The 72,089-nt window shown below is 43.2% G+C and overlaps 1 protein-coding gene and 1 non-coding gene across 2 annotated transcripts; one reads left to right on the top strand and one right to left on the bottom strand.

Moving 5' to 3' along the window:
* Positions 1-15,390: 15,390 nt before the first annotated feature.
* On the top strand, positions 15,391-34,365 carry LOC126191012 (cuticle protein 79-like). Its single transcript, XM_049931697.1, has 4 exons — positions 15,391-15,456; positions 22,270-22,548; positions 27,235-27,606; positions 34,200-34,365. The coding sequence occupies exons 1-3, from the start codon at positions 15,442-15,444 to the stop codon at positions 27,592-27,594; spliced, it is 654 nt and encodes a 217-aa protein (XP_049787654.1). The 5' UTR covers positions 15,391-15,441; the 3' UTR covers positions 27,595-27,606; positions 34,200-34,365.
* Positions 34,366-35,751: 1,386 nt separating this feature from the next.
* Trnat-ugu (transfer RNA threonine (anticodon UGU)) lies at positions 35,752-35,825 on the bottom strand. Its single transcript has one exon. It is a non-coding gene; the product is annotated as a tRNA-Thr (tRNA).
* Between the last annotated feature and the right edge of the window lie 36,264 nt (positions 35,826-72,089).

A 72,089-nucleotide genomic window follows, 5' to 3' on the forward strand; every position in this document is an offset into this window, starting at 1 on the left:
AACTCCTCTTCTCCCCAATCCTATTCAATACTTCCTCATTAGTTATATGATCTACCCATCTAATCTTCAGCATTCTTCTGTAGCACCACATTTCGAAAGCTTCTATTCTCTTCTTGTCCAAACTATTTATCGTCCATGTTTCACTTCCATACATGGCTACACTCCATACAAATACTTTCAGAAATGACTTCCTGACACTTAAATCTGTACTCGATGTTAACAAATTTCTCTTCTTCAGAAAGGCTTTCCTTGCCATTGCCAGTCTACATTTTATATCCTCTCTACTTCGACCATTATCAGTTATTTTGCTCCCCAAATAGCAAAACTCCTTTACTACTTTAAGTGTCTCATTTCCTAATCTAATTCCCTCAGCATCACCCGACTTAATCCGACTACATTCCATTATCGTCGTTTTGCTTTTGTTGATGTTCATCTTATATCCTCCTTTCAAGACAATGTCCATTCCGTTCAACTGCTCTTCCAAGTCCTTTGCTGTCTCTGACAGAATTACAATGTCATCGGCGAACCTCAAAGTTTATATTTCTTCTCCATGGATTTTAATACCTACTCCGAATTTTTCTTTTGTTTCCTTTACTGCTTGCTCAATATACAGATTGAATAACATCGGGGAGAGGCTACAACCCTGTCTCACTCCCTTCCCAACCACTGCTTCCCTTTCATGCCCCTCGACTCTTATAACTGCCATCTCGTTTCTGTACAAATTGTAAATAGCCCTTCGATCCCTGTATTTTACCCCTGCCACCTTTAGCATTTGAAAGAGAGTATTCCAGTCAACATTGTCAAATGCTTTCTCTAAGTCTACAAATGCTAGAAACGTAGGTTTGCCTTTCCTTATTCTTTCTTCTAAGGTAAGTCGTAAGGTCAGTATTGCCTCACGCGTTCCAGTATTTCTATGGAATCCAAACTGATCTTCCCCGAGGTCGGCTCTACTAGTTTTTCCATTCGTCTGTAAAGAATTCGTGTTAGTATTTTGCAGCTGTGGCTTATTAAACTGATTGTTCGGTAATTTTCACATCTGTCAACACCTGCTTTCTTTGGGATTGGAATTATTATATTCGTCTTGAAGTCTGAGGGTATTTCGCCTGTTTCATACATCTTGCTCACCAGATGGTAGAGTTTTGTCAGGACTGGCTCTCCCAAGGCCGTCAGTAGTTCCAATGGAATGTTGTCTACTCCGGGGGCCTTGTTTCGATTCAGGTCTTTCAGTGCTCTGTCAAACTCTTCACGCAGTATCATATCTCCCATTTCATCTTCATCTACATCCTCTTCCATTTCCATAATATTGTCCTCAAGTACATCGCCCTTGTATAGACCCTCTATATACTCCTTCCACCTTTCTGCTTTCCCTTCTTTGCTTAGAACTAGGTTTCCATCTGAGCTCTTGATATTCATACAAGTGGTTCTCTTATCTCCAAAGGTCTCTCTAATTTTCCTGTAGGCAGTATCTATCTTACCCCTAGTGAGATAAGCCTCTACATCCTCACATTTGTCCTCTAGCCATCCCTGCTTAGCCATTTTGCACTTCCTGTCGATCTCATTTTTGAGACGTTTGTATTCCTTTTTGCCTGCTTCATTTACTGCTTCTTTATATTTTCTCCTTTCATCAATTAAATTCAATATTTCTTCTGTTACCCAAGGATTTCTACTAGCCCTCGTCTTTTTACCTACTTGATCCTCTGCTGCCTTCACTACTTCATCCCTCAGAGCTACCCATTCTTCTTCTACTGTATTTCTTTCTCCCATTCCTGTCAATTGTTCCCTTATGCTCTCCCTGAAACTCTGTACAACCTCTCTGGTTCTTTCAGTATATCCAGGTCCCATCTCCTTAAATTCCCACCTTTTTGCAGTTTCTTCAGTTTTAATCTACAGGTCATAACCAATAGATTGTGGTCAGAGTCCACATCTGCACCTGGAAATGTCTTACAATTTAAAACCTGGTTCCTAAATCTCTGTCTTACCTTTATATAATCGATCTGATACCTTTTAGTATCTCCAGGGTTCTTCCATGTATACAACCTTCTTTCATGATTCTTAAACCAAGTGTTAGCTATGATTAAGTCGTGCTCTGCGCAATATTCTACCAGGGGGCTTCCTCTTTCATTTCTTAGCCGCAATCCATATTCACCTACTACGTTTCCTTCTCTCCCTTTTCCGACTACCGAATTCCAGTCACCCATGACTATTAAATTTTTGTCACCCTTCACTATCTGAATAATTTCTTTTATTTCATCATACATTTCTTCAATTTCTTCGTCATCTGCAGAGCTAGTTGGCATATAAACTTGTACTACTGTAGTAGGTGTGGGCTTCGTATCTATCTTGGCCACAATAATGCGTTCACTATGCTGTTTGTAGTAGCTTACCCGCATTCCTATTTTCCTATTCATTATTAAACCTATTTGATTTTGTGTTTATAATCCTGTAGTCACCTGACCAGAAGTCTAGTTCCTCCTGCCACCGAACTTCACTAATTCCCACTATATCTAACTTTAACCTATCCATTTCCCTTTTTAAATTTTCTAGCCTACCTGTCCGATTAAGTGATCTGACATTCCACGCTCCGATCCGTAGAACGCCAGTTTTCTTTCTCCTGATAACGACATCATCTTGAGTAGTCCCCGCCCGGAGATCCGAATGGGGGACTATTTTACCTCCGGAATATTTTACCCATGAAGACGCCATCATCATTTAATCATACAGTAAAGCTGCATGCCCTCGGGAAAAATTACGGCCGTAGTTTCCCCTTGCTTTCAGCCGTTCGCAGTACCAGCACAGCAAGGCCGTTTTGGTTATTGTTACAAGGCCAGATCAGTCAATCATCCAGACTGTTGCCCTTGCAACTACTGAAAAGGCTGCTGCCCCTCTTCAGGAACCACACGTTTGTCTGGCCTCTCAACAGATACCCCTCCGTTGTGGTTACACCTACGGTACGGCTATCTGTATCGCTGAGGCACGCAAGCCTCCCCACCAACGGCAAGGTCCGTTGTTCATGGGGGGAGGAAATTAATACTTTATTAATTGTAATAAAACTTATCTTTGCTCGCCAGCCTCAGCTGTAGCTACGAAGCTGCACACTTGAACTTGCGGTTCGGAACACACTAAATAAGCCGCTATTACTGAGTGGCGGACTGATGCAAGTTCAGAAAGGCCATACTGTGGCTTCGGTACAGTTTCTAGAAAACTGAAGTTCTTAGTCACTTGTGTACACAGTTCTGCTAGCGTTGGTGCCTAGGCATAGTTCACAAGAGACGGAAGTCTCTTCACTTCCCGACACTTGACACGGGCTGTGTGACGGCGAGTAGGCAGCACGACGACGTTACTCCGACAGGAACTTCCTGGAAGTGGGCAGGATCCGTTCTCGAACAGAACTGCCCTCCTGGCCTCTGGCGACGCTATTTCATGGCAAGGCGCGGCGGTGGCGTCTCGGAACTATGCGAGGCGTGGCTTCTTCCTAGCATCTCACTGGCGCCCCGTGACACCGCTTTGCTGTGTAGCAAGTGGACGATACTTGTTGCGCCGCTCACGATACTCGAGTTTTCTGAAATTGTAATCACTGATTGTCTTTACATGTACATCGCATCTAGCGATTTCCATCTCATCTGGGTAATTCCTTCATGGTGCATCGTTCTTTTCTTTGTCTTAAAGCGTATTTTACTTTCAGTATCAGAATCAAAATGAGTACTTATTGCACAGAATACATAAGAGATTTGAGATACTTATTCTGGAACTGAATGATCTAATACAGCTTTTGATCTCACTGGATATTTCGAGGGAATCCAATGAGATAAAAAGTTGTTTCTGATAAGTCTCCAAAACCTCTTTGACTTTGACTGTGATACTGAAAGCAAAACATACAAATTCCAAGCTGTCGGTAGTACCATTAGCAGAACATTTGGCCACAGAGTACAAAAAGATACAACTATGAAATTCTATAAAGTGCTGGCAGTTGCTGTGTTACGCTATGGAAGCGAAAGACGGTTACCACAAAAAAAGACAACAGAGGTGGTGTGTTTCTAACGAGTACGAAGGGATGAAGGCAGAAAAGAAGATATTATAACAGAATCAAATATTTTCAAAATGGATGAAAAAACTCAAAAGTATCATGAAAATTGCAGACAGCACCTCACGAAAAAGCCAGGTCAAAGAGTTCCGCAGAACATCATGAACTACAAGAGGAACGGGAAAAGAGATATTGGAAGATCCCGGAAAAGATGGGAATGATTTTGTTTGTGAGTTCGGAACAGGCAATACCCTAAAGCTCGAAAGGATGATGATACATGATGGTGACGACGACGCTGCTGTGATTTACTTTAAGGATCAACTGCTAGTTGCTAAACAGACAGGTCTTCTCCGGTTTCGGCGGCAGGTGTGACCATGCGGTTCTAGGCGCTTCAGTCTGGAACCGCGTGACCGCTACGGTCGCAGGTTCGAATCCTGCCTCGGGCATGGATGTGTGTGATGTCCTTAGTTTAGTTAGGTTTAAGTAGTTCTAAGTTCTAGGGGACTGATGACCACAGATGTTAAGTCCCATAGTGCTCAGAGCCATTTGAACCTTCCCCGGTGTCGCTAAAGTTTTCTGGCGTTGCAGCTTTGCTACAGCATCACTGGCAAGTAGCCGCACGCAACTCCAGATGTTATCCACCAGTTAATTTACATATCTGATGAACAGTAATGTCCTGCAACACTACATTAAGATCCTTTTGAAGTGACTTTTCTGTCTTGCCGTTTCACCCCATTAGGACCTAAGTGTCGAGTTCTATCTGCTAGAAAGTCTCGAATACAATCACACAACTAGTCCGGTATCGGTACGCATGCGACAGCATGCGCTACCAGTATACTGCAAAACGCCACGCACAAAAACGGGATTTTTCCAGAGCTCATACCTCGGGTTTTACTGGTGATAGAAAGGTAGGGTTACTTGTTTTGGATAGCCCTTGGACTAGGAACTATCTGAATACCCAACAGAACGATGCTCTTGCTATAACCGTGCTACAGTATAAGGTCGAAGTTTGAATATTAAACACTACTTTCAGCTTAGGTAAATAGAGCCAATCGGTTGGTTCTTTTTTGCATTAGATGTAGCCTACGGTGTGCCTTAAGGGGCTTATAAGGCACCATTTATTCATGGGTGGTTCCTCAGGAAACCCTAAAAAACGCTTTTTACCATTTTCTCGCCGTCAGCAGCGGGTATGTAGGAAACTAACCTCAGAAAATTGGTCAAATATTAAGGACATACTCTTTAGGCATTTATCTAGAAGTGTCATCTTCCTGTTTTCAAAGATCTGTATCCGTTATCGAGAAACACCCCAGAAACATTATTTTTGGATACCAAAACCGAGCCGTGAGTTCCAAGACGGCTATAAACAAAAAATCACTGAAATTTTTACGATATATTCTTAAGATCCCGATCTCGAATAACCTTGAAAACTTTCTTGATATCTTCATTCGTTTCCGGGATACAGAGGTTCAAAATTACCCTACTTGTACACGTAAAAGACGCACGTAAAATCCTGTGTGAGGCGAGAACGTAGTTTATAAAATGATGTAGCGGGGATAAATATGCTACAAAGGTCTTCGTTATCATCTGAACGATTCTGGGAACACCATGTTGCAGTACTGAAGCACATGAAATTGTCTGAGGTGTAAAATTAGTTTTGTCTTATTTTAATTTCACAGTAGTAATCTGTCAACATTTTTCTGGCCCAGAAACATGAGTGACATGCCCTGCTGTAGCAAGGAAAGGCGGAAAACGGGAGGAAAAATGCTCCTGTCGAAGCAAAAACAAGTGAATAAGCTCATGTTTAAAAGACTCTGACTGAAAAGTGGGGTACCAGCTGTCTCATTCTACCTTCCTCACCATCTTTAAAAATTCTGCGAACATATTCACGCTTTTTTGTGACGGGAGAGAAGGAGATAGTGGCAGTGGGAAGGAGACAGTAAATTGATAAATACTGGAAGGTAACAGACTGCGGTTGTGGTATAGAAAGAGCGAAGGAGATAATGTGAGTGTGAGAGAAAGAGAGGGAGACAGGCAGTGGCAGTGGAACGTAGCTGACAGTGACAGAACAGTGCTAGGAAAAAAATGAAGTGGACAGTGCTAGCGGGAGAGGAATAAAGAGAAGGAGGCAGAGAAAGTGAGTGAGAGCTAGTGACAAAGAGAGACAGAGTCTATGATAATGACAGTGAGGGAGAGAGGGAGATTGACAAGAGATAGCAGCAGTGGGAAGGAATTAATGAGACAGTAAAAGTAAGAGCGAACAACAGAGAGACAGTGGCAGTAAGAGTAGACGGTAGTAGTAGTAGTAGCAGTAGTAGTAGGACAAGAGATAGTGACGCTTGGAGAGCCACAAACAGATAATGGCAATGAGTTGTGCCGAAAGAGTGACTGAGAGTGGGAAATTGGGAGCGGATGACAATAAGAGACTTGCAGCAATTGACTAGTGAGTGCGAGCGAGTTACCGTTAGAGCAGCTTGTGCGAGTGAGAGGTGAGCTGGATGTTAAATAGAGCGCGAATAAGTTCGCATGCCAATACTTTTGCGGTAATTTTAAAGGTGCTGAGGAAGGTATAACGAGCCAGCTCTTACACCACTTTTCAATATGAGTCTGCTCGCTAAGCAACTCTCAGTGGGAAGTGAGGAAGTATTACAGGATTTGAAGAATAGAAAGGACAGTCTACTGAGCATAAAATATGAAATGAGAGTAAACCGAACAAAGACGAAAGTAATGAGGAGTAAAATAAATGAGATTAGCGATAAACTCAGTATCAGAATTGGAGGCTACTTCGCAGATGGAGTGAAAGAATTCTGCCACCTTGGAACGAAGAAGGATGTAAGAGGCAGACTACCACAGGCAAAGATAGATTTCCTCGCTAAAACAAGACTACCAGCATCAAACACAGGGCTTAGTCTGAGAAAGAAATGTTTAAGAACGTACGTGTAGAGCTCAGTAGTGTATACACAGTGCACCAAATAAGGAATGAGACAACTAGCATTTCGTCTAAACTAAGTACTTTATTGCAACTTCGCAGTTACATCGATTCAAAATAACCCCCTAGCACCTCTTCACAACGTTTACATCGATCATACAAGTTACTGGAAGAACACTGGAAGTAATGTATCTCCTTCAGTCGGTCGGTGACAACCCGTTGGATGTCCTCAGTGTCACTAAAACGTACCCATTGTAAGGCGTATTTAATTTTCGGGAGTAAAAAGTCTGCAGGTGCAAAATCAGGCGAATAGGGTGGGTGTTTGAGCACGCAGATCTCGTTTGATGGTAAAAACAGATCTACAGGTAGTGCTCAGAGGGCCGATTCCTTGTTATGCAGAAGAAGTCATTTCTTGCTTTGAAGCAGATGCGTCCCGACACTAAGCATGCAAGCAAAGAGTCGTTGCATGACTCCTAAGTGTCCGGTCACTGTTGTGCCCTCAGGGAGAAATTCACGATGGATCACTCCAGAATCATCAGAAAAAAAGCGCCATTATCTTCACGTGTGATTTCTGCAACCTGAATTTGGTCTGCCTCGGTGGCATTCCATACCCTGAGGTTTTTCCTCTGGATCGAATTGAAAACACCAATTGGTTGCAACCGATTAGCATCCTCATCAAACTGGCACAACATCCAGTTCAATGCTGTCTCTGCTCTTCTGAAAATAAGTGTGGCACAACGTTGGCACAAATCTTTCACTTGTGCAAGCCTTTCTCTAAAATGAACCTTGCCGTTTCGTTATTGAGACCAAGTTTCACTTCAAGCATTCTGGTGGTAATTCGTATATCAGTGACAAAATGTCCTTGGATTTTCCCACAATTTTATACTCGCCACCAGGCACAGGGAGTGCGCCGCGTGGTCCGTAATGTAAGGATTCTCTTCCATTCTTAAATACTGAAAACCAGCAGAACACTTGTACTGTACACGACTAAGACAGCCATCCCCGTAAGCACGTTGCATGCCTTTGAAACTTCTGACACCGTTTCTCATAATTTACAGTAAAATTTTTTCACAGTTCTCTGATTCATGATGCAACGTTTGAAAGTCGCAAAATGTTACTTCCACTGCAGCTGTACATTCAAAGGCTGAGTCATCGACATATTGAAATCGTCTGCATGTTCCACAGAAAACAGTTGCGGAAATGGTAAGAATCAGAGAAGGAACCCCTCCCTCCCCATCTGAAATGTATAAACCGTACGCCAAGACCTAAAACCATGGACAGTTGCAAATGAAATATCAATCTTTAAAAAAGGTAAACGAAAGAATGCAATAATTATCGTGGTACACATTAGCGGACACGTCGTATAAGATTTGCGCCAAGATATAAAAGTCAACGTCTACAAATTATTGCGAAAATCTATTGTCTGAAGGACAAAATGGTTTCAGAAAAGCAACATCATGTCCTGATAATGTTCTGATACTTAAACAAATTATACAAAAACAAAGAGAGTTCAATATGGAAACAAACGTATTTATAGACTTAGAGAAAGCCTTCGGCGATGTAGCTAGGAAAATCCTATGAAACAAATTACACAATAACAGATATCCTCAGCAAATAACGAAAACTTGTATAGAGGTATAAAAATAAGAATAAAGATTAACTGTACTGTATCAGAAGACATACCGATAAACCAAGATGTTCAACAAGGGTGTCGCTTATCGCACATACTTTTTAATACGTACATGACTGAAACATGAAAGCAACAAATTGATCCGGGATTGACATTATCACATGACATATTTTTTGATTCGATGCGTTTTACAGACGACCCTGCAATTGTATAGGACAGCGAGACTTCACTACAAAGATCCATCTATAGATTGAACCAAATTTTTAAGGAGTATAATATAAAAAATTAGTTTCACAAACAAAAGTAATGGCTTTCAAAGGGAAAAACCAATGAGGACTAAGATCGTAATAAAAAATAAAACTGTTGGACACGTCAATCATTTCAGTTACCTTGAAAATATTGTAAGCTACCAGAATGAACTTGACATTGACAACAAACTAAGGCGAGTTATACGCTGCACAAGATTGGATAGACCAAGAAACGAGGGACATAAGAGCAGCGCTTGGGATTTATGCTGTAAATGAGACGATCAAGTCTAATCGACAAAGCTGGCTAGAAAATCTACAAAGGGTGCCGGATTCAAAGACGCCAAAACAAGCCTTAAATTTCAGATCCTTAGGTACAAGATCCATAGGAAGACCAACAAAAAGATGGCTGGATACTGAGAAGACAAAACAGGCCCATGGCAGAAACAAAAATGAAAGAAGAAGAAATGGTAACCATATTTGGTGCGTTTCTTGAAAGTGCATTTTTGTATTGGCAGGAGTTTTTCATAAATTTCCACTCAACAACTTTCTCCTCCGAATGACAAAATATTTTGTTGGCACCCACCTACATAGGGGGAAATGATTATCATAACAAAATAATAAAGAAATAAAGTAATCAGAGCTCAAAAAAAGTACTTTTCGTTTTTCCTACGCGCTTCTCGAGAGTGGGAACGTTAGAGAAATAGTTTGAAGGTGATTCGATGAACTCTGTGCCAGGCACTTAGCTATGAATTGCAGAGTAATCATGTAAATGTAAAGCATTGACAGGAAGAACGGTGGCATGATAGGACATGGGTTAAGAAATTAGGGAGCAGCTTTCATGGTACCAGAGTGAGCCGTAGAGGGCAAAAACTATAGGAGAGCACAGCGACTGGAATACATCCAATAAATAACCAGCGAAAAAATGCTCCTGTTGGAGCACAAAAAATACGAATATGTTCCTGTTTATTTAAAAGACTGATAGAAAAGTGGGGTACCGGGTGTCTCATTCTACTTTCCTCAGCCCTTTCTAAATTTTCCCAAAAATTTTGCGGTCCCACTTTCCGCTCAGTCTTTTAAATAAACAAGAATATATTCGCATTTTTTTGTGTCCAATAGAAGCATTTTCCCGCTGGTTCCCTTCGCTTCCCTGCTGCAGCAGGGCATGTAACTCATATGAAAAGAAATGTATTGGTCACTAAAACTGCAGCAGGGCATGTAACTCATATGAAAAGAAATGTATTGCTCAATAAAACTTAGGTAGTTTACTTATGTGAAATTGAAGTTACACAAAAATAATTTTACACCTCAGGCCGGATTTTACACGCAAAAACATTTTGCATGTGCTTCAATGCTGCACCATAGGGTTTCAAATTACTTTTTCGCCTCACACCGGATTTTACGTGTACGAGTAGGGTAACATTGAACCATTGTATCTCGGTAACGGATAAAGATATGAAGAAAATTTTCAAAGTTGTTACAGATCCGAATCTCAGGAATACTTCTACATCTACATCTACATCTACATCCATACTCCGCAAGCCACCTGACGGTGTGTGGCGGAGGGTACCTTGAGTACCTCTATCGGTTCTCTCTTCTATTCCAGTCTCGTATTGTTCGTGGAAAGAAGGATTGTCGGTATGCCTCTGTGTGGGCTCTAATCTCTCTGATTTTATCCTCATGGTCTCTTCGCGAGATATACGTAGGAGGGAGCAATATGCTGCTTGACTCCTCGGTGAAGGTATGTTCTCGAAACTTCAACAAAAGCCCGTACCGAGCTACTGAGCGTCTCTCTTGCAGACTCTTCCACTTGAGTTTATCTATCATCTCCGCAACGCTTTCGCGATTACTAAATGATCCTCTAACGAGGCACGCTGCTCTCCGTTGGATCTTCTCTATCTCTTCTATCAACCCTATCTGGTACGGATCCCACACTGCTGAGCAGTATTCAAGCAGTGGGCGAACAAGTGTACTGTAACCTACTTCCTTTGTTTTCGGATTGCATTTCCTTAGGATTCTTCCAATGAATCTCAGTCTGGCATCTTCTTCTCCTTCTTTCGTTTCACCCTCTTTGGGGTACGCTGGATCAATCATTTCTTTGTGCGTTGTTCTTTTCTTAGGGCCCAGTATTTCTTCATTCTTTCTGATCTTCTTCTCCTCTCTTCTTCCGAGATGAAGGATTTGGACTTTTGTGTGGATTTGTCTTGGAACCTTATGTTTTCATCTTTAGTAATTAATTTAGCAGTTCGATCAATAAGTGAATTTTCTGAAATATTTAATTCCACTAGGTCTTTCTCAGTTTCTTTAAACCAGTTGGGCTTCGTTTTTCGGTTACGGAAGAAGTCAAAGATTTGTTTAGTTAATCTGTTGGAATTCATTCTGAGAAGATGACCATAAAAATTTATTCTCCTTTTTCGCATAGAATCTGAAAGTTTTTCAATTTTCTTGTAGAGAGTTTCATTTTTGATGTATATAATCTTATTGTCTTGAAATTTTGGCCCAATGATTTTTCTTAAAATTTTTCTTTCCCTTACCTCAAGTTTCTCCATTTGGCCTTTGAAATTCATGTTAAGTGTTTCTGCTGCATACAGTGCTTCTGGCTTAATCACTGTCTTGTAATGTGTAATTTTGGACCCCCATGAAAGGGATTTTTTGTTGTATGTATTTTTTGTTAGTTGGAAGGCCAATTCAAGTTTATTTTTTCTGGATTCCATTGCTTTGCTTTCCCCAGCATTCCAAGCAATCCATTCTCCGAGATATTTGAATTCTTTTACTATTTCAATCTTCTGTTCTTGAACTTTGAGGTATTTACATGAGTGCTTGATGTTTGTCAATATCTTAGTTTTTTCAGAGGAGATGTGAAGACCAATTTTAGCTGCTTGTTTCTTTAGTTCAAGGATTTGCTCCCGTGCTTCTTCCATTGTTTCAGCAAACAGGGCCATATCATCTGCAAAAGCAATGCAATTTACTTTAAGGTTCTTCTTTTTGCAACCCAGTCTTATACCACTCTTAATATTTGTGTTCCATTCTCTGACTACTTTCTCAAGCGCACAATTGAACAACAACGGTGAGAGCCCATCGCCCTGTCGCACTCCCGTTTTTATTTCAAAGGGTTCCGATAGTTCGCCCATAAATTTAACTTTCGAAAATGTATTTGTAAGGGTCGCTTTTATAATATTAGTTGTTTTCTTATCCAAACCCATTTCTTCCAGGACTGATAACAGAGATTCTCTATCAATCGAATCATATGCTTTTTTGAAATCAATGAAGGAGATTACGTATGTATTTGCCCTTGATTTTTGGTATGCCATGATGTTTTTGAGGTTTAGTATTTGTTCTGAACATGATCTACCCTTTCTAAAACCTCCCTGGTATTCCCCGATTTGCGGATCCAATTGCGGCTCTGCCCTGTTCAAAAGGACTTTAGAAAGAATCTTGTACGTTATATCCAGCAGTGATATTCCTCTGTAATTGTTGGGGTCTGTCTTCAAACCTTTCTTGTGGATAGGGTGGATGAGAGCTGTTCTCCATTCTGTGGGGATCTCTTCTTCTTTCCAGATTTGATCGAAAACACACTTTAGGGATGTAACTGCATTTTTGTCAGCCTTTTTCCATAGTTCGGCCACTATTTGATTTTCTCCGGACGCCTTGTTGTTTTTAAGTTCTGAAATGACCTTCTGTAGTTCTTCAGTCGTTGGTGGTTCTGAATCCGGCTTTTCACGGTTGTTTGGAATGGATTCAAATTTTTCAAGGATGGGTTCACAATTCAAGAGTTTCTCAAAGTAGCCTGCTAGTATTTTGCAGTTTTCCGTGTTGTTGTGAGCGATGGTCCCATTTACATCTCGAAATTGGAGGGTGGGTGCTTTGTATCTTGATAACCTTTGTTTGAAAGTTCTGTAAAAGCTCCTTGTGTTGTTTTTAGCAAATTCTTCATCAATTTGGAGGAGAGTTTTGTTTTCATGTGTCTTCTTAATCCTTTTTATATTTTTATCTACCAGTTTTCTAACTGTAATGAAATTCAGTCTACTTTCTTCTGTTTTCTGTGATTGCCAATTTTGCCATGCCTGTTTTCTTGTTTCAATGAGGGCATCACATTCCAGCGACCACCAGGCATGTTTTTTTTACTTTTTTTGTTAGGTGCTATCCGTTCAGCTGTAGTAATGAGGTTTTCCTTGATATCCCCCCAGCTTTGTGTCTGAATGGTTTCTGTTGCTTTTGTGAATTCATCTGATTTTAATATCTTTTCTGTGCTATACTTCCGACCCTTAATTTGTTTCATGCTGCGTTTCCTGTTTGGGATGACTTTGAACTTAATTTTAGAAAGGTAATGGTCTGAATCCAAGTTTGCACCCCTGAGTACCCTAACGTTCATGATTTCTTTGCTAGAAATCTTCTTGATTGCCACATGATCAAGTTGAAATTCCCCAAGGCTAGGATTTGGGGATACCCATGTCTTTTGTCTTCGCGGTAGTTTCTTGAAAGCTGTGGATTTAAGAATTAAATTGTGTGCTTGGCAAAGTCTGGCATCTGTTTTACCGACGATCAACTTTATATGATCATACAATTTTAAATCACTCCTAATGCGTACTCCCAGATAATTTATGGAATTAACTGCTTCCAGTTGCTGACCTGCTATTTTGTAGCTAAATGATAAGGGATCTTTCTTCCTATGTATTCGGAGCACATTACACTTGTCTACATTGAGATTCAATTGCCATTTCCTGCACCATGCGTCAATTCGCTGCAGATCCTCCTGCATTTCAATACAATTTTCCATTGTTACAACCTCTCGATATACCACAGCATCATCCGCAAAAAGCCTCAGTGAACTTCCGATGTCATCCACAAGGTCATTTATGTATATTGTGAATAGCTACGATCCTACGACACTCCAGCCCGCATCTCCTGGTCGTGCGGTAGCGTTCTCGCTTCCCACGCCCGGGTTCCCGGGTTCGATTCCCGGCGGGGTCAGAGATTTTCTCTGCCTCGTGATGGCTGGGTGTTGTGCGCTGTCCTTAGGTTAGTTAGGTTTAAGTAGTTCTAAGTCCTAGGGGACTGATGACTACAGATGTTAAGTCCCATAGTGCTCAGAGCCAGCCTACGACACTCCCCTGCGGCACACCTGAAATCACTCTTACTTCGGAAGACTTCTCTCCATTGAGAATGACATGCTGCGTTCTGTTAGCTAGGAACTCTTTAATCCAATCACACAATTGGTCTGATAGTCCATATGCTCTTACTTTGTTCATTAAACGAATGTGGGGAACTGTATCGAACGCCTTGCGGAAATCAAGATACACGGCATGTACCTGGGAACCCGTGTCTATGGCCCTCTGAGTCTTGTGGACGAATAGCGCGAGCTGGGTTTCACACGATCGTCTTTTTCGAAACCCATGCTGATTCCTACAGAGTAGATTTCTAGTCTTCAGAAAAGTCATTATACTCGAACATAATACGTGTTCCAAAATTCTATAACTGATCGACGTTAGAGATATAGGTCTATAGTTCTGCACATCTGTTCGACGTCTCTTCTTGAAAACGGGGATGACCTGTGCCCTTTTCGAATCCTTTGGAACCCTACGCTCTTCTAGAGACCTTCGTAAAAATTACAGCCATTTGCTGTGTGCATCCGTCTCGGAATCAGCGGTGGGGTGTTTCTTGATAACTGATAAATATTATTTATATTTCACCTCATACCGGATTTTGCGTGTGGAAGTAAGGCAAATCTTTATCTTGGAAACGGATAAAGATATCAAGAAAATGTTCAAGGTTGTTCGAGATCTGGATCTTAGGAATAGAACGTAAAAATTTCAGCCATTTTCTGTGCATAGCCGTCTTGGAATCCTCAGCTGGATTTTGGCCTGCTAGTGACGGCAAAAATATGGTGCAAAAAAACCCTTCTTTGAGGTTTTCCGAAGAACCGACCATGAACTGATGGTGCCTCCATAAATCCCACCAAGCTCACCGTAGATCACGTCAAATGCAAAAAGAACCAACCGATTTGCTCCTTTTGTCTAAGCAGGAGGCAATACTTTGTTCTATAGGATAGTGACGCTAAAACGATCCTTCTGTTGGGTTTACAGGTGGTCCCTAGCGCAAGGGCTATCCTAAAACACTTGACTCTATCTATTCATCACTAACAGAACCCGACGTATGAGAACAGAAAAATCTCGTTTTTGTGTATGCCGATTGCGGAAATTAAGTATAAGTACTGCTTTGAGACGGAGAAATGGTCATAGGAGAAGACGTGCCGAACCACATGAAAAAAAAGTAAACGGCGGTACAGGGCCCTGTCGAATGTCTTCTGGAAGTTAAGGAATAAATTGTCCAGCTTGTCCCAGTTTGTTCTGGTGGTATCGCCAAAAGGTCTCCAGAGAGTGAGCAGAAGACTTGGAGGCTCGCTTAGAATGTGGGAACGTTGCGTGGCCCACGTGGAGCGCTCGTTAGCAGAGCGGCACGCACACGGAGCCGCCTCCCTGGTCCCCACCTTGCGGGTGAGACGGCCCGTGAGCACAGGAAGGCGGTGAAAGCACCTGCCCCGCTATATAAGCCGGCGGACGATCGCAGAAGGCACTCCTCCTCCACCCACCGCGCCGGGAACCAACAACCAACTGCCGACATGAGGGCTCTCCTGGTAAGTTAGCATATCACTTCTCTTCCTCACCTTCTTAATCAAGTTCTGCAGCTTCGTCTCACAGCAGTTCTCTCTCAACTGCTTAGTTTCTATGTACTAAATGTTCAAGACCTACAAATTTTCTAATAGTCAAAACCAGTGTAAAGCTTAATGCTTCATTATTAATCGTGTAGAAATTTGCAGGGACGACCTCTGCTTGTCAGGGAGCTAGGCTTATTCTCACAAAATTTATAAACGCTCAGCAGACTGCTGTCACGACTTCGGTGTAGCTGTATTTCTACAGAAGTGTGTAACCACCTTGTTTCCGACAATGGCTGTCGGTTGCAAGCAGTATATTCGCCTTCAGAAATGATGTACTGGATTCGAAAAATCATGGATAAATTTGTGATCTAGCTAAGTCGTCTGACTGAGAAAACTGTTATATTCTCATGCAAAAGTTAAAACATGATAAAAAATGCATTACAGGATATTTATGATTTATATCTTTTTCTGGATTTTCAGAACTGACATGTACCACTTTATGGTCAAACAAATAACGGTAGGCATTCTAAATTTTAAAGAACTGGTCATGGTGTTCCACAGGACTCTGTCTTGGCCCCTCTATTATTTCTAACATCCTCGTACATTAGTTGTATTTCATTTGCATCGTTACACAATACATTTTTTCCATTTTGCAGATATTACAGGTATAAGCATAAAAATAGTATTTATAGCTATACTTATAGAGAAATTAGTCTGACCATTGAAAACAGATAAATTACAGCAAATCTATTATTATTTGTGATAAGGCACAAAACATGCAGCTATGTAGGTGTCCTGGGGCAAATATTACAATTCGTCCAAGTTTCGAAATCCGAAAAGCAGATATAATACTATATTTGGGATTACAGCTAGGTCATAACCTGATCTAAAAAACCCACATTCCATACTTAATGATCATCTTCTGAGTACAAAGGTGCGTTGTAAGTACTGTATCTGAGTTTCAACCCACGACTTTCTGAAGAGACTTGTTTGAAGATGTTAGTATCTTGAAAGCTTCCTCTCAACGTACATAATCCTTAATATATTTCTCTTACTATCAATACTTCTCTTTTCTTAAAAACAACGAAAAACTTATATCAAGCGTTAAAGTAAACTCTTGCTTTGCTAGAGAATACTAAATGTCTTGTAGGAAATGTAATGAAGTTCAGCATCAAATAAAAAAGTGTGACATGGCCATATTCCTTTACTGCACTGAATAATATCGTTAAAGGAATTTTTAATCCAAATGAGAAAATTTTATTACAGGGCTTTGGCTTTAATCAGATTCATATTATTCCTTTTATACTGCAATTTTTCATGTCTTCAGCGCTTTTGAGTGTGTTATACTTAAATAAAATGAGCGTGTTGAACTTCTTTCTATATTATAGAGACTACTCTCTGTGCAATCGAATGATTATCGATTCTTTAATGTAAAAAAAAAACTAACATACTTCCAGCGGCGTCATAATTTGAAGTTTGTGTCACAGTTACAGAAAAATCTGCAGAGTATTGGCTAGTTACGCGTATATTCTGCTTAATTTTATTTACTGTAACTAAAAGTGTCAATGAATTTTAGCACTTTGGCCAGTACTTGCACTAGTTAGCTTCCCCTGCAAGTTTTTGAGAAATTTGACAATCTCTTCCACGAAGCTCATGTACAACTAACTCGATTAGGCCCCCCCCCCCCAAAAAAAAACAAGAGTACTACTGAGATATAATTAAATCTCAGAAGACGTAACTGATTTTGTATCAGACTAAAGACTTATCATTAATGATGGAATCTTAATAACGATTTTTCAATATTTTGGCCTTAGGCTACGTTGAACATCTATATCTATTTTTCAATAAAAAGTTGTAATAGTTGGATAAAATAGGGAATATGGGAAATTCGGATCCACTTCACTGTAAACAGAATTTTAATCATTCTCGTCATTACACAAGGATTCTGAACTAAATCGTGCTATCGAAATTATTAGCTTGTAACGGGCACCCCACATGAAAGGGGTTCGCCTCATGCCCGAGATTTAAGTAAGAATGGACTAACTAAAAAAGAATAGAGAACAGTAAAGTTAAAAAAACATTTATTTACCTGTTTATAAGAGATACTGGAAGTGGTGGCCATGAGCATCCAGGAATCGCTGACTTCGTGTGTTGACCTTACCAGCAACATGCTGTGATTCTGCAGGCATGATGTTGTTAATTATCTAGTTATGTTCTGTAGATCGTCTATTGTGAGAGGATTGTCGGCATACACTTTGTTTTTTAGTGTGCCCCATAAATAAAAGCACACGATGTTAATTCCAGGGACCTTGGGGTTTAGGGACCTCAACTGACAAGTCTGTCTGCAGGGAACACGTTGGTGGTGTGGGCCATAATTTGATTGGATGTGTGAGTGGTGGCTCCATATTGTTGAAATACTGAATACAGCTGTAATATTAGCTGTACATAGAGAGAGTCAAAGATCTCTAGATATCTGGTACTATTTACGGTGTAATTAAAATACACACATCAAAAAACGTTTTGTATCACCCCAGTTCCTAGAACTCCTGAAGATAGACGTTGACTGTGGACATTGTATCACAGAACAGTCTCTTTGACTGTTCAGAGATGTCACTAAACCCGCCCAAAGATGTAAACACTCATACATGAGCAGTGCCTATTAGGCCGAGGGGGGTCCGACAACCGATCAGTTCCAGCCATTCCACCAGGAAGGAGGTACACGGCTCGTGTTGTCTGTAGTTCAATCATGCCTAGACGGTCAATATCGCAGTTCGATTGCGTCCGAATTGTTACTTTGTGCCAGGAAGGGCTCTCAACAAGGGAAATGTCCAGGCCTCTCGGAGTGAACCAAAGCGATGTTGTTCGGACGTGGAGGGGATACAGAGAGACAGGAACTGTCTATGACATGCCTCGCTCAGGCCGCCCAAGAGCTACTACTGCAGTGGATGACCGCTACCTACGAATTATGGCTCGGAGGAACCTGACAGCAATGCCACCATGTTGAATAATGCTTTTCGTGCAGCCATAGGGCGTCGTGTTACGATTCAAACTGTGCGAAATAGGCTCCATGATGCGCAACTTCACTCCCGACGTCCATGGCGAGGTCCACCTTTGCAACCACGACACCATGCAGCGCGGTACAGATGGACCCAACAACATGCTGAATGGACTGCTCAAGATTGGCATCACGTTCTCTTCACCGATGAGTGTCGCATATGCCTTCAACCAGACAATCGTTGGAGACCTGTTTGGACGGAACCCAGTCAGGCTGAACGCCTTAGACGCACTGTCCAGCGAGTGTAGCAAGGTGGCATTATGTGGGGTCGATGTACATCACTGGTGATCATGGAAGGCGTTGTAACAGCTGTACGATTCGTGAATGCCATCCTCCGACCGATAGAGCAACCATATCGGCAGCATATTGGCGAGGCATTTGTCTTCATGGACGACAAATCGTGCCCCCATCGTGCACATCTTGTGAATCACTTCCTTCAGGATAACGGCATCGCTCGACTAGAGTGGCCAGCATGTTTTCCAGATATGAACCCTATCGAACATGCCTGGGATAGATTGAAAAGGGCTGTTTATGGACAACGTGAGCCACCAACCACTCTGAGGGATCTACGCCGAATCGCCATTGAAGAGTGGGACAATCAGGACCAACAGTGCCTTGATGAACTTGTGGATAGTATGCCACGACGAATACAGGCGTGCATCAATGCAAGAGGACGTGCTACCGGGTATTAGAGGTACCGGTGTCTACAGCAATCAGGACCACCATCTCTGAAGGTTTCGCTGTATGGTGGTACAACATGCAATGTGTGGTTTTCATTAGCAATAAAAAGGTCGGAAATGATGTTTGTGTTGATCTCTATTACAATTTTCTGTACAGGTTCCGGAACTCTCGGAACCGAGGTGATGTAAAACTTTTTTCGATATGCGTATAGCGGGCCAATAATGAGCGTGCCGGACAGTATATACCAAATGCCTGTCATCTCTGACTGGAGATGTTGTTCATCCAAAAGATGTGGGTTGTCCTGCTACCAGTTTCTGTAAGTCTGAGAGTTTACGCAGTTTAACAAATGAAATCAGGACTCATCTGCCATGAAGTAAATCAAGTGTTCCAAGTAACCGTTAGCAGTTGATGTTAACAGCCAGATACAGTAATGAACTCTTTTTTCCTGATCCTCAAATCTAAATTCTTGCACGGCACTCGCACGATAGGCTTCTAATTACATATCTTTTAGTAGACGCGACACGATGCGCGTGAGACATCAACCTGCTGCTTTAACCTCCTTACCGATTTGCAGGGACTCTCGTATTGGCCATGCGACATCTCTCTGTAGTTTCAGGAGTCCTCACTGACGGGCACCTGTTGATCTGGACATTCTGAACGGATTCTACAGCCCTCCATTTCTTGTACAAATCTTCAACAGCGCTGGTCGTGGGGAGTTTCCTACCAAGATACTTTACTTGAAACATTTCTTTACAGTGCTCGCTGTTCTAATGCAAACTTCCCCTTTTCTGTAACAACTCAACAATTCGAGCTTTTCACAGCAACTGATGCACGAACGCACAGTCGTACTCAGCTTTCCCATAAAATGTAGTGTAGCCAAGTTTCGAGACAGTGTTGCCACTTCACATTCAATTCGACTAGAGATGATTAACCGGTGCCTGAGGCCTACCGGTTCTGTGTGGGACACCCTATATAAGAACAGGAAGTAGACTCTCTGCAGAGTCAGTAAAAATATTAGATGCCAGAATGAAAATTTGAGTCAGATTGTGCAAGATGTTCAGATGGCTCTGTTGGTGAAGAGTTCCACATGAAAGCCTAACTTTAGAGTAACGACCCAGTATGGTGCACAATTTTAATCAGTCGAGAAAATTTGTTACAACCTACACTCCTGGAAATGGAAAAAAGAACACATTGACACCGGTGTGTCAGACCCACCATACTTGCTCCGGACACTGCGAGAGGGCTGTACAAGCAATGATCACACGCACGGCACAGCGGACACACCAGGAACCGCGGTGTTGGCCGTCGAATGGCGCTAGCTGCGCAGCATTTGTGCACCGCCGCCGTCAGTGTCAGCCAGTTTGCCGTGGCATACGGAGCTCCATCGCAGTCTTTAACACTGGTAGCATGCCGCGACAGCGTAGACGTGAACCGTATGTGCAGTTGACGGACTTTGAGCGAGGGCGTATAGTGTGCATGCGGGAGGCCGGGTGGACGTACCGCCGAATTGCTCAACACGTGGGGCGTGAGGTCTCCACAGTACATCGATGTTGTCGCCAGTGGTCGGCGGAAGGTGCACGTGCCCGTCGACCTGGGACCGGACCGCAGCGACGCACGGATGCACGCCAAGACCGTAGGATCCTACGCAGTGCCGTAGGGGACCGCACCGCCACTTCCCAGCAAATTAGGGACACTGTTGCTCCTGGGGTATCGGCGAGGACCATTCGCAACCGTCTCCATGAAGCTGGGCTACGGTCCCGCACACCGTTAGGCCGTCTTCCGCTCACGCCCCAACATCGTGCAGCCCGCCTCCAGTGGTGTCGCGACAGGCGTGAATGGAGGGACGAATGGAGACGTGTCGTCTTCAGCGATGAGAGTCGCTTCTGCCTTGGTGCCAATGATGGTCGTATGCGTGTTTGGCGCCGTGCAGGTGAACGCCACAATCAGGACTGCATACGACCGAGGCACACAGGGCCAACACCCGGCATCATGGTGTGGGGAGCGATCTCCTACACTGGCCGTACACCACTGGTGATCGTCGAGGGGACACTGAATAGTGCACGGTACATCCAAACCGTCATCGAACCCATCGTTCTACCATTCCTAGACCGGCAAGGGAACTTGCTGTTCCAACAGGACAATGCACGTCCGCATGTATCCCGTGCCACCCAACGTGCTCTAGAAGGTGTAAGTCAACTACCCTGGCCAGCAAGATCTCCGGATCTGTCCCCCATTGAGCATGTTTGGGACTGGATGAAGCGTCGTCTCACGCGGTCTGCACGTCCAGCACGAACGCTGGTCCAACTGAGGCGCCAGGTGGAAATGGCATGGCAAGCCGTTCCACAGGACTACATCCAGCATCTCTACGATCGTCTCCATGGGAGAATAGCAGCCTGCATTGCTGCGAAAGGTGGATATACACTGTACTAGTGCCGACATTGTGCATGCTCTGTTGCCTGTGTCTATGTGCCTGTGGTTCAATCAGTGTGATCATGTGATGTATCTGACCCCAGGAACGTGTCAACAAAGTTTCCCCTTCCTGGGACAATGAATTCACGGTGTTCTTATTTCAATTTCCAGGAGTGTATTATTAGATTAAGAGTGAATGATTAGTTCGCAGGCCACATCTGGTAAGCGTACTATAAAACGATCTGTTTGATTATGTTCGCTTAAAAAAAGTCATTGCATAGAAATTTTTTGCGTAAAAGCTTTCTCGTATCGTCACGACCTTCGTTGGACAGCTGTTTCCAACTTTCAGCATAGTAAAGTTCGCCTCCTTAGCTGGGTGGTAATGTGCTTGCCTCCCATGCAAGCGGCCGGCCATGTTGGAGGTTTTCTCCGCTCGTGGACTGGGTCTTGTGTTGTCCTCATCATTTCATCCTCATCACCGGCGCGCAAGTCGCCCAACGTGGCGTCGAATGAAATAAGACTTGCACTTGGGCGTCCGAACTTCCCCGAATGGGTCCCCCCGGCCAACGATGCAATACGCTCATTTCCATTTTTGAGCATCATAGAAAGACTGGGACACTTCTTTACGAGAAACTCTTTGCCCGCAGCTTGTGACTCTGTTGGCGGCAGCCGCCATCGCCGCAGAGCAGACGACGAGCGGGCAGCCTGCGGAGGAGACCGGCAAAAAGCAGGACAAGAGGGGCCTCCTGGGCCTCGGCTACGGGGGCGGCTACGGGGGTGGCTACGGGGGCGGCTATGGGGGTGGCTATGGACTGGGAGGCGGCTACGGTCTCGGAGGCGGATATGGCCTCGGAGGCGGCATCGGAGGTGGTTTTGGAGGCGTCGGAGTAGCAGCCGCCGCTGGACCAGCCATCAACGTGCAGACCGTAAGTGTCTAACAACTGCCTCACGCAAGCTGTGGGTAGGTGCTTCAGCTCGCCCCTTGCCTGTTGGCGATTTACTTGCACAGTCTCTTCGCGAGAGGTTCTCCGGCTGTTGACTCACTAGGCCGATACCGCTAGTCGTCATAATCATCAGCCTTCTGACATTCACTGCTCCCCCTCGAGACTTCTCCACAAATTTCAGCCTTCAACCATAGACCTCCATGCTGCTGTTGCAAGTTTTCTTGTGCCATCTACCTATTTTCAGTTACACCGTCAACTCAGTCCTTCATTATCTATTGCAACCAGACAGGGACACTCCTTTATCCTCCACCATTCATTCATCTGGATACATGTCCTATCCTCTTACATTTAATGTTCACTGGAGTCACAATTGTGTCTTTTGTACCTCCTGTTCGTCGACCGCGGTGGCCACGCGGTTCTAGGCGCTGCAGTCCGGAACCGCGCGACTGCTGCGGTCGCAGGTTCGAATCCTGCCTCGGGCATAGATGTGTGTGATGTCCTTAGGTTAGTTAGGTTTAAGTAGTTCTAAGTTCTAGAGGACTGATGACATCAGATGTTAAGTCCCATAGTGCTCATGTATCCCCCGTTAATTTCAAATACAGATTTCTCTATCTCTTACTAAGCAATCAGGTATTTGAATGGGTTCCCTCATTAAGAGTCCATAACCCAAAAGTCACAACTTTTACAAACTTAGTGCTATTTAAACGATCAAAAACATTATCAAAAACATTTTTGCTCTTCCGTTTATTTTCTTCCCTGTCAATCCAATCGTTGCATTCAGTTGTTTTAAATGCAATATTCCCCCAGGTCTTTCATTGTCCTCATTATTAGTCTGTACCTAGTAACGCTGACTATGTTTCATCAAAATTTATTTTCTGTCCTACTTCCAAACTTGCTGTATTACATTATTCTACTCCTCATTGAAGTTTATCTACTCTAGAGGCGAACAGTACCATGCCATCATCCAAACGATGGACTACATTTGTTTATTTAGCACACATACCCTTTTCGTTTTCCCAGTTTAAAGATCTACAGTCTCGAAACTTCGTGCCGGATTAAAACTATATGCCGAACCGGGACTCGACCTGGGAATTGTATTTGCGTAGGGCACTTGCCCGCGAAGACAAAGGTTTCCTGGTCAATGCCCGGCATGACACACAGTTTTAATCTGCGAGAATGTTCCGAATCAGCGCACGTTCCACTGCTGAGTGAAAATTCATTCTGGATCTCCAATCTCCCTCAAGGATAGCTGACAACAGTTTTGATAATACGGAATTTCTTCTCTGATTCCTACTTCCGTTCTGGATTCCTCACCACCTTAATAAAGTGTGATGGAACCTGTGGCACTGAAGTACATATTGCCAAGTACACTACCACAGATTGAATCAGTTACTTGCTTCTCAAGGGCTGTTAACGTAGATTTGCTGATAATTAGTCAGTAGCTTTTTCCAAATCTGCAGATCCCTCACAAAGTGGCAATTCTTTCTGAATGCTCCGTTTTATAAATTCGTTTATGATCTGCAAATGGCCCATTGTGTTTTATTCACTTATAAAACCAGAGTATTATTTTCCTTAATTATTATAAATATCATTAACGTCAATTCCATTATTAATTTCCTTACAGATGCATTACAGCCACAGTAAGTCACCAGAATGCATTTCTTTGTTGCTAATAAGTTCAGCTAGACGCAACGTTTATTGTCATTTTTCGTGGTTTTTTCCATATAACTACAGGAAGTATTTTTAAATGGTGTATACTGTAATGATAGTTGCATAACTGGAACAGGTGACTTGTCCTGTTATTGTTCCATACACCATTGCTGCCCAAACGCACCAGGGCCCTGACTTCTAATAACAGATAACGTATTTCGTCTGATGGTGCTGCACACTTAAAACCATGGTTGAATATCTATAGAAGATGAACATATCTGCTTATATCTTACCTCACTGATGTGCTGGAGAATTACCCTGCGTAGAGCTCCAGATGGAGGCACTGAACCAATGCCCGCCAGTTTTTCGTGAGCGTAATGCTCACTGATAAATACAGAAGGACACCCATGTGAGTTTGAGACGAGTATTTTCAGGTAATCAAGGCAGTGAAGCTTGACGTACCTCATCTCTTTAATAGTACCACAGCTCTCTCCAAAGTCATTGCCACACATACCCCCCATAACTTCTATTGGCACACCAAGTTTGTACATCCGTGTAATATGGACGTGCCTGGTTGCAGGTGGATCATCTCATGGCTGTGCAAATATACCAATTGGTAAAGGTAACCTATGTCCCGTGTAATTCACGGAGTTACCACAGATATTGGGGTCAGACACTGAAAATCGCTACTAAGGGCAACGTAGCCAACCACCTCGTCAGACACAGGGAAAGAAGGAAGATAACAGTAGACCTACTGACAACGAGGTCATTAGAAATAGTTACCAAACACAGCCTTCCGAAATTCCTTCACCAAAGAAGACGAAGTAAATATTCCAGAACTGGATTCAAGAACAGATGCCAACATGAGTAATGTAGAAATAGATATTCTTGGAGTAGCGCAGAAACTAAAATCACTCAACATAAGCAAGTATCTGGTCCAGATTGTATACCAGTTAGGTTCCTTTCAGAGTATGCTGATGCATTAGCTCCATACTTAACAATCATATACAACCATTGGCTCGACGGAAGATCCGTACCCAAAGACTGGAAAGTTGCAAAGGTCTCACAAATATTCAAGAAAGGTAGTAGGAGTGATCCATTAAAGTACAGGCTCTTATCATTACCGTCGACATGCAGCAGGGTTTTGGAACATACGTTGTGTTCCAACATTATGAATTACCTGGAAGAAAACGGTCTATTGACACACTGTCAACACACATTTAGAAAACATCGTTCTTGTGAAACACAACTATCTCTTTACACGCTCGAAGTGTTGAGTGCTGTTGACAAGGGATTTCAAATTGATTCCCTATTTCTGGATTTCCGCAAGGCTTTTGATAGTGTCCCATACAAGCGGCTTGTAGTGAAATTGCGTGCTTGCGGAATAACGTCTCAATTATGTTATTGGATTCGTCATTTCCTGTCAGAGAGTCCGCAGTTCGTAATAATTGTCAGAAAGTCATCGAGCAAAACAGAAGTGATTTCTGGCATTCCCCAGCGTAATGTCATAGGCCCTTTGCTGTTTCTTATATGTATAAACGATTTGGGAGAGAATCTGAGCAGCCACCTTAGGTTGTTTGCAGGTGACGCTGTCGTTTGTCGACTAGTAAAGCCATCAAAAGATCAAAACAAACTGCAAAACGATTTAGAAAAGATATCTGTATGGTACGAAAATTGGCAAATGATCCTAAATAACGAAAAGTTTGAGGTCATTCATATGAGAGCTAAAAGGAATCCGTTAAACTTCGGTTAAACGATAAATCAATCAAATCTAAATGCCGTAAATTCAAGTAAATAACTAGGAGTTACAATTACAAACAACTTAAATGGGAAGGAACAGATAGAAAATGTTGTGGGGAAGGCTAACCAAAGGCTGCGTTTTATTGGCAGGGCACTTCGAAAATGTAACAGATCTACTAAGGAGATTGACTACATTACTCTTGTCCATCCTCTTTTAGTATACTTCTGCGTGAGGTGGGATCCTTTGCAGGATTGACAGAGAACATCGAAAAAGTTAAAAGAAGGGCAGCATGTTTTGTCTTATAGCGAAATAGAGGATAGAGTGTCACTGAAATGATACAGAACTTGGGGTGAACAGCATTGAAACAAAGGCGTTTTTCGTTGCGGCGGGATCTTCTCACGAAATTTCAACCGCTAACTTTCTCTTCCGAATACGAAAATATTTTATCGACGCCGACCTACATGAGTAGAAATGATCACCATAATAAAATAAGGGAAATCAGAGCTGGCATGGAAAGATGTAGGTATTCGTTTTTTCCGTGGGCTGTACGAGATTGTAAAGGAGGATCGATCAGCTCTCTGCCAGGCACTTAAATGTGATTTGCAGAGTATCCATGTAGATGCAGATGTAGATGTAGAAATGGAACGCAACCTCTGACAGGAGCCAGCCGTTGTGGCCGAGCGGTTCTAGGCGCTTCAGTCTGGAACCACGCGACCACTACGGTCGCAGGTTCGAATCCTGCCTCGGGCATGGATGTGTGTGATGTCCTTCGGTTAGTTAGGTTTAAGTCGTTATAAGTTCTATGGAACGGATGACCTCAGATGTTAAGCCCCATAGTGCTCAGAGCCATTTGAACCATTTTGAACCTCTGACAGGGCAAGGATAGAGAAATAAACTGGTCATGTCCTTCTCAAAAGTACTGTCCTGGAATTCACCTTGAGAGGAGGACCTTGGAAAACATAATTCTGGATTCCTGGACGAAGATTTGAGCATTTCCTTCGCTCTGTGTCCCATTCTCACAACCAGCCAGTGGAGGTGATTCAGCCCATTTGGTGCTAATGACAGAGACTCGTAACTTTTTCCAGCGAAACATCACCTGTTGAACGTCTTTTTGACCTGGCAACAACTAGTTGCTCGTGGTAAACTCTAGGTGTGTCAGTGGCTCAGTCAGTCGAAGAGGTGTAGTCCATTTGGTGCTAATGATGGAAACTCGTGGCTTGTTCTATCGACATGTGACGTTCTGGACATCCGAGTGAGGTTGGCACGCCTGTTTGCAGGTGGCGCGGCCGGTGGCGGTGCCCGTGCCGCAGCCAGTGGAGGTGACGCGGCCGGTCCCCGTGCCGGTGCCCCAGGCGGTGCCCGTGTCGGTGCCCCGCGCTGTTCCTGTGCCGGTGCCTCAGCCCGTGCCCGTGCCGGTAGCCCGGCCCTACCCCGTGTCCGTGCCCAGGCCGGTCGCCGTGCCCGTCCCCCAGCCCTACCCCGTCACTGTTCCGCACCCCGTGCCCGTCGTCGTAGGAGGCGGCTACGGCGGTGGCTTCGGGGGCGGCTACGGCGGCGGCTTCGGAGGCGGTTACGGGGGCGGCTACGGAGGAGGCTACGGAGGAGGCTACGGAGGAGGTTTCTACGGCAAACACTAACTGCACTCTGTGGTAAGCCGTCCACTTTGCATCAGATTTTTTACTGTCTTCCTAGATTTACACTTCGTAAATACACTACTGGCCATTAAAATTGCTACACCAAGAAGAAATGCAGATGATAAACAGGTGTTCATTGGACAAATATATTATACTAGAACTGACATGTGATTACATTTTCACGCAATTTGGGTGCATAGATCCCGAGAAATCAGTACCCAGAACAACCACCTGTGGCCGTAATAACGACCTTGATACGCCTGGCCATTGAGTCAAATAGGGCTTGGATGGCGTGTACAGGTACAGCTACCCATACAGCTTCAACACGATACCACAGTTCATCAAGAGTAGTGACTGGCGTATTGTGACGAGCCAGTTGCTCGGCTACCATTGACTAGACGTTCTAGACGTTTTCAGTTGGTGAGAGATCTGGACAATGTGCTCGCCAGGGCAGCAGTCGAACATTTTCTGTATCCAGACCGTACAGGACCTGCAACATGCGGTCGTGCATTATCATGCTGAAATGTAGGGTTTCGCAGGGATCGGATGAAGGGTAGAGCCACGGGTCGTAACACATCTGAAATGTAACGTCCACTGTTCAAAGTGCCCTCAATGCGAACAAGAGGCGACCGAGACGTGTAACCAATGGCACCCCATACCATCACGCCGGGTGATACCCCAGTACGGCGATGACGAATACACGCTTCCAATGTGCGTTCACCGCGATGTCGCCAAACACGGATGCGACCATCATGATACTATAAACAGCACCTGGAGTCATCTGAAAAAATGACGTTTTGCCATTCGAGCACCCCGGTTCGCCGTTAAGTACACCATCGCAGGCGCTCCTGTCTGTGATGCAGCGTCAAGGGTAACCGCAGCCATGATCCCCGAGCTGATAGTCCATGCTGCTGCAAACGTAGGCGAACTGTTCATGCAGATGGTTGTTGTCTTGCAAACGTCCCCATCTGTTGATTCAGGGATCGAGACGTGTCTGCACGATCCGTTACAGCCATGCGGATAAGATGCCTGTCATCTCGACTGCTAGTGATACGAGGCCGCTGGGATCCAGCACGGCGTTCCGTATTACCCTCCTGAACCCACCGATTCCGTATTCTGCTAACAGTCATTGGATCTCGACCAACGCGAGCAGCAATGTCACGATACGATAAACCGCAGTCGCGATAGGCTAGAATCCGACCTTTATCATAGTCGGACACGTGATGGTGCGCATTTCTCCTCCTTACACGAGTCATCACAACAACGTTTCACCAGGTAACGCCAGTCAACTGTTGTTTGCGTATGAGAAATCGATTGGAAACTTTCCTCGTGTCAGCACGTTGTAGGTGTCGCCACCGGCGCCAATCTTGTATCAATGCTCTGAAAAGCTAATCATTTGCATATCACAGCATCTTCTTCCTGTCGGTTAAATTTCGCGTCTGTAACACGTCACCTTCGTGATGTAGCAATTTCAATGGCCAGTTGTGTACCTCTAAACTACACTCGTACGCATAAATTAAGGATAATTTCACAATGTGGTGCCACACAACGTGGCACTACACAAAACTGGAGCTAATAGCATAGGCACATAGGGAACACACACGACATAGATCTGTAAGTCCACGGTATTGGTAATAAGTTGAGAAAACCGTCCCGTAACACATGTGCTACAAAACGCCACTGTTTCCTGCGCATGTACCCCGACATCAATATGCGATATGATCACCGTGCACACGTACACAGGCCTCACAATGGGTTGGCATACTCTGGATCAGATGGTTGAGCAGCTGCTGGGGTATAGCCTCCCATTCTTGCACCAGTGCCTGTCGGAGCTCCTGAAGTGTCCTAGGGGTGTGAAGGCGTGCAGCGATACGTCGACCTTGAGCATCCCAGACGTGCGCGATGGGGTTTAGGCATGGAGAACAGGCAGGCCACTCCATTCACTTGATATCTGAGCAGCCGTCTTCGTTTGTTTGCAGATGACGCTGTCGTTTATCGACTAATAAAGACATCAGAAGATCAAAACAAAATGCAAAACGATTTAGAAGAAATATCGGAATGGTGCGAAAAGTGGCAGTTGACCTTAAATAACGAAATGTGTGAGGTCATCCACATGAGTGCTAAAAGGAACGCGTCAAACTTCGGTTATGCGATAAATCAGTCTAATCTAAAAGCCGTAAATTCAACTAAATACCTAGGTATTACAATTACGAACAATTTAAATTGGAAGGAACACATAAAAATGTTGTGTGGAAGGCTAACCAAAGACTGCGTTTTATTGGCAGGACACTTAGAAAATGTAACAGACCTACTAAGGAGACTGCCTACGCTACGCTTGTCCGTCCTCTTTTAGAATACTGCTGCGCTGTGTGGGATCCTTACCAGACTGGACTGACGGAGTACCTCGAAAAAGTTCAAAGAAAGGTAGCGCGTTTTGTATTATCGCATAATATGGGAGAGAGTGTGACAGAAATGATACAGGATTTGGGATGGACATCATTAAAAGAAAGGCGTTTTTAGTTGCAACGGAATCTTCTCACGAAATTCCAACCACCAACTTTCTCCTCCGAATGCGAAAATATTTTGTTGACACCGACTTACATAGGGAGGAACGATCACCAAGATAAAATAAGGGAAATTAGAGCTCGTACGGAAAGATATAGGTGTTCATTCTTTCCGCGCGCTATACGAGATTGGACTAATAGCGAATTGTGAAGGCGGTTCGAAGAACCCTCTGCCAGGCACTTAAATGTGATTTGCAGAGTATCTATGTAGATGTAGATGTAGCTGTTTCAAGTACTCCTCCACGATGGCAGCCCACTCAGCTCAGTGGGCCGTACGTTATCATCCATCAGGAGGAAGGTGGGACCCACTGCACCCCTGAAAAGGCGGTGCAAAATGACGTCCCGATACACCTGACCTGTTACAGTTCCTCTGTCACAGACATGCAGGGGTGTACGTGCACCAATCATAATCCCGTGCCACACCATCAAACCACGACCTCCATACAGGTCTCTTTCAAAGACATTAAGGGGTTGGTGTCTGGTTCCTGGTTCACGCCAGATGAAAACCCGGCGAAAATCACTGTTCAGACTACACCTGGACTCGTCCGTGAACATAACCTGGGACCACTGTTCCAATGACCATGTAATGTGTTCTTGACACCAGGCTTTACAGGCTCTCCTGCGACCAGGGGTCAGTGGAAGCACCTTGCAGGTCTCCAGGCGAATAAATCGTGTCTGTTCAGTCGTCTGTAGACTGTGTGTCTGGAGACAACTGTTCCAGTGGCTGTAGTAAGGTCCCGAACAAGGCTACCTGCAGTACTCCGTGGCCGTCTGCAGGCACTGATGGTGAGATATCGGTCTTCTTGTGATGTTGTACACTGTGGACGTCTCGTACTGTAGCGCCTGGACACGTTTCCTGTCTGCTGGAATCGTTGCCATAATCTTGAGATCACACTTTGTGGCACACGGATGGCCCATGCTACGACATGCTATGTTTGACCAGCCTCCAGTCGCCTTAGTATTCTACCCCTCATAACGTCATCAATATGTGTTCTTTGAGCCATTTTCAACACACAGTCACCATTAGCACGTCTGAAAACGTCTGCACACTTACTCGTTGCACCGTACTCTGACATGCACCAACACACCTCTGCGTATGTGGACTGCTGTCAGCGCCACCGTACGACGACCGCAGGTAAAATGCACCTCATGGTCATAGCCCGAGGTGATTTAAACCTGCAAACCGCCCACCAGAGCTTTGTTTTACCATGTATCAGCATTATCCTTAATTTATGAGCATGAGTGTACCTGGGAGAAAGGACACACTCACCAGCATCTTCGATATGTTCTTGCCATGTCCCTGTTTCAAATAGTGCAGTTCATGACATAAGTTCATGGCTTGTAGAAAATAAACTAACGCTAAATCACAGTAAAACTAAGTTTTTACAGTTTCTAACACATAATTCAACATAACCAGACGTTTTAATTTCACAGAATGGGCATATGATTAGTGAAATTGAACAATTCAAATTTTTAGGTATTCAGATAGATACTAAACTGTCGTGGAAAGCCCTATTTCAGGATCTTATTTAAAAACTTAATGTTGCCATTGTTACTATTCGGGCGGTATCTGAAGTAAGTAATAGTTCGACACGAAAAGTAGTCTACTTTGCTTATTTTCATTCGCTTCTGACGTATGGCATTATATTTTGGGGTAATTCTTCCCAATCCCATAGCATATTTTTGGCTCAGAAATGGGCAGTTCAGGCAATAAGTGTTCCAAGTTCGCGAACCTATTGTCGACCCCTGTACACTAGTCAGGATGTTCTGACATTGGCCTCTCAATATCTATACTTTTTACGGTCATTTCTTGTTAACCACATCAGCTTATTCCCAATAATTAGCAGCGTTCACTCAGTTAATACTAGGCAGAAAATCAATCTGCATTTGGATCGCACTTCCTTTACTCTTATGCAGAAAGGTGTGCAATATACTGCTGCACCCAATTTCAATAAGCTACCACAAGAATCCAAAAATCTTAGCAGTAATCCACGCGCATTCAAATCGAAACTGAAGGGTTTCCCCTTGGCTCACTCCTATTCCTCCGAGAAGTTCCTTGAAAAATTAAACTGATTCCTATGTTACATTGCTAACTGCGTTTACATAAACTTATGGCTTGTCTCTTTTTGGGTTCATAAACATTTTATTTTATCTGTTATTACTCTTATGTTGTAATTTCATGTACCGACACGTTCAATGACCTTGGAGATTTGCTCCTCAATTTGGTCCTGCGGATGTAGACCTATAAAATGAAGAATAAAATAGAATAGACACTATTAGCCCTGCACCAACCCCCCTCCCCCCCAACAGGAAAAATTATCTTCACAGAGCAAATTCGCATCCTTCCCTACCATGTCCCAACACACAAACGGATGTACCAATTCAGTATAAGTTTGATGATATGAGGAACATGTAATGGATACTGAGTAGTAGCGAGAGTACCAAGAACCACTTGTCGTGAAATTTTAAAAGACTTCCACCATTCTTCACAAAACTGAGTTGTCTCCCCAACGCGTAGATCAGATCACAGGTACGCTCTTGCTTGGCTCTGTTCTAGACATGAAGGCTACATACTGGAGCCAGGTTTCACCCTGTGCCTTCATCCATCTCCATAAAACACAAATATGGCACGAAAGTGTACACGTACCCGTTATAGTCACCAGCATCCTGCAGACACAATTAAGACGGAACTATCATATATCAAGTGGAAAGGTGTCGTTGTTCGCGGAAGAAGAAATTTTTTTGGGATTAGTTGGTTCAATAACCCTTCGATGTCTCCCAGCTGACAGCGTCATACAGCTCTGTCTTTACAAACAACATGTGGGAACAATCTCTCAGAGTTCATCTCCATGAATTTATCATTGGATATTAACGAGGGGTATGAACGATGACAAGGTGTAAAGTTCTCAGGCTAATATCGACATCAAGTTCTCTGCCTTAAGTTGGTAAACGTTGCACAGAAACCTAAAGTGTGAATCTGATCTGCGGAATAGTTTTTCTCTCTGTAACGTTGGTACGTGTTATGCAGTAACGTAACTGAAGTGTGAACAAGATCTGTGAGATATTTTTTTTTAAATTTTTCTTTATACGTCGCCTTGAAGTAGACGCACTGCGTGTGATTCGTTCTAATGTAAAAACTCGAATACCGAGTCGTCAGAGTAGCCCTTGTTTCGGACTGGTTATTTCTAATGAAAATCGATTCAAAGTTAGTTTTTTTCGCTAATAAGTCTACTCATTCACTTTAATTAAGAAATGGACGACTAAATTCAACGTTTATGTACTTTCATTGAAGATGATCCGCATGGAGGATGACCGAAAGCCGCACCAGCACACGGAAGCATCAGGAAAAGTTACAATGTTGTGTCGAACAATCAGGTGCAAAAAGTGTGTGAAACAGCTGACAGCAAAGGCATAGCAGAGGGTGCGTTAGGACGAAGAATTAGTTGTGAGAAATCTTTGTCCAAGGTGCGTTCCTTGTTGAATACTAATGAGAAGTTAATAACAATAGAAATTTCTCAAAAATGTGTGGACTGTTTAAGAAATGAATCTAGCTGATTTTATGAATCAAGCTGTTACTATAGATGAGATACATGCCTTCTTCTTCACTCCTGAAATGCAAAATAAATCGAAATATTCTTTGCATGCCGATGACCTTGAAAAAAAAACGTCGATTTTATTATATGCTATGACCTGTATTTTCTAAGATACAATAGACATTCTTTTCAGTGTTACGTTGCATAGGTCAAAACGGTAACTCGCAAACTCTATGCATGTGTTCTCGACCGAAAGCATGAAAAAAATATAGATAAATAAAATGTCAGCCTACTTGTTAATCAATTATTGACACTGTATTCCATTTGCATAATGCTGCAATTTGCACGTGAATCTCGGGAAACGTAAATTTATGAAAGCTTCAAATGCACATCGACTACTAATTCATAATAAACATTGTTTATCTTGTAAAACAGGAAATGAAACTAATATTCATTGTAGTTTACTCAGTTGTAATAGTTGTATTAATTTACGTATTAATTTACGTTCCAGGCTGTATCCTGAGATTTCTACGCTCTCATTTTTCATCATCACCTCGCTGCCTCGTAAAAGGGCAACGGCCCACTGAAAACCTACCATTTTCTTCAGTTGTTAGCGCTAATGTAATTTTGTACTTTTTTCTTTTATACAAATCGCAATAAAGCACAATGAAAAATTATTTACATGTGTTTTCCTGCATAATGTATCTGATAATGTAAATCCCTGTATGCTGAAATGGTATCAGGTTCCAGATCACCCATGCAATTTGAACCTCTCACATATAATCAACGCAGTAAATAGTGCTCCGAATATATGATTATTCCACGTTGTTTTCTACTTACAGCTCGTTAGTGTGTTTGGCAGTTGAGGACTGCCTAAAATGTGCCCCAAAGGACCTTAAATATATGATCACACTGTATCAAATAGCTATTAAAAAAGTCGTTGCATATGAACTCGTCTGTCGATGATTTAGCTCTGATGAAAATCGAGACTTTCACTATGAAAACTGAAAATGCTGCTGTAAATGCTTGGTCTGGCACCGTGGAGTGGAGTAGAAGGTTATTTCGAGTCATTACGATAACTGCTGCTGTGGAGTCCTGCGAGGGACTATCCTGAATCGACGAAGAAACAAACAGTCTTGGTTTCAGGGCTGTAATTATTGTTTATTTATCAATGAAGCGTTTCGCCTGATTCAGGCAGATTCAGACTGATTGATATTTTATGGTGCTAGACACATGGGATATCGAGCATACAAAATGTCCCAGCAAATAATTACTCTCGTCAAACATTCGGAAACATTGCGCGGTGTCCACGTTGAGGCATGCAACGTAGTCCAGTGAATACAAAACAGAATCAGGCCTACAAGGATCATAGCCCGAATATGAGCAACTACCTACAACATGTTTGCATGTTGACAGATCTGTGTAGGCTTGATCCTGTTTTGTATTCACTGGACTACGTTGCATGCTTCAACAAGCACAACACACAATGTGTCATGCTCGGTATCTCATGTGCCTAACACCATCTAATATCATCCAATCTGAAGATGCCTGAATCAGGCAAAACGAATCATTGGTAAGTAACAACTGCGAACCAACAACGAAGACTGTTTCTTCATCATATAATAGTGGTTGCTGTACCATCCCCCGCTTTGAGATGGAAAAAGTATCCTGAATCGACTAAGGATTGGAGGTATTCCCCACGATCCGTGAACCATTAATAATTTCAGAGTACAAGCAAACAGTATTTGAAGTTATGTTTTCTGTGCTCCACAGCATATTATTGCTTTGACATTGGCACTATTGCAAATTGTACACTGGTATACAAAATTAAAGCAACAAACCGCTCTTTCCCCGGCCTGTGTTTAATTCACGATATAATCATGCAAACTGTCAACAGACGTCCGTACGATCGTGCTCTACACGGCAGATGGCATTTCGGTCAATGGAAAACCACACCAACGATGACGTCAGGGCACCTATCAAACAGAGCAGTTACAATGAAATGAACACCCTTAGCTGATTACAGGCGTTGACATACGTCAACGGGGACAGATGAAAATGTGTGCCCCGACCGGGACTCGAATCCGGGATCTCCTGCTTACAGGGCAGACGCTCTGTCCATCTGAGCCACCGAGGACATAGAGGATAGCGCGACTGTAGGGATTTATCTGTGGCACACCTCCCGCGAAACCCATATTCTCAACGTATTGTCCCGCATTACATTCGTAGTGGCCCCGCCCATTATACTCATTACTCGCGGCGCGTTGCCGATTCCCGTAAGAGTTCGGGCACTGTTTGCGCATTAGTGTATAAACAGAGTAGTGTTTATCGGGTAGTCCCACATCACTATCGCCGTGTAAATAGTCACAGACGGTGCAGTATGGTACAAAAGAGGCGCCTACCAGATTCTTTGTGGTGGAGGGCGATAGAAAGAATGGAAGCAGGACAGTCGTAAACTCGTGTGGCCCGATGGCTTAGCGTGCCTCATTCTGTTGTTTCTCGGATGTGACGACAGTACATAGAGATCGAAACTGTATCCCGAAGACCAGGGCAGGGCCGACCAGGTGTGACCCCAGGAAGAGAGGACCGTTATTTGGCTGTAAGGGCACGACGGTGCGGTCTTAGTACTGACTTCGGACCTTACAGCATCCACTGGATGTGTTGTATCGAGTCAAACGGCGTAGAGAAGGCTTCGACAGAGTGGCCCTTATGGTCGGAGAACTGCTGCATGTGTGCCTCTGACGCGTCTTCACAAAAGGGAACGTCTAGAGTGGAGTCGTCAACATGCCACCTGTACAGTCGAAGAGTAAAGAGTGGAACAATGGTCTTTTCACATGAGTCCCGATTTGGTCTGTGGAGTGATTCTCGACGGGTTCGCATCTGAAGAGAATGTGGAACACGATTTCCAGACCTGAACATTGTGGAAAGAGACCTATATCGATGATCGCTAATCGTTTGGGCAGGGATTATATTGAAAGCTCGAACACCTCTTCATGAAATTGTACGGATGAATCGGAATGATTTAACTGCTGCCAGATACCGTGACGAGGTATTGTATTATTTTGAGGCAAAATAAACCCAACCTCGTAAAATTTCCGTTTATAGCTTTACTTTTGGTCACCGGTGTACTACACTACCGGCCATTAAAATTGCTTCACCAAGAAGAAATGCAGATGATAAATGGGTATTCATTGGACAAATATATTATACTAGAACTGACATGTGATTACATTTTCACGCAATTTTGGTGCATAGATCCTGAGAAATCAGTACCCAGAACAACCACCTCTGGCCGTAATAACGGCCTTGATACGCCTGGGCATTGAGTCAAACAGAACTTGGAGGGCGAGTACAGGTACAGCTGCCCATGGAGCTTCAACACGATGCCACAGTTCATCAAGAGTAGTGACTGGCGTATTGTGACGAGCCAGTTGCTCGGCCACCATTGACCAGACGTTTTCAATTGGTGAGAGATCTGGAGAATGTGCTAGCCAGGGCAGCAGTTGAACATTTTCTGTATCCAGAAAGGCCCGTACAGGACCTGCAACATGCGGTCGTGCATTATCCTGCTGAAATGTAGTGTGTCGCAGGAATCGATTGAAGGGTAGAGCCACATCTAAAATGTAACGTCCACTGTTCAAAGTACCGTCAATGCGAACAAGAGGTGACCGAGACGTGTAACCTATGGCACCCCATACCATCACGATAGGTGATACACCAGCATAGCGATGACGAATACATGCTTCCAATGTGCGTTCACCGCGATGTCGCCAAACACGGATGCGACCATTATGATGCTGTAAACAGAACCTGTATTCATCCAAAAAAATGACGTTTTGCCATTCGTACACCCAGGTTCGTCGTTGAGTACACCTTCGCTGGCGCTCCTGTCTGTGATGCAGCATCAAGGGTAACCGCAGCCATGGTCTCCGAGCTGATAGTCCATGCTGCTGCAAACGTCGTCGAACAGTACGTGGAGATGGTTGTTGTCTTGCAAACGTCCACATCTGTTGACTCAGGGATCGAGACGTGGCTTCACGATCCGCTACAGCCATGCGGATAAGATGCCTGTCATCTCGACTGCTAGTGATACGAGGCCGTTGGGATCCAGCACGGCGTTCCGTACTACCCTCCTGAACCCACCGATTCCATATTCTGCTAACAGACATTGGATCTCGACCAACGCCAGCAGCAGTGTCGCGATACGATAAACCGCAATCGCGATAGGCTACAATCCAACCATTATCAAAGTCGGAAACGTGATGGCACGCATTTCTCCTCCTTACACGAGGCATCACAACAACGTTTCACCAGACGACGCCGGTCAACTGCTGTTTGTGTGTGAGAAATCGATTGGAAACTTTCCTCATGTCAGCACGTTGTAGGTGTCACCACCGGCGCCAACCTTGTGTAAATGCTCTGAAAAGCTAATCATTTGCATATCACAGCATCTTCTTCCTGTCGGTTAAATTTCGCGTCTGTAACACGTCATCTTCGTGGTGTAGCAATTTTAATGGCCAGTAGTGTGATTCAATTCATATTGAAAGTGTCTCCAGCAAGTGACTGTGTAAACAGATGTACCATATTTAATCAGAAATGGTCGCAATCCTTTTTCAATGCGCAGCGTTTAAAGCGCGAGCAACAGATTCTTCGTTTTTTTTCTCTCTCTTAGACTTCAACCTTTGACCTACCCAACAGACAATAATCTCGTGGAGGAAATTCGAGTGACCTAGGTGGTCTTACAACAATACCCACACGACAGATTCAACCTCAGAATATGTTTGGGTTGAGGTAGTACACTCCTGGAAATGGAAAAAAGAACACATTGACACCGGTGTGTCAGACCCACCATACTTGCTCCGGACACTGCGAGAGGGCTGTACAAGCAATGATCACACGCACGGCACAGCGGACACACCAGGAACCGCGGTGTTGGCCGTCGAATGGCGCTAGCTGCGCAGCATTTGTGCACCGCCGCCGTCAGTGTCAGCCAGTTTGCCGTGGCATACGGAGCTCCATCGCAGTCTTTAACACTGGTAGCAGGCCGCGACAGCGTGGACGTGAACCGTATGTGCAGTTGACGGACTTTGAGCGAGGGCGTATAGTGGGCATGCGGGAGGCCGGGTGGACGTACCGCCGAATTGCTCAACACGTGGGGCGTGAGGTCTCCACAGTACATCGATGTTGTCGCCAGTGGTCGGCGGAAGGTGCACGTGCCCGTCGACCTGGGACCGGACCGCAGCGACGCACGGATGCACGCCAAGACCGTAGGATCCTACGCAGTGCCGTAGGGGACCGCATCGCCACTTCCCAGCAAATTAGGGACACTGTTGCTCCTGGGGCATCGGCGAGGACCATTCGCAACCGTCTCCATGAAGCTGGGCTACGGTCCCGCACACCGTTAGGCCGTCTTCCGCTCACGCCACAACATCGTGCAGCCCGCCTCCAGTGGTGTCGCGACAGGCGTGAATGGAGGGACGAATGGAGACGTGTCGTCTTCAGCGATGAGAGTCGCTTCTGCCTTGGTGCCAATGATGGTCGTATGCGTGTTTGGCGCCGTGCAGGTGAGCGCCACAATCAGGACTGCATACGACCGAGGCACACAGGGCCAACACCCGGCATCATGGTGTGGGGAGTGATCTCCTACACTGGCCGTACACCACTGGTGATCGTCGAGGGGACACTGAATAGTGCACGGTACATCCAAACGGTCATCGAACCCATCGTTCTACCATTCCTAGACCGGCAAGGGAACTTGCTGTTCCAACAGGACAATGCACGTCCGCATGTATCCCGTGCCACCCAACGTGCTCTAGAAGGTGTAAGTCAACTACCCTGGCCAGCAAGATCTCCGGATCTGTCCCCCATTGAGCATGTTTGGGACTGGATGAAGCGTCGTCTCACGCGGTCTGCACATCCAGCACGAACGCTGGTCCAACTGAGGCGCCAGGTGGAAATGGCATGGCAAGCCGTTCCACAGGACTACATCCAGCATATCTACGATCGTCTCCATGGGAGAATAGCAGCCTGCATTGCTGCGAAAGGTGGATATACACTGTACTAGTGCCGACATTGTGCATGCTCTGTTGCCTGTGTCTATGTGCCTGTGGTTCTGTCAGTGTGATCATGTGATGTATCTGACCCCAGGAATGTGTCAATAAAGTTTCCCCTTCCTGGGACAATGAATTCACGGTGTTCTTATTTCAATTTCCAGGAGTGTATAACGTGCTACTTGAGAAGTGGCAGTGATCTGCTATCTAACTGACCATGCTCAGTCACCACTACTTCAGTTGGATAGTTAAATCAGTAGAGTAAGAGAAGGAATAATGGTGGAACATATCTTTATTATATGGACTGACGTCAGTTCTTTTGGACGTGTCAGAAAGAACACACGCCAGATACTTTTAATTAAGGCGAGGTCGGCTAGTGAGCTCTTCAGCGCGGATGCACACCAGGTTCGAACTCTTACGGGAATCAGCGAAATGCCGCGAGTAATGAGGATAATGAGAATTTAGGTCTGGCAGGAGGAGTGTAGAGTATTCCACTTAGTATTCCACTTTGCCCGCATGGCGCACCGATCAGCGCATCTGCTCAATAAGCAGGAAACACAAGTTCGAATCCAGGTCCGTCAGAAATTTTCAAGCTTTCCCATTGATGTAAATCAATGCAAATTCGCAGCCAATGTCTGTAAATCCCTTGTGTCACAATATTATTGTTGTGTGCTTTATTTAATTCGAGACTGTTTGGTGCAAACTGCAGCGTTTTCTGACCTTTGGACGGGTAGACATTTAAATTTTAATGGGGTGAATTCGCCGCTGCATTCGGCGACCGAATAGAACCATTGTAACGCAAAAGGCCGTTGAAGGCCCAGCGGCATTCTAGAGTCTTGGCGGACGGATACAACCGGAGAAGGATAAAGTTAAGATGCAATTTGCGGGGCAGAAACCTCTTAACAACAAGCAGTTGGACTCTTCTTCAATCCTGAAGCCAGAGAAGGAGTAGCAGTCCACCTAGAAATACAAATTTTTACGAAGTTAGCGTGGTCGTAAAATACTTTCAAGAAATTTTACGAAAAGGGTGCCACTGGAGGAACCAGTGTAGGACGAGTCACAGTCGGTGGAAAACTTATAAATAGGGTTCACAAACCACTGGGCAGGGCCATCACGTCAGGTGTCGTCTGAGAGAGGACCCGCAGCTGATGAGAGTCCCACCTCAGTTGTGCAATAATTGTTCATTTTATGTTGACGAAGTCTGAATATAAACAGTAGCATAGGCAGTGACTTTCGTTGGTGTTGTGGAGTTATACTTTTCATTCTGAGAATACCTAAAGGCTTAGACGTAACGTAAATGGGCAAAGGTTATGTCGCGTCGTTACGTCATCTTTTGCCTTGCTGTCGACAAGCTGGATGATGCATATTATCTGCTTGACAATTTTCTCAGTGTTGCATAAATTCTTCGCTGATGACCTTCTGGTCACAACTGCGTGGGTTAATTTTGTCGGATTGGAGAGTATAGTATGTCCTTTTTGCCAAACAGATTCAGAATTGTCCAGGCGTTTCGTTTTCCAGTTCTGCGTGGCAGCTTTATTAGTGTGATCTTAAACGAGAATCGCTAGTGAGTTGATTTAAAAGTGTTCTTGTCCATCTGAATTAGCATCTACCGTCGAGTATCGATGAGTTCTGGTGTGTGCCGGCCGGAGTGGCCGAGCGGTTCTAGGCGCTACAGTCTGGAGCTGCGCGACCGCTACGGTCGCAGGATCGAATCCCGCCTCGGGCATGGATGTGTGTGATGTCCTTAGGTTAGTTAGGTTTAAGTAGTTCTAAGTTCTAGGGGACTGATGATCTCAGATGTTAAGTCCCATAGTGCTCAGATCCATTTGAGCCATTTTTTGAGTTGTGGTGTCTGGCGTTTGGATGTTTGTATTTTCCTTGTTACTAATATACACCAAACTAATCGGAGGACATAGCGCCTCAACAATATATGTTTTCCAGGTCTACAAATCCTATGAGTGTATCCTGATTAGCTGCGCGGGCTAGCCGCGCGGTCTAGGGGGGCCTTGTTGCGGTTCGCGCGGCTCCACCTGTCGAAGGCTCGAGTCCTCCCTCGGACATGGCTGTGTGTGTTGTCCTTAGCGTAAGTTAGTTTAAATTAGATTAAGTAGTGTGTAAGCCTAGGGACCGATGACCTCTGCATTTTGGTCCCATAGGAACTTACCACAAATTTCCAATTTGTATTTTGATTTTTCTCCAATCGTGCTCCCATTATCATCCGTAACGCGCCTCTATTGTGCATTTGCCTTTCCCAAAGTTAAACTGATCGTCATCCAACAGATCCTCACTTTTATTTACAATTCTTCTGTGTATTATTCTCGTCAGAAACTTGGATGTATGAGATTTTAAGATGATTGTGTGATAATTCTCGTATTTGTCGGTTCTTGCTATTTCCTTAATTGTGTGGACGATGATTTTTCCTAAAGTCTCGTGTTATATCGCCAGACTCATACATTCTACACACCAACGCGAATAGTTATTTTTTTCTGCCCCTTCCCCCAGTGATTTTAGAAATTCCCGTGGAGTGTTATCCATCCCTTCTGCCTTATTTGAACTTGAGTCGTCCAAAGCTCTTTTAAATTCTTATTTTAATGCTGGATAGCCTATCTCTTCCTTGTCGTTTCCTATTTCTTCTTCTACCACGTCATCAGACAACACCTATCCCTCATAGAGGTCTTCAATACACTCTTCCAACTATTCGCTCTCTCCTCTGCAATTAACAGTGGAATTCGACTCTAAATGTTACGCACTTGCTTTTAATTTCACAGAAGGTTGTTTTGAGTTTTCTACGTCTGAGTCGGTCCTCTCGACACTCATTTCTCTTTCGGTAACTTCCTGCAGCAATTTCGCATTAGCTTCCCTGCACTTTCTATTTGTTTCGTTACTGAATGACTTGTATTTCTGTATTCCTGAATTTCTCTGAACATTTTTTTACTTCCTTCTTTCGTCGATTAATCTATTTCTTCTGTTACCCATGGTTCCTTCGCAGTTACGTTCCTTGTACCTATGTTTCTCTTTTCCACTTCTGTGCTTGCTATTTTAGAAATGTCTATTCCTCTTCAGCTTAACTGCCTGCCTATTGAGCTGTTCATTATTGCATAACCAACAGCCTCAGAGAACTTCAAGCGTATCTCTTCAGTTCTTAGTACTTTTGTATCTCATTTCTTTGCATATTGATTCTTCCCGACTAGTCTCTTTAAATTCAGCCAACTCTTCATCATTACTGAATTGTACTTTCAGTCTATATCTACTCCTACGTACATCTTACAGTACAACTTCTGTTTCTGGAATCTGTGCCTGACGATGATGTAATCTAACTGGAATCTTCCCGTATCTCCTGGTCTTTTCCAAGTGAACCTCCTGCTCTTATGATTCTTGAACAGAGTATTTTCTATTACTAGCTGGAATTTATTGCATATCTTGATTAGGCTTTCTCCTTCCTCATTCCTGCTACCATACCCATATTCTCCCGTCACCCTTTTTTTCTACTCCTTTCCCTACAATAGCATTCCAATCCCCCATGGTTATTAGGTTTCATCTCCCTTTATGAACTGAGTTACCCGTTCAATATCCTCATATACTTTCTCTATTTCTCCGACTTCTGCTTTCGACATCAGCATGTGTACCTGAACTACTGTTGCTGATGTTGGTTTGCTGTCGATTGTGGCGAGAACAACACTATCACTGAACCGTTCACAGTAACTCACTCTCTACCCTAGCTTCCTATTGATAACTAATCCTACCCCTGTTATACCACTGTCTGCTGCTGTTGGTATTACACTATACATGTCTGATCAGAAATCCTTTTCTTCTTTCCATTTCACTTCACTGATCCCCACTAGATTTAGACTGAGGTTGTGCATTTCCCATTCCAGATTTTCTAGCTTCCCTACCACGTTCAAAGTTCTCACATCCTACCCCTTGACTCGTGGAACCTTACCCTTTCGTTAGTTATTCAATCTTTTTGTTATGATCACGCCCCTATTGGCTGGAGATCCGAATGGAGGACTGTTCTGGACCTTTTGTCAATGGAGAGATCATCTTTTTCAATTACAGGTCACATGTTCCTGTGGATACAAATTTAAGAGTTTTTAATACATTAGTTTACATTCCCTCTTGGATCCTTATGCCGTTGATCATTACTGATTCTTCCGCCTTTTAGAAGCTGTTTCCCACTAAAAGAGCAAGAGAGTACCCTGAACCTCTGTCTGCTCCACTGCCCTCTTTGATAAGCCGTTGGTAGAATGAGGGTGACTTTTAATGCCGAAAGTATTTGTCTGCCATTGCTGATGATTTTTGTTCAGAATTTAAGCAGTGCTGAAGTTCGGACCCAGAACCCAGCACATTTTGATTACTAGTCAAAGACGCTATCCATCGTCCATATTTCATGGCAGTGATTGGTTGACCTTTTTTTCAATTTTCTTCTGTCCCTGCAAGTTTAATTAAGGCAAAACCACTCTTTTTTATATAAACATAAGTGGTCTTTAGGCTTCATCAACAGTTTTCTGTATTGACTTTTGTATTGTGTTGCACAACAAGTTCTGCGAAGCGTGAGATGTTTGGAAGGTTCAAAAGAATGGCAGCTGATTTTGTGTTTGATGCACTGTCCATTGTTATGTCAGTGATTTTAAACTTGATGTTGTATTTGGTAGTGACAGTCTGTACCCAATTTCAAATATTTCCTGCACTGTGTCTTTCTGCAGATTGTTCTAACTCTAGAAAGCACAAATTTAATTGATTGTGGTATGTAAGTACATAGAAACTAATATTATTTATTATATCGCACTTTCCCGCGAAAGGCAAAGGTCCCGAGTTCGAGTCTTGGTCCGGCACACAGTTTTAATCTGCCAGGAAGTTTCATTATTTATAAGTGTCCTCCATCTGTTGCCTTTAGAGTGGTCATCTCATTTTTTTAATTTTGTCAAATAACTGAATACTGGTGAGTTCGTGAACATTTTCAAATTTGTAAATTATAGTTTGGGGAAGGCATAATTACGAATTTTTTTAGATATTTTGCATCTAATGTCATAATTTTATTTAATGTGATCTGCTTTATAATATTGTCGGATTTGCTTATGGGTTTTTCCAAACGAAAATTGGGTGAAGGTTTAACAGAAGAAAATAAATTAGGATCTGTTTGGCACACAAGTAAAACGGGCTGGATACAGATTCCGACTCACCTTATTTTCCTGGAAGGAAAAGTGCATCTAAAGGTAAAAAGACATAAATGAGAACGACTTGTAAGAAATATTTTCTCGAATTTCTGCAGTACAGTCAAAGGTTGATTGCAATCTTGATTGGCTTCCTGACCCATACCGTTCCAGAGGTACTATTGAGTACTTGGGCCTTAGACATCTCGTCAGATCTGGCCGGCCAGTGTGGCCGTGCGGTTCTAAGCGCTTCAGTTTGGAACCGCGTGACCGCTACGGTCGCAGGTTCGAATCCTGCCTCGGGCATGGATGTGTGTGATGTCCTTAGGTTAGTTAGGTTTAAGTAGTTCTAAGTTCTAGGGGACTGATGACCTCAGTAGTTAAGTCCCATAGTGCTCAGAGCCATTTAAACCATTTGAACCATCTCGTCAGATCTGATGAGGATACTGCAAAACAGGAAGTTATCTGCGAAGAGTAAAGCCATTTTCGTTTTTTATCCAGTTTAGTAAAATGATACTAATATCACTTGAAGCTCTTTTACAAGCAGGTAATGTGTTTGACGTATGTCTTGCAGCATTGAAAAACATGTAGTATGCAAAAATTAAAATCCGTGTTATTAAAATGCACTCTTTAAATAGTAAAAACTTAAAATGAGAACAAATATACATACAGCATATTCTATAATATGTAAATGCAGGCCGCGCGAAGTGGCCGCGCGGTTTGAGGCGTCACGTCACGGACTGCGCGGCCCCTCCCGCCGGAGGTTCGAGTCCTCCCTCAGGCATGGGTGTATGTGCTGTTCTTAGCTTAAGTTAGTTTAAGTAGTGTGTAAGAGTCAGCAAATTTGTCCCTTAGGAATTCACACACATTTGTACTTTTTTTGATATAAATGCATTTAATATGCATGTACACTTTAATAATTATATATATATATATATATATATATATATATATATATATATATATATATATATATATATATATATATATATATATATATATACACCTTATATAGAGGGTGTATATATATATACACACCTTATATAGAGGGTGTTCCATTTATCTTGACCACCCTAAATAACTGTTTGTCCAAATGCAAATTACAAAATGTTCCAAGCAAATGTTCTTTATCCATTATGGGGACATCAGTCAGCATGATTGCCTTCGTTGTAGTTTTTTTTTACAAAGATATGGACAGCGGTATGTCTTTTTTAAATGGTGCCCTGTATTTTTTATTCGGTAATTCATTTCCTCTCCTAAAGACCTATTCAAAAATGTATCACAGTGTACCACTCACTGAAACACAACGTTATTAATTACATAACACAACACTGACGTTGACGCTCCCAGCGTTTAGTGCAGGTACTCGCGATAATGGAACACATCCACGTGCTGATGTTGACAGAGGACAAATGTAAACATAAGTAGAATGCACACCCATCATTCTGTCAACCATCGCCAGCTGAAGAGTTGTGTGAGTAGAATGTACACCAACGAAGAGAAGGTAGAAATGCTACTCATCTATGGGTAATGTAAGTCAGCAGAACATTAATTGCAATACTGTTTTCTTATGTACGGGTACATTTAGTTCAGTAGTTTAGTTCTTTTAAATACTGTTGTGTAGAGTAGGCATACAGTAAAGGCTGTCTCTCCTACAAACTGCAACGACATAAGGTTTCTTTTATTGTTGTTGTTGTTGTTAAAGGTAGGTGAAATGCTATGCAGGCAGCGAAACTGTACAGCGAAAGATGTCCTGACAAGTACCCACCTTCCCGGTTGATGTTTTCTCGTCTTGTTGCGACGCTTCAGGGAACGGTAAGTTTCAACCCACGACAACGCAGTCGTCATAGCACTCGCACAGACGAAGCTGCCGAAGTTACTGTTCTCGCTTCCGTTGCTCTGAATCCACATGTGAGCACGCAACAGTTTGAACACGAGATTGGCATTCCTAAAACCAGTGTACATCGTATTCTTACACGTCACCGGTTCCATCCTTACCATGTACACCTACAACGAGAATTGCCTGGGAACGATTTCCAGAATAGTGTACAGTTCTGTCAGTGGGCACAGCTGCAAATCCTTGTCAATCCGAACTTCTTCTCCAATGTTCTATTTACCGATGTATGTTCCTTCTCAAACAAAGGACAGGTAAATACAAGGAACATGCATTATTAGTCCAGCCACAACCCATGATGGCTTGGACAGGTGGAACATCAGCTTCAGTGGAGAGTTAACGTCTGGTGTGGGATGCTTGGTACTACAGTTATTGGCCCTTATTTCATCAATGGTAGTCTAAACGGCACAGCTTATGCCAACTTCCTCAGACGAATTCTTCCTCCTCTTCTGGATGAGTGCCGCTAAGAACCAGAATGTTTATGTGGTATCAACATGATAGATGTCCAGCACATAACGTCTTGTGTGCACGTCGTGTTCTAAACCAAAGATATCCTGCCAGATGGATTGGTCGAGGAGGAACAGTTGTTACTTGGCCTGCTAGGTCTCCTGATTTGAATCCTTTGGACTTCTTTCTTTGGGGATGCACTAAAGACAGGACATGCAGGAACATGTGATGCTTCCTTGTAATTCTCTTCAGCAGGCAACACTGGAAGCCGTAAATAATTTTTACATTCAACAAATGAACCAGTGTATCGGTGTCCATGGCCACCACTTTGAGCACCTTCGAATGTTCTATTCCTGGGCAGTGGTACAGGAGAGGCGAAGTCAATTTTGTGTTGTGTTTTTACTTGGTTTTCATTTGTTTTCCGACAACTCCAGCAAGTGGAGGAATATTTGATCCTGGGCTCAAAGTCAATGTTGTGTTATGTAATTAATAACGTCGTGTTTTGTGAATGGTACACTGTGATACATTTTTGAATAGGTATTTAGGAGAGGAAATGAGTTACTGAATAAAAAATACAGGGTGCCATTTAAAAAAGTCATACTGTTGTTTATATTTTTATAAAAAAACAAATCTACAATGAAGGCAATCATGCTGATTGTTGTCCCCCTGATGGCTAAAGAACATTTGCTTCAAACATTTTGTAATTTTCATCTGGATAAACAGTTATTTAGGGTGGTCAAGATAAATGGGACACCATTTATTATAATGAAAAATATCCAAACCGAGACTGACTTGAATGACAGGCGATGAGTCAGGAACTAATCAAATCAAACTGGGAGCTGAAGCAGTGAACAAGCCAAGAGTGCTGTGAGCTGAATCAGTGAGTGAGAAAATTGTGCAAAGAACTGGATGACTCCTAAGACACTTTCCTGTACACTGTGTGTGGAGTCAAGAACAATGGGGAACAGTGAATGGTAGAGGAGCAGTGATCAGGGACTGATTGCTGGGAACTGAATCAGTGAGTGAGCCAAGAGTGCAGAGTGGTGTGACACTTGAGTCAGGATCAGTGAGTCATTTCCTTGCAGCTCACTCGCTCCCAAATGAGCTGCTGAGCACTTCAATTCTGCAGACCATTGTCTCTTACGGTGAAGCATCTGAATGATCTGGCAGAGCAGCTCCTAGCATGCTATCTTTCCAAACTGAAAGCAGAAACAAAAGGCAAGAAATTATTTTCTGTCTCAATTCAGTACTCTAAAGAACTTAACTTTGTTTGCTTCCTATTCTTTTCTTTAGTGACAAATGCTGCTCGGAACTGTAAGGTATATTAACAACTACATACACAATGTCTATAGCAAATATTCCTGCAGCGTGGATGGTCTATGCCATAACGCTTAATTCAGTATGTTGTATAGAGCACCGCTGCAACAGCCTGCAACTCTGTAGAATGATCTACCCCTTTGAATTGGTTCACAGGTGGATCGCCCATCTCTAAGTAATACTACTTCCATCAGTGTTGAGACACCATCTGCCATTGGTGGAGCTCCATCTGCTAGTGACTGGTCATCTACTGGTGATAAAATATCGGTCGCAAGCAACTGGGAATTTTGAAACAGAATTACTACCTCATTCAGTCCAGTTTCTGTGTTTAAAATTTCGGGACTCACTACTTTTTAGCCCCTTCTGTTTCTATGAAGTGACCTGTTACAGCACTGTCTGCATGTGTAAATGGAACACTGACAAAAATCCTGGATATGTTTCCCAGTTTCTTGTTAATGGCCTTTATTCGATCATGTCTCTAAGGGATACTAATAACAAAGAAGTTTCCTTGCCCTGTTTTACGCTAAGTTGCATTCAGAGCTCTCACCGCAGATGTCTCATCATTTCTCTACACTTCGTTTTCACTATGAATTACAAAAAAATCGAAGCCAAGTATTAACGATCACTCGCAGTCAGTGACAACCAGTGATCGTGTGCGTACATGCTACAGCACATCGTAAATATCTCACTAATATTATGACAATTCTCTTCGAATGCAAGCCAGAAATTGCGCTAAAATCACACAATTTCTCTTTGAATGTGAGCTAGTACGCAAACAAAATGGATGAAAACATATTTTGAAGCGCTCTCTCTGCGATAACTAGAAACCAGAGTGTCAAGCGTTGAAAAGATTTCATCAGCATACAATCTATTCAGAAAAGGGACAGAACTGTCTGCAATGTTTCCATGAGGTGAGGTTCAACAGCCATGAAGTATATCATAAAATGCATTCTAAATATCAGCTGTTTATTTGTCCCATTAGTCAACTATCGGTTTCAGTTACTAACCATCATCCAGCATGTAGGATACAGTAGATTAGTTCAAAACGTCCACATTCCTTTGAAGCTAAAAAATATCGGAGTTATCCAGTGAACTGTACAAACACCTGAATAACGACAGTCAAATTTCATGTCAAATAGACAGACATCACAGGAAAAACAAGAAGGGCAATTACAGCACACTGTAAATATCTCACTAAAAATATGCCTCTTCTCTTTGAATTCAAGCCAGAAATTGCACTAAAATCACACAATTTCTCTTTGAATGTGATCTAGTTATTCATCTTGTTTTTCGTGTACTGTTTGTCTATTTACGTGAGATATGACTGACAGTATTCTAAGACAAATTTTGTCAGGCGTTTGTACAATTTCACTGGATAATTTCGATATTGTTGAGCATCAAAGGATTATAGGATGTTTTTAATTAATCTTCTGTAGCCTATATCCTGGACGATGTTAATAACTGAGACCGGTAGGCGACTAACAGGACAAATAAACAGTTGATTATTAAAATGCATTTTATAAGACAGCTGTCTGCATTCGTCTGTGCATGCTGTGATATGATTTCATCTCTGCTGGCACTTACGGTGAAGCCTTAAGTAGGCCTACTCCAAATTTAATGAAAATCAAAAGTCATAGATGGTGGTAAAAAGTGCTAGTATATCGGGGAAATTAGTATGAAAGTGCTTAAAAACAGCTGAACTACAGGAATGATGTCCATTTTTCACTGTTTGGTTTCCATGTTTTTATTCGGGAACAGTAATGCGTGGGGTACATGGGGAGTGGAAGATCTAGGACATACTAATGCATTTTAAAAAAACGTAGCAGAAATCATAAAAAAATAAAAAACATACTGATGTCAGGGCATTAGGTGGAATTAATATCGCAACGATATTAAGTCGCGCCTATCACGACGACATAATGTAACACAATCAGCAAGTAGAAAAAAAAAGAAAAAACATAGGTATATGCTCTCAAGAATTATTGATTGTACAAAATTATGTGGTGCTTTCGAACTGACTCTGAGAACGCATGATTAAACAGAAACATAGAAAAATCCAGCTCTCTTTTTGTTTTTCATATATTTCATTTCTGTACAGAGTGCAGCGAAGCAACATCTAAAAGGTAATCTGGCTTCAAAGGAGATTTAAAAGTGCATCCGAAATGAGCTTCTGGTCTGTATGTTGGAAACTTGCCCTTATGTTACGAGCAGATTGCCTTTGCTACTATAATGGCAGGTGAAACAACAGATGTCTCCCAATAGAAGAGCCTCAATCGACGGCACAGATACTGTAGTACCGTAACAGCAACAGCCACCTCTCAAAGCAAGCACCAGAAAATAAATTGAAACTTCCCCTTAGAAAAATTAAGAATGACCATGCTGGAAAACCTCTACGTTATTTGATTTTCAAACAGCTGAGCAAAACTGAGCGTTCTTAGACATTTCTCTCTTTACTTACTATGATCAACACTAAAGTGACACACATTCTTTTTTTTTTTTTTTTTTTTTAGCGCAACGCAATCTGACTTTAAATAATCCCTACAAAAGAATGGCCCTGACAAACAATAACCTATACCTTTCATGAATCACTTACCACACAAAAATCTTCGTTACTCGAACTACTGCAATACATCAAGCGCCAATACTGCCAGCTAAATAAAAGATTCTAACTACTGAAGGCATTAACTACTGATAGGCATAGTTAGCAAATGAAAGATTTTAGTAGAGAACAAACAATGTATTTACCTTAATAGTGTTCAAAAGTCATTATATATATATATATATATATATATATATATATATATATATATATATATATATATATATCGGTTCATGAATCCAGCCTTACAAATTTCCTTTTTCTGACTGACACACGTCCAGATTGTCCTCTCTCAGAACTCTGCCATCTCTGTCCCCACATCCACCACAGCTGGCGGCTCGCATCCAACTGCGCAACGCTACGCGCTGTTCACATCCAGCTGTCCAACACTACAGTAGCGAATATTCTAACAATGCCAACCATCTACAGATTGCACACAGCACAGTCAGTGATTTTCATACAGAGCGCTACGAGGCATTACCAACATAAAAACCTAAACAGCCTACTTACAAAATCTTTGCCAACGTTCCGATCCAAAAGAATCTACGATAGAATTAGCAGAGAATCCCATGAGCTTTTCCAAGCCCTAGATCATCCAGAAGCAGCTTTGCTGTTGGATTCCTCAAACTTTGAAGAATACTCATGACGTTTCCCAGAGAGAGAACTGAATGTTCCTGTCCGGGCTTACACCATATTGGAGAAGCGAAAGTTAACTACCAGACTTCAGCAATATTGCAGGAGCTGTAGCACTACTCCAGTTCATTATGAACAACAAACTACAGCACACCTTCTCTCAGATTACAAAATTTGTGAATATAGTAGTGACAATGCCGATGACAACTACTGAAAGCGAAAGATGTTTTCCATACCTGAAGCAGACCAAGACTTTTTTTCAAAAAACCGTCAGAGCGACTATGTAATTACCTTGTCATGTTGTCCTCTGGTAAGAATAGCGTAACAAATGCTGAGGGTTTCAGCTCCAAAGTAATAGAAAAATTCTGCAACAGGAAACAGCGACATATGGACTTCATTTCTCGTCACAGAGTGTGATTTTTATTTTAATACATTTATTATGAATTTGTTCTGTATTTAGTATTGTAATACTGTAGCACACTGGTAAAATTTGCCACTAGCTGCCACTGCTCACAGTCTGTTTCCTTGATAGTAGGAGCTCCAATCTTGGTGATACCGACGATTTTGAAATTTGGTTCGATATTTGGCGTAATTGCTGCGAGCTTCGTTCGTGGATATGTAATGAAATAGTTATTCCACAGTTCTTTTTCGTGTTATTTTTCGCCTGAACTTTGTTTTGAAACACTTTGGAATTTAATACAGTCTGTTGACGTACACGCCGAATTTTTATATAAAGATCAGATTTCTTTCAAAACAAGAATTTGATATTTATTACTTGTGGCCAACTCTGAGAATGACTTCATTAATCAAGGCGTTTTCTTACTTCTTAAATAATGGTCACTTAAAACATCGTCACATTCCATATTTTCGTCACGAAGTATAACTAATGCTTCTTAAATTTTTTGGACGTTCGTTTACTCACTTATGAGATCCTGAGGAAGCGAATTTACAGCAGATTCTTCACGATCTTCTCACTACATTACTGCAGCGATTTCTCGATGATTTCAGTGAGTTTAACACAGCCTTTGTCGTCAGTGCCCAATAAATTTACATATCACACTAGGTATATCATCCATACACGTAATACAGAACAGTCTTGTCTTGTATACATTGTTTGACATGAAATGTACTTTATACTAATGAAATTACGGATTTCGAATAAGTGCTTCACTATCACACCTGTTCACAATGCCATCTCGGTTCACTTCAAGCGTTCTGAGGCCTCCTTGTGTCTGTGTTGTAAAGTATAGAAACGAAGGTAAATATACTATTACAGCTCTGAATGCAACTTTGCGTAAAACTCTCGGACTGAACTTTTTTATTGTCAGCCTTCCCTCAGAAACAGATCAGCACGTTCTGGACGATAGCTTAATGCTATTATTGTTGACTGCTCGCACACACACTGCACCACAAAGTTGTTCCCTAGCAACATCAGGAGCAACGCTTAATGAACCAATGACGGGGAGAACGCCAGCATTAGAAAAACGCTGATCAAGTAGGAGTGAACAGGGAAACTATTGCGGCACTTCGAATTGGCATAGCGCTCAAGCTAGCGAACACATCACAGTGACATCATAGCAACAGAAGGATACCATTACAATGGTGACTGAGCAGAATGCCACAAGATATCCCAGATATATTCGTGAGAGTAACTATTCAGTTAACCATGCAACAGAAAAGATCGTTGAAACATGGTAGTCAGCAAGGGAAGGCAGGATCGGTTACGATTGTGGACGGGGCCGTAATCAGTTAAAATTGGTTGCCTTTTACAGTTACATTTATTTTTAAAACAGTAGTTCCAGACTCAACAATAAATAAAAAAATATCACACGTTATTAGTGAAGGAATAAACATCTGTGTGAATAATAGTGTTTTCATTGCGTTACAATTTAGCAAATCACCATAAAATACAGATACAGATAATGTTTTAAAAAAACAAGCCACTGTGATACGGCTGAAAGCCTTCCACGCCAAGAATAGCAATAAATTAAGAATGTTCAAGAACTCGCTGCAATTACAACTTACAGGTATTGAAATATTAAAAAGTAAGTGGCCACAAACACAGCAGAAGTATCAGATGCAGGAATGGCAGTAAATAAGGTTTTAGGGCTTACTGCTAAAATACAAATATCGAATTATTTTTTCAAAGCAAAAGACCAAAATCATGGCTGAAGGGCTTACACGCCACGAACGGCGTTTATATAAAAAATTTAGAAACCTGCTGTAAAACAGCAAATACAAGAGCAAAGGTTAATTTAAAAAAAAAACCAACTGATCACCAAACTTTGTAACACAAGGATGCGCCAGGAATCGACCTCTGAGAAGGTCCGGCAACACTTCCGTGAGCGATGAGATAGGCACCAAGAGTTGCATTCACTTCACAAGATGATAACTCAGACTAGTCGCAGTCTAACGAATGACTAATGATTATCTTGCTGAAGCTACCTGACGTCTAATAAACCAAATGCAAGATTGGAACAACACGCCAAAGCCGGAACCGGTGGACTGCACTACGCCCCCAGAATACTGTTCTTAGAGCGCCCGGAACGAGAAAGGAATCACTACCACCAGAGTAGAAGAATCACAAACGGCCTACAATCAAGAAAGCTGTCAAAACTACACGGCTTTCCGGACAGCAGCGGCAAGGCAAAGAAACGTACACTGCCGTTACATACACTAACTCCCAGGGCAGGTAACTGCGGCGTTAGCGGCCACCCGGCAGGATAAATACCGCTGGTTGAACTTAACAAATTGTAACAAGCTGAACGCAGTAAGTAGTAGTAAGAAGTCAAGGAAAGCCAATCAGATCCGCTTTCCCCAAGCACTCCAATCTCCACTGTTCGCCTTGGTGACGCTACGAGCAGCAACAAGAACCCAAGTCACTGGAGAATCGCGAGATGTCACAATGGTGGAGGTTTCTCTACTTGAATTGGAAAGCACTTATCTTAAAGCCTACAGGATCTGGTTTACGATGAGGTCGTGCACCCTCGTGACCACACCCCTTCCATCCGGCAGTCCTTGCGCGCCGCCAACAGTTCTGGCGTGTTCTCACACTGCACGGACCTGGCTTCTCCTGAATCCCCAACCTAACTCCACACTCACACGACACGGAAAAACAACGACGTCGCCCTAATGATAGGGCAACAGTTACTACATATCGATAACCGCCGCTGCTGCCACTAGCGGACAGGCAACGCTTGCGAAATGAGTTGCATCAGTCAAGATGAGAAGAAGACCAACAACCGCAACTATGCCAACTAAAGGACACGGTCTGGACTCCAACAGAGGGCGGAAACCTACAAACAGCACCAATGCGAGCCGCAGCATGGCTCAAGCGTTTGAAAGGTGAAGTAGAGAAATCATGAAACGACCAGGAGAGCTAGCCAAATGGGAAAACCAGGATGCACGATGTCATTACTGCCTCGCCGTATCAGAGCACACTAGTGTGCCCATTATAAATTCTACTCCTGTCCTGGTGCATTTCTTTTCAGTTACAGAGTTCCTGCCTCCCGAGAGGAGGGTTAGACCAGTCGACCTTCAACTCACTTGTTTATGAATTTCCATTGAGCACCAAGTCCTGCTGGAGGGACATAGCTGCTGTGAACTGCAGCACTTACTATCAAGCTGAGGCTGACGGGTACTGTGACTGTCACCATCCATCTGACCTTCCAGAGGCCTAAGCGGCAGAGCCTAGGAGCAGATCGTCGTCCTTCACTGTGAGGGTGAGCCAACACTTGTTCTCTTTCCTGCAGCAGGCGCTGATGCTGCCAGCGTCTCTCTGCTAACAGGAAGCCGTAGCCTTCACCTGCATGGCATCACAAATTGCCATCGAGGCTAGTGTTCCTCTCATGAACATTGATCTGCAGCATCAACAAGAACACTCTGGAGATCAGTTAACAGAATTGTGGACCACCGTCCCAAGCTGTCTGCATTGTTGTCGCCACCAGCCTCTTCATCTGCCCATAGAAGGGGGACAACCTATGTGCCAGCGCACGTTGCATTGTTGCCAAATTTATTCAAGATGGCGGCGATGACGTCATCCAAGATGAAAAAGAAGAAAAAATGGCGGGAAGTTTGAATTCCAACAGGATAATGCATGCAAAGACCGTACTTGTCTTTTTATTATTATTGAATATCATTTATTAACATTCATTATCATTTATTATTATTTATTATCATTTATTATTATTTATTATTATTGACCTGCCTCCACTAGAAAATTCCCTCCAAATTCAAATTCCAACATGATAATGGCTGCAAAACCTTACTTTTGTTTATTATTCATTATCATTTATTAACATTCATTATCATTCATTGTCATTTATTATCATTCATTATCATTCATTATCATTTATTATTATTTATTATCATTTATTATTATTTATTATTATTGACCTGCCTCCATTAGAAAATTCCCTCCAAATTCAAATTCCTACACGATAATGGCTGCAGAACCTTACTTTTGTTTATTATTATTCATTATCATTTATTACCCCCCCATGAACCATGGACCTTGCCGTTGGTGGGGAGGCTTGCGTGCCTCAGCGATACAGATGGCCGTACCGTAGGTGCAACCACAACGGAGGGGTATCTGTTGAGAGGCCAGACAAACATGTGGTTCCTGAAGAGGGGCAGCAGCCTTTTCAGTAGTTGCAGGGGCAACAGTCTGGATGATTGACTGATCTGGCCTTGTAACATTAACCAAAACGGCCTTGCTGTGCTGGTACTGCGAACGGCTGAAAGCAAGGGGAAACTACGGCCGTAATTTTTCCCGAGGACATGCAGCTCTACTGTATGATTAAATGATGATGGCGTCCTCTTGGGTAAAATATTCCGGAGGTAAAATAGTCCCCCATTCGGATCTCCGGGCGGGGACTACTCAGGAGGACGTCGTTATCAGGAAAAAGAAAACTGGCGTTCTACGGATCGGAGCGTGGAATGTCAGATCCCTTAATCGGGCAGGTAGGTTAGAAAATTTAAAAAGGGAAATGGATAGGTTAAAGTTAGATATAGTGGGAATTAGTGAAGTTCGGTGGCAGGAGGAACAAGACTTTTGGTCAGGTGATTACAGGGTTATAAATACAAAATCAAATAGGGGTAATGCAGGAGTAGGTTTAATAATGAATAAAAAAATAGGAGTGCGGGTTAGCTACTACAAACAGCATAGTGAACGCATTATTGTGGCCAAGATAGACACAAAGCCCATGCCTACTACAGTAGTACAAGTTTATATGCCAACTACCTCTGCAGATGATGAAGAAATAGATGAAATGTATGACGAGATAAAAGAAATTATTGAGGTAGTGAAGGGAGACGAAAATTTAATAGTCATGGGTGACTGGAATTCGTCAGTAGGAAAAGGGAGAGAAGGAAACATAGTAGGTGAATATGGATTGGGGGGAAGGAATGAAAGAGGAAGCCGCCTTGTAGAATTTTGCACAGAGCATAACTTAATCATAGCCAACACTTGGTTCAAGAATCATAAAAGAAGGCTGTAAACCTGGAAGAATCCTGGAGATACTAAAAGGTATCAGATAGATTATATAATGGTAAGACAGAGATTTAGGAACCAGGTTTTAAATTGTAAGACATTTCCTGGGGCAGATGTGGATTCTGACCACAATCTATTGGTTATGAACTGCAGATTGAAACTGAAGAAACTGCAAAAGGTGGGAATTTAAGGAGATGGGACCTGGATAAACTGAAAGAACCAGAGGTTGTAGAGAGTTTCAGGGAGAGCATAAGGGAACAATTGACAGGAATGGGGGAAAGAAATACAGTAGAAGAAGAATGGGTAGCTCTGAGGGATGAAGTAGTGAAGGCAGCAGAGGATCAAGTAGGTAAAAAGACGAGGGCTAATAGAAATCCTTGGGTAACAGAAGAAATATTGAATTTAATTGATGAAAGGAGAAAATATAAAAATGCAGTAAATGAAGCAGGCAAAAAGGAATACAAACGTCTCAAAAATGAGATCGACAGGAAGTGCAAAATGGCTAAGCAGGGATGGCTAGAGGACAAATGTAAGGATGTAGAGGCTCGTCTCAATAGGGGTAAGATAGATACTGCCTACAGGAAAATTAAAGAGACCTTTGGAGAAAAAAGAACCACTTGTATGAATATCAAGAGCTCAGATGGCAACCCAGTTCTAAGCAAAGAAGGGAAGGCAGAAAGGTGGAAGGAGTATATAGAGGGTTTGTACAAGGGCGATGTACTTGAGGACAATATTATGGAAATGGAAGAGGATGTAGATGAAGACGAAATGGGAGATAAGATACTGCGTGAAGAGTTTGACAGAGCACTGAATGACCTGAGTCGAAACAAGGCCCCGGGAGTAGACAACATTCCATTTGAACTACTGATGGCCTCGGGAGAGCCAGTCATGACAAAACTCTACCATCTGGTGAGCACGATGTATGAGACAGGCGAAATACCCTCAGACTTCAAGAAGAATATAATAATTCCAATCCCAAAGAAAGCAGGTGCTGACAGATGTGAAAATTACCGAACTATCAGTTTAATAAGTCACAGCTGCAAAATACTAACGCGAATTCTTTACAGACGAATGGAAAAACTGGTAGAAGCCGACCTCGGGGAAGATCAGTTTGGATTCCATAGAAATGTTGGAACACGTGAGGCAATACTGACCTTACGGCTTATCTTAGAAGAAAGATTAAGAAAAAGCAAACCTACGTTTCTAGCATTTGTAGACTTAGAGAAAGCTTTTGACAATGTTAACTGGAATACTCTCTTTCAAATTCTGAAGGTGGCAGGGGTAAAATACAGGGAGCGAAAGGCTATTTACAGTTTGTACAGAAACCAGATGGCAGTTATAAGAGTCGAGGGGCATGAAAGGGAAGCAGTGGTTGGGAAAGGAGTAAGACAGGGTTGTAGCCTCTCCCCGATGTTATTCAATCTGTATATTGAGCAAGCAGTAAAGGAAAAAAAAGAAAAATTTGGAGTAGGTATTAAAATCCATGGAGAAGAAATATAAACTTTGAGGTTCGCCGATGACATTGTAATTCTGTCAGAGACAGCAAAGGACTTGGAAGAGCAGTGAACGGAATGGACAGTGTCTTGAAAGGAGGATATAAGATGAACATCAACAAAAGCAAAACGAGGATAATGGAATGTAGTCAAATTAAGTCGGGTGATGCTGAGGGAATTAGATTAGGAAATGAGACACTTAAAGTAGTAAAGGAGTTTTGCTATTTGGGGAGTAAAATAACCGATGATGGTCGAAGTAGAGAGGATATAAAATGTAGACTGGCAATGGCGAGGGAAGCGTTTCTCAAGAAGAGGAATTTGTTAACATCGAGTATAGATTTAAGTGTCAGGAAGTCGTTTCTGAAAGTATTTGTATGGAGTGTAGCCATGTATGGAAGTGAAACATGGACGATAACTAGTTTGGACAAGAAGAGAATAGAAGCTTTCGAAATGTGGTGCTACAGAAGAATGCTGGAGATAGGGTGGGTAGATCACGTAACTAATGAGGAGGTATTGAATAGGATTGGGGAGAAGAGAAGTTTGTGGCACAACTTGACTAGAAGAAGGGATCGGTTGGTAGGACATGTTTTGAGGCATCAAGGGATCACAAATTTAGCATTGGAGGGCAGTGTGGAGGGTAAAAATCGTAGAGGGAGACCAAGAGATGAATACGCTAAGCAGATTCAGAAGGATGTAGGTTGCAGTAGATACTGGGAGATGAAGAAGCTTGCACAGGATAGAGTAGCATGGAGAGCTGCATCAAACCAGTCTCCGGACTGAAGACCACAACAACAACAACAACAACAACATCATTTATTAACATTCATTATCATTGATTGTCATTTATTATCATTCATTATCATTTATTATCATTCATTATCATTTACTATCATTCATTATTATAGGCCTACCTCCACTAGAAAATAGCGCCAAATTCAAATTCCAACACGATATTCTCTCGAAAACTGTACTTCTATGTATTATTATCATTTATTATTTGTTCAAGATGTCCGATTTTCTCGGTGAGAAAGCCATTCTCCATACATCCATATCAAAAATCTATCACAAGTTCAAATCCCCAACACCATAATTGATCACTTGTACGAGCTTTCTCTGTCACTTATCTTTTTTCACTGGTAGCCTATCATAATCGCATCTAATAATAAACTGCACTTATAGTAACGTAATTCACGTCCATTGATTTTGCAGGGTGGGGGGGCGGGGAGGGACTGAAGACTTTGTTTCAAGCAGTACGGTCATCATTTATTCTCCAACACAATCAGCACACACATCTTTGATATCGCAGTGCAGTCACCACGACATCCAAGCTCCAACTGGAGTACTTCAAATCCTCGCCACCCCCTGGCCAGCATGCGGAGACACTTCCTACGCCTGTCACGTGAGGCGGCTGGCCACTAGCGTGGGGGGCGAGCCCAGCGATCGCTCCCACATCGTAAACATGTTTCCGCTGGACACGCTGGAATTTGTCGAGTTTGTCGTCAAAGCGGCCCCTTGTCCGCTCACCACGTGTATTCGTCGCCTCCGCACGTTTTCCGCTAAAATTGTCTGCCTCGGAGCTGAATCACACAATGGTCGACCGTTCGCTGAGCAAGTCCGAACCTGCAGACACCGACCTCACACAGCCGTTCGCCACGTGCCCTTGTGCGATCGAGAACACAGTGCTACACTTTTGGCGGCAAAGTTCGCTCGACAGTGGAATCCGCCATGACTATATAACAGCACGTTTGGACCGCACTAGAACGCCTGCTAATTGACTCACTCTCACGTGCGCGTAATAACTGTACAATCGCTGTGCCACCACCCCGCTTACGTCACACACCCTCCATACCATACACGCGACGGACATAGCCTTCTGTAAATACCTGGAAAATGACTCTTTATTTCAGACACTACGGTCATGCAGGTGTGTTCAAACTGACTTCTCCATGCTCACACAGCGAAACTCCAGAGCGCATCTGACGAATGCGCGGCCACCCGAGACCACTCCCTGGCCGGCTGATGTCAAGCGGTTTATGGTGCCCGCACAGCCCCCACGGCCAGCGTGCCAGGTAGGCGGCAGTGAGCGGCGCCACAAACGGTCCGGCTACGTAAACATCCTCACCCGCCTGCGAGCACTTAACGCCCGACACGATGGAACCTGTCGACCACGTACCGTACAAAGGATACGTTTGGCACCAGAGTTTGACCGACAGTGGAATCCACCATGACCGTATAACAGCGCGTTTGCTCGTCGCGAGAACGCTCGCTAATTCACTCTCACCACCCCGCTATATTGAATAATTCAATTTACAATTTCATATACGTATGCAATCGTGTTCAACTACCTAATTTCAACTACTTTTCAAGGACCAGACCGCCACCTCCTCCTCCTCCTAGGAACCAGCGCCAAGTTTGACATCTGCCAGTAAACAAAGCTCACTTGCGCGAGGTGTGCACGTGCAATGAGATACAGAAAACAGAGCAAGCGCTCTCCGAATGTGGAGGTGACTGGATACGCCTTGGTTACATTTAGAGACAATTTTAGAACACAGAACGATAACTTATGTCGCGGTCGCATGGATGGATCTGACATAAAATCGGAAGAAATGCGAAAACTGATTAGCACATAGATATAAACTAATCTAATATACACCGAAATGCGGTGAAAACGAGAACGTACTTGCTTATCTTCTGGTTCGCAGGGGGGGGGGGGGGGGAATTTGTACATGGAGTCAAGTATGCGGCAACAAGAAGTATGCAGGAAAACGATGACTTCGAAGCGAGCCCAATAAGGAAGACAGTCAATTTTTTCTCGTATTATAGTGTATGTCTACTGAGGTAGCAGTGAGACACGCGAGTTGAATACTGTATTTGATGCTTTTCACGAGGACAGAGAATCATTCACGTCTAAACTTAATCACATCTGTGTTAAATCATAACAGAGGGTGTACGGGATGATCGATTGAGACAGAGCTGCAACTAGGTACGATTCAAACGTTGACTCATTTATTCTACAGAAGGACAAGTTGCTGAAAGTAGATTTTTTTCCAGTATTCTATTTGGATGCTTTAGTCACGTGATATAGCCAGCGTTCTAGTCGTATGCGGCTACGTGTTCGGTATGTGGTTTAAAGCGCTGTCTACTTGCGATCGTTTACGGTGAACCCGTCGGTCATCAGAGGACTTCCATCTCATGTGTGATGGAGGTTGACACATTCCTCTAAATGCACTTTGATTTACGCGATCCCCACCCTATCGCATGCTTGGTATAAAATCGAGACTTCAGTGTCATAACTAAGTTAGCTGTGGGTATGTGTGAGGGGCTGTAATCATTGTGTACACACTTACCCGACAGACGTGTGTTTACAGAGTCGGTGACGGGATGACTTTTAATTTTCACATGTTGGACGCTGCTGTTATACATATCTGTTTGCTTGTAGGATGTACTGGCTGCTAATAACTATCATTTTTTATATAGACCTGATGGAGTAATAGTATTATTTCTGACTCGTGATCTGGTGTCATCATTGGGCACTAGTCGTGTCCGCAGGGCTATATTGGGCACGTGTCATAGAAAGGAAAAGTTTTACGATTGGGGTAGAGATAGCTCAGCATAAGGTGACTGGGAAGAAGGATGTATGTCTGACAGGACGGAAAAGTAAGCGATCTAAGGTTATTGCCCGTTTTTAAGTGCTGAACGTTCTAGTCTTAGGAGTGTGTGTGTGTGTTTATGTTCTCTCTCTCTCTCTCCTCTCTCTCCTACCGGAACCTTCGATGCACTGATCATGGACTCTAGAACAATACTTTACACATGATAGATTGGATGATTTGCTTAAAAATCTATCGAACTACATTGTGTGTAAATATCGCTCCGTTCTTGTTCTTCTTAACTGTATGCTATTAAACTAAGGCACTTTGAGATCTGTTACTATAGATCGATATGGTGCGCTAAGCTCCAAGACTTGGTTACATTTCGAGAAATGTGGTGCACTTGGATGGATTAGGACTAGGAAAGCTCTATTCAGTCAAGAGAGGTGGAGTGTAGTGCTCTATTCAGTCAAGAGAGGTTGAGGAATAATTGGGTAGCGATGTTGCGGGGTAGATAGGTCAATGCCGAGGTGAGGATAGCCTTTCAACGTAAGAGGACTAGATAGCTCTGTGACCACCATACGCAGAGAGATTGATCGAGTACTATGTGCGAGGTGTTAGAAATATGTATAGCGTTGTGTGGAATAATTTGATCGTTTTTATGTGTTCGAGAATTAAGTGTGAATGGGCGTGCTGAGCAGTCATCTATGAATGGTCGCAATGATACTTGCAAAGTAGAGGATGTATGATTTAGCTATGATACTGAAATTAAGAAAAACAAGCTGTCACATGATTGGCCAGTGTTGGACTTACTGTAAAATTTTTCGCGATATCAGCTGTGATGGATAATATTACAGTAGATCGGTGGTGTCTTATCCATCGCATCTATGCATTGAGTACGACATAATGATTGACTCGCAATGCTTCCTTGAGTTGGGGGAAAAATTTTGGTTGATGGACCGCCACTTCCAGGGTTGCTAGCACCGAAAACGGTGATCCTGTACTTGTGTGCAAAAATGACCAATCACTAGAAGTTGAATGCAGAGTTATAAACTATTCGGTCACTGCGACATATGGGTTTAAATGTAGAGGTGGTCAATCACTTTCGAGGGAAGTGGCTACAACGCCAGCAGGCTCTTCTATTTTCCTTGTGTTGTGGGTGTCCTTTATTTAAAATCATTCAATGTTATACTATCGACTGTAAGAATATGATTTATAAGGTGCAAGGTATAGTTTCCTGTGAGAGACCGTGCATCAGTCCATGTTTAGAATCGGACAATGACTCTGAAGTCATGGCAGAAAGACGAAATGCTCGGCAGTGTGCAAAAGCGTGTTAGAAAACACTGTTTGAACAAGGGCCAGAGGCAGCTTCTCATTTGCTTAGAGTATGGGTGATCAAACTTTAAAGGGGTCTCTGCAGCGTGTGTGTATATTTAATATGATCTTGTTCATATAAGCATTTGTAGTTTGAGGTGTTGGATTTGGCGAGCTGTTAGGAATTCTTGGATGGCTGCACTCTGAGTTATTCGGGGGGAGTATTGTGAATTCCGTTTGCCCGTGCTGGAGGTGGATCGCATTGGTGCCTTCGTGACTTTTTCACTGTTTGATGGTAGAGGATAAAGATGATAGGGTGTTGAGGATCTGTTGTACTTGTACCTAGTTTGAGGCGTACAACATTGCGCGCATTTCTGGCGAATGGTCAAAACAAGGTCCTGTTGTAGTAACTGAGTTCGTTCTGTTTATAGGCAGGTTGCAGAAGGTAATAGATATGTCTTTCTCCGACTTAAATTGCAGAGATCAGATGGGTGAAGATAAATGCATACTCATATATGCTTGGAAAGGGAGAATGCTTTTTTATTATTAGTGAGTTTTGGCAGGAGTGAATATGGTTTTATATATGCGAGTGGAAATTGTGAGCGAAGGGTGAATGACGTCAGGTTCGCTGGCTGGGGGAGACACTGTTTACATGTTCTGTTGCAGATGCAAGGGGGAGATAGAGATCTGCGCTATTCAGGAACCCATTTGTGCACTGTATGTCGTTAGACAATAGCTGGAGAGCCCGCATCTCGTGGTCGTGCGGTAGCGTTCTCGCTTCCCACGCCCGGGTTCCCGGGTTCGATTCCCGGCGGGGTCAGGGATTTTCTCTGCCACGTGATGGCTGGGTGTTGTGTGCTGTCCTTAGGTTAGTTAGGTTTAAGTAGTTCTAAGTTCTAGGGGACTTATGACCACAGCAGTTGAGTCCCATAGTGCTCAGAGCCAATAGCTGGAGAGCAGGTATAGGGAGAGCCCACTTCAGCATTTTGGTCCTGAGCCTGAGTGGACGGCTGTTTAGATGGACAGCTATGTGGCTTTGTAAGGCGCTATGGGATTAGTTTGAGCATTTAGTACTTGTTTGGGTGGTTATTGGATGAAGAACTGTAATGTTGAAGGTCATGTCCTCAGCGGGACCGCTATGTAATTGAGTAAGTGTGTTTACATATTTGAAGATATGTTTCGCGAATGGTGATATTAAGTTGATGGCTCAGTTTAGCTACCAATGTAAAAAAAAAAAAATAGGTGTCTGCTGCTGAAAGAAAGAAAAAAAAAGAAAGAAAGGGATGACCTTGCCCCCAGACCTGATGGATGAGTTATTAAATAACAGCAAGTGATAGTTGAATGATGCTATGTGTTCGGATATAGGAGTCTCTAAACGGCGGGGATAGATTTTTTTTTACGTGGAAATTTATGCAATCTATAGACAGTGGTATTCGACCGCTAGTGACAACAGTTAAGAGCGGAAAAATAGATACAAATCGAGCGCTGGCAGAATGTTGAGGCAATGGTAATAATATTTAATTGATGGTGGAGGTGGTAAATATGGACAGGGCTTTGAATATTGTCGTATGTGCTTGATGCTCTGTACAAAAGTTTGACTCTTTAATTGCATTTGGTATTTCTGGGTGTGTGTAAAATTAATTTTACTGTTGAAAGTGCGAGAAAGATGAGTTGATTGGTGTTTAGATAGAGGCTACGTTTGTAATTCGAAAAGAGGGGATGAGAATGGCAAATTGACTGATAGGCATGCTTTGTGGGGTGATATATGAGTGTCAAGATAGGGTTGAGGACGTTTGCGTATGTTGATGGTGGGACGGGTGTGAGGCTAGGTGCGGTGGGAGGTGTAAATTAGATCTTACAGGGTGTTTCAAAAATGACCGGTATATTTGAAACGGCAATAAAAACTAAACGAGCAGCGATAGAAATACACCGTTTGTTGCAATATGCTTGGGACAACAGTACATTTTCAGGCAGACAAACTTTCGAAATTACAGTAGTTACAATTTTCAACAACAGATGGCGCTGCGGTCTGGGAAACTCTATAGTACGATATTTTCCGCATATCCACCATGCGTAGCAATAATATGGCGTAGTCTCTGAACGAAATTACCCGAAACCTTTGACAACGTGTCTGACGGAATGGCTTCACATGCAGATGAGATGTACTGCTTCAGCTGTACAATTGTTTCTGGATTCTGGCGGTACACCTGGTCTTTCAAGTGTCCCCACAGAAAGAAGTCACAGGGGTTCATGTCTGGCGAATAGGGAGGCCAATCCACGCCGCCTCCTGTATGTTTCGGATAGCCCAAAGCAATCACACGACCATCGAAATATTCATTCAGGAAATTAAAGACGTCGGCCGTGCGATGTGGCCGGGCACCATCTTGCATAAACCACGAGGTGTTCGCAGTGTCGTCTAAGGCAGTTTGTACCGCCACAAATTCACGAAGAATGTCCAGATAGCGTGATGCAGTAATCGTTTCGGATCTGAAAAATGGGCCAATGATTCCTTTGGAAGAAATGGCGGCCCAGACCAGTACTTTTTGAGGATGCAGGGATGATGGGACTGCAACATGGGGCTTTTCGGTTCCCCATATGCGCCAGTTCTGTTTATTGACGAAGCCGTCCAGGTAAAAATAAGCTTCGTCAGTAAACCAAATGCTGCCCACATGCATATCGCCGTCATCAATCCTGTGCACTATATCGTTAGCGAATGTCTCTCGTGCAGCAATGGTAGCGGCGCTGAGGGGTTCCCGCGTTTGAATTTTGTATGGATAGAGGTGTAAACTCTGGCGCATGAGACGATACGTTGGCGTCATTTGGACCGCAGCTGCAACACGGCGAACGGAAACCCGAGGCCGCTGTTGGATCACCTGCTGCACTAGCTGCGCGTTGCCCTCTGTGGTTGCCGTACGCGGTCGCCCTACCTTTCCAGCACGTTCATCTGTCACGTTCCCAGTCCGTTGAAATTTTTCAAACAGATCCTTTATTGTATCGCTTTTCGGTCCTTTTGTTACATTAAACCTCCGTTGAAAACTTCATCTTGTTGCAACAACACTGTGTTCTAGGCGGTGGAATTCCAACACCAGAAAAATCCTCTGTTCTAAGGAATAAACCATGTTGTCTACAGCACACTTGCACGTTGTGAACAGCACACGCTTACAGCAGAAAGACGACGTACAGAATGGCGCACCCACAGACTGCGTTGTCTTCTATATCTTTCACATCACTTGCAGCGCCATCTGTTGTTGAAAATTGTAACTACTGTAATTTCGAAAGTTTGTTCGCCTGAAAATGTACTGTTGTCCCAAGCATATTGCAACAAACGGTGTATTTCTATAGCTGCTCGCTTAGTTTTTATTGCCGTTTCAAATATACCGGTCATTTTTGAAACACCCTGTATATATAAAAAAAAAAGTTGTAAAGTAAGATTAATATTGAGAAGGTTTTTAGATGGCTGGTCACGCGACGAGGCGAGAGCAGGGATGTGTAGTTATGGTTAGTTAAAGGGCTGTTAATGTCGTGTGAGGAGCAATGTGCAGTGTGCTACAGTGTCATAGGAGGTAAAGACGTGTGCTGCTATAATGTATCTAGCGTATGGAGGCTGCACTTTGGAATTATGCTACGTTGATATAAAGTTGAGTTTCACCGCGTTCGGTGGTCGCGGCTCGGGATCGCGGTCCTGGACGGACGTATGTGTGTGCTTTGACCGCTGACGAGCGCGTTGACCGCGCCAACTCACGCTTGCGGAAGCCGAGCAGGGGCTCTGCGAGGTCTGAAATCAGACGGATGGGTGACTCCACGATCCTGTGGCAGAGTGGGGGTACCTGCGCACGTCTGCTGAGTTATTTTGCGAGCGGATCTGCAGGCTCTGCTATGCGTTATTAGGATAGTTTACGAGTACTGAGCGTATCTACACATCTGTGTGATGTATTATTTAGTAACAGTTTGCTATAGTGTGTACTAAATCATGATTGGGTGCATGTCTGTGGGCCGTGCAACATGGCCAGGGCACATCTGGGATTGGTGTTTTGTGATAGCGTGATAGATACACTGTACGGTTAAATAAGTTGTTCAAAAAAATTAAATAGAGTGTTCTCAATGATTACACGCGCCTGCAGCGCAGATCAGAGTGATTGGTTTTCCGTCACCATCTCGGTTGTATGCGAGTAGTAAATGTTTTCCCGGCCGTGTTAATCGAGTGTGTCAACGACCTATGAGCTATTATGAGAATACACGTGAAGGCAGGTCCAGACCGGAGACGCCGGTGAGAAGAACAATGCAGCTTTCACATGTGTCGGCTGTCACGAGCGCTCGGAAGCTGAACTTGGCTGGAGACTGGAATCCCCTTCCCCGCCGGCCGCACGCGCGCGCGGCCTGCCTTGGAGCGTAATCTAAGGCGCATAGGCGATATCAATTTCTCCGGTGATAGGTGCGAATGCGACTGTGTTGAAGTCATGTTTGGGGGAGGCCGAGCAGAGACTTTTGGTCGGTTTGGCAGCTGGTGGTGTTTGGGCGCATCTGTTGCACTATTTTGCGAGCATGTCTGTGCACTGTGCGGTGCTTTATTTGGAGAGTTTAAGAGTACAGAGCTCGTCTGCTGATATTGTGTACTGCATTATTTAAGAGCTGTTTGGTATTGTGTGGTGAAATTAGGAGTTGTTTACGTGTTTGTGGCCTGTGTCAGATGACCACAGTGGGATCAGTGCGGGTGTTTTGTGACAAATATACTCCACGACTAAATAAAAGGGCTCCAAATAAATAGAGTGCAGCCCTTCCTTACTTCCCCGAACAGCACAGCGTAGTCAGAGCTGTTTTTGCGCAATAACGGCAATCTGGTCAGAATGTGAGTGAGTGGACAAATAATTGGACAAATTTATCTGTAGAGGAGTTACAGGTCTGGATTGGAATGAATATCTTGATGGGTGTGGTTGTGTTGCCAAGTGTAGTGCACTACTGGAGTTCAGAAACTGCCTTATGTCAGCCTTACATATCGAACCCTATGAGAAGTAAAAGTTTCAAAAAGATATGTTGCAAATAAATAAAGTACACTCATTCCTCCTTCCATCAGCCTATGCACTGAAATTATTTCCAAAAATTAGCAATTGTTTGGCTATTTGGAGGTAAATGTTTTGCATTATTTACGAGCGGTTCGCATGTCTGTAGGCTGTGCAATGAGTTATTTTTAACTGTTTACAATTAGCAAACGTGTGTGTAGAACATTATAAATGAGTTACGTAGCAGTGTTTTGCAGGTCTGTATGATGTGGGGCATGTCAGTGTGATACATACACTCCATTTCTAAATAAAGTAAATTCGTTCCTCCATCCATGGACGTAGTGCAAGGTGAGTCCGTTTACCAGAAACGTGTAGGAAGAGGTTGAGTGCTGGTGGCTTAGTTTGAAACAATTTTCTTAGGTTGGTGGCGTAAGCGCAAGTGAGCTTTGTTTACTGGCAGATGTCAAACTTGGCGCTGGTTCCTAGGAATAGGAGAAGGAGGAGGTGGCGGTCTGGTCCTCGAAAAGTAGTTGAAATTAGGGAGTTGAACACTATTGCATTCGTATATGAAATTGTAAATTGAATTATTTAATATAGCGGGGTGGTGAGAGTGAATTAGCGAGCGTTCTAGCGACGAGCAAACGCGCTGTTATACGGTCATGGTGGATTCCACTGTCGGTCAGACTCTGGTGCCAAACGTATCCTTTGTACGGTACGCGGTCGACAGGTTCCATCGTGTCCCGCGTTAAGTGCTCGCGGGTGGGTGAGGATCTTTACATAGCCGGACCGTTTGTGGCGTCGCTCGCCGCTCGCCGTTCGCCGCCGCCTACCTGGCTGTGCGGGCACCATAAACCGCTTGACTTCAGCCGGCCAGGGAGCGGGCTCAGCCGGCCGCGCATACGTCAGCTGAGCTCTGGAGTTTCGCTGTGTGAGCATGGAGAAGTCAGTTGGAACACACCTGCATGACCATAATGTCTGAAATAAAGAGTCATTTTCCAGGTATTTACAGAAGGCTATGTCCGTCGCGTGTGTGGAGGGCGTGTGGCGGATTCCACTGTCGAGTGGACTTTGCCGCAAAAAGTGTAGCACTGTGTTCTCGATCGCACAAGGGCATGTGGCGAACGGCTGTGTGAGGTCGGTATCCGCAGGTTCGGACTTGCTCAGGGAATGGTCGACAGTTGTGTGATTCAGCTCCGAGGCAGACAATTTTGGCGGGAAACGTGCGGAGGCGACGAATACACGTGGTGGGCAGACAAGGGGCCGCTGTGACGTCAAACTCGACAAGTTCCAACGTGTCTAGCGAAAACATGTTTACGACGTGGGAGAGATCGCTGGGCTCTCCCACCGTGCTAGTGGCCGGCCGCCTCACGTGACAGGCATAGGCAGTGTCTCCGCATACAGGCCAGTGGGTAGCGAGGATTTGAAGTACTCCAGTTGGAGCGTGGATGTCGTGTTGACTGCACTGCGATATCAAAGATGTGTGTGCTGACTGTGTTGGAGAATAAGTGATGACCGTGCTGCTTGAAATAAAGTCTTCAGTCCCTCCCCCCCCCCCCCTGCAAAATCAATGGACGTGAATTCCGTTAGTATAAGTGCAGTTTATTATTTGACGCGATTATGATAGGCTACCAGTGAAAAAAGATAAGTGACGGAGAAAGCTCGTACATGTGATCAATTATGGTGTTGGGGATTTGAACTTGCGATAGATTTTTTTTATGGATATAAGGAGAATGGCTTTCTCACCGAGAAAAACGGACATCTTGAATAAATAATAAATGATAATAATACATAGAAGTACAGTTTTCGAGAGAATATCGTATTGGAATTTGAAATTGGCGCAATTTTCTAGTGGAGGTAGGCCTATATTAATAAATGATAATGAATGATAATAAATGATCATGAATGATAATAAATGATAATGAATGATAATAAATGACAATCAGGGATAATGAATGTTAATAAATAATAATGAATAATAATAAACAAAAGTAAGGTTCTGCAGCCATTATCGTGAAGGAATTTGAATTTGGAGGGAGTTTTCTAGTGGAGGCAGGTCAATAATAATAAATAATAATAAATGATAATAAATAATAATAAATGATAATAAATGATAATGAATGATAATGAATGATAACAAATGACAATGAATGATAATGAATGTTAATAAATGATAATGAATGATAGTGAATAATAAACAAAAGTAAGGTTTCGCAGCCATTATCATGTTGGAATTTGAATTTGGAGGGAATTTTTTAGTGGAGGCAGGTCAATAATAATAAATAATAATAAATAATAATAAATAATAATAATAAATGATAATAAATAATAATAAATGATAATGAATGTTAATAAATGATATTCAATAATAATAAAAAGACAAGTACAGTCTTTGCATGCATTATCCTGTTGGAATCCAAACTTCCCGCCATTTTTTCTTCTCGAGGCTTAGGTTAGTGGACATACACAATTGGACTATCTTCCCGCCAAAATTCTAACTTCCTGCCATTTTTTCTGAAGGTTAGGTTAGTGGACGTAGTATAATTGGACTATTCTCCCGCCAAAATCCGCCATCTTGGATGACGTCATGCGATGTTGCTAAGTCTACATGCCGCCATCTTGGATGACGTCATCACCGACATCTTGAATAAATTTGGCAACAATGCAACATGCGCTGGCACATAGGTTGTCCCCCTGCTGCCCATGACATAGCAACCTGTTAATGTGAGACATTGCTGCCACTCTGAGACAGCAAAGTGTGCAAGTGGCAGCATCCGCTGGCCTGGTGTGTGCTCCACCAGCTCGCCTATGCTGCTTCTGTCCTGGGGAAGACAACTTGTGATTAACAAATATACGACTCACAGGAACATTTCCTTAGCACTTTCCACTGTCTGACATAGTCTCACAACTGCATCCTTCATGACACAATCCTGATGACTGTAGGGGCGACAGACCAGCCTGGTATATCTGGTGTCAATAAGTGGTTGCCAGAGGAAGATACATGTGTGTCTGGTACTACAACCACAAGTCTACAACATCATTAGCCACTACCAACTGTTCAGCTCCTCCTCAAGTTCAGGTGGTACAAATTGCAGTTCAGCACTAAATGATGTGGTGAGTGACTCTCTTTTCTTGCCTTTTTTTGTGTCTCTGTAGTTGCGGTCGTGTTGAGTCATAGGGACATCCATAGTACTTTAAAAGTGTTATTTGCTAAACTGCAGGAATCTGCAAACCTGTGGCAGTTCTGTGGAAAATGTAGGGAAGTTTACCTGAGTCCAGTGAGGTGCCCATATTGTAATTTGTCTGGGCATGGGCCACAGTCTATTGAAGTGGTGTCAGCTGTATGTAATACACATGGAAGGTTTGGCCATGAGGCACAGCAATGCACAGAATACTGTTAGGTCATGATACAGCTGAATAATCAATATAGTT

Source organism: Schistocerca cancellata, chromosome 6 (assembly GCF_023864275.1).
Source record: "Schistocerca cancellata isolate TAMUIC-IGC-003103 chromosome 6, iqSchCanc2.1, whole genome shotgun sequence".
NCBI classification, from domain to species: Eukaryota; Metazoa; Arthropoda; class Insecta; order Orthoptera; family Acrididae; genus Schistocerca; species Schistocerca cancellata.

Bases quoted from the DNA above. Each gene is read 5' to 3' on its own strand.
- LOC126191012 (XM_049931697.1), top strand. The intron at 22,549-27,234 runs GTAAGTGTCTAA...GCCTGTTTGCAG, and splicing joins CAGCCATCAACGTGCAGACC to GTGGCGCGGCCGGTGGCGGT.